Source organism: Triturus cristatus, chromosome 10, assembly GCF_964204655.1.
Source record: "Triturus cristatus chromosome 10, aTriCri1.1, whole genome shotgun sequence".
Taxonomy (NCBI): Eukaryota; Metazoa; Chordata; class Amphibia; order Caudata; family Salamandridae; genus Triturus; species Triturus cristatus.
In genome coordinates this window covers 430,771,657-430,843,745 of record NC_140593.1, presented here as the reverse complement: position 1 = coordinate 430,843,745, position 72,089 = coordinate 430,771,657, and the positions used below count along the sequence as shown (strand labels likewise).

At 50.6% G+C, this 72,089-nt stretch overlaps 1 protein-coding gene across 1 annotated transcript; it reads left to right on the top strand.

Moving 5' to 3' along the window:
* The first annotated feature begins 52,363 nt into the window (after nt 1-52,363).
* On the top strand, nt 52,364-71,483 carry LOC146789570 (endogenous retrovirus group PABLB member 1 Env polyprotein-like). Its single transcript, XM_085630110.1, has 2 exons — nt 52,364-52,467; nt 68,375-71,483. The coding sequence occupies exon 2, from the start codon at nt 69,132-69,134 to the stop codon at nt 70,677-70,679; it is 1,548 nt and encodes a 515-aa protein (XP_085486236.1). The 5' UTR covers nt 52,364-52,467; nt 68,375-69,131; the 3' UTR covers nt 70,680-71,483.
* The last annotated feature ends 606 nt before the right edge of the window (nt 71,484-72,089 follow it).

The window sequence follows — 72,089 nt, the reverse complement described above, 5'->3', positions numbered from 1 at the left end:
CTCGAGAGTAGTTGCAATATTAGATTCTTTATCGGCAGCAATACGAGCAATATTTACAGAGGATCGAGGGATCCTATCAGAGTCTCAATGTTCGTTCAAGAGGGTAGGGTAGCGGGACAGTCTTAGTGCCAGCCAGGCACGGGAGGGCCCTGCGCCAGACCTTGGGTGCTGGTCTCAGAGCGGCTCGGACGTGGAGAGCCGCGACGTCGTCTGCAGGGCTCGGATGGTAGTTCCGCTTAGGTCGAGCCGCGACACGGTCAGCAGGGCTCTGGTGGTAGGTCCGCTTCGGTCGAGCCGCGACGAGGTCAGCTGGGCTCTGGTGGTAAGATTCAACAAGGTCAGACCGCGACAGCGTCAGCAGGGCCCCAAGGGTTCGTGAAGGTCTTTAAGCACGGTGGAGCCGCGACGTCGTCAGCAGGGCTCAGGTGGAGGTTCAGGGTGAGTCTTCTTCCGTAGGGTCAGCCGCGATCCGATCAGCAGGGCTCTTGACTCCAGGATACAACTACTGCCCTGTTGTCGGGTCGCCCCAGATATAGGACGGGAGCCCTTTGATGTCCGGACCCGTGCGCCCAGAGGGGGCGGAGAGACCGGGTAGGGAGCGGCCAGACGCCCAGCAGGAGAGGCGCCAGGCCCCAGAGAGCTGTGGGGTGATCACACCTAGGCGTGGAGAGACGGTAGGGGGTCCCATCGATACTGCCCTCCGCCGGGAGTGGGAAGGGCTCACGTGGAATCCCCCGGGCCAGGGGTTGGCGTCTCGATGTCGGGCCTCGCTGGGACCGAGGCCGGGTAGAACAGGGTCATACAGGTGGTCACGTGGAGTGACGTGCAATCCTAGATGGAGGAGTCCCGATGTGCATGGGACCTCGTGCGGCTTAGCGCGGGGAAACAGGACCACGCCACGAGGCCGGCTCCCACACTGGCTTAGTATATGGTGCTCACTTGTGTAGGTGTAGCACCCTGCACTCATCCAAACAACCCTTATGGTGATTTTAGTGGCCTTGGATAAACATAGAAAGCTCTCTAAGTGGTAGCTGTGAAGAGCAGCCTTCAGGCTTAGTCCAGAAGTACTTATGGATCTATATATATTCATTACTTTTCTTCTAATTCAGCATATCCAATGCACTATGCTGTTTCTCACCCTATAACGCTCTCAATATAGCCTCTATCTCAACTCTCTGACTCATCTCAAACCTCTTTCTACTTCTCTTTCCAATGCACTACCCCATTTCTGACCCTATACCTCTATCAATATATCATCTACCTCCACTCTCTCATTCATCCCAAACCCCATACCTCTACTATTACCCCCAAAATAACCCTTTCTAGACTCTTCCCTACTCGACCCCACCTTGCATCATCTCATACCTCTTTTCAGCCCTGAGTGGAGTTAAATCAAAACTACGTGGAATTCCGCGAAGCTCCGTCCACCGCTACTGAGCCGGTGTTGCCCACAAGGAATTGTTTAAAACTATGCATTGCAGCTGCTTGCATAAACAGACAGACACGCATCGTCATAGGCAAATGTTTTCAGCAAAGTCATGTGCAACCGAGGAGTGTGTCCAAATCACCATGACTTATTTCTTTTTCTGACGTTCTGTATGTCAGTGCTTCAGGATGCCCGTTCTATGGAGGGGGCAAAAGGTCACACAAGGATAAAGGCCTACTTTAACTGAGCCATTCCGAACATTTGGCAATTGAACACCTTACCAAACTGTGGCCCCTGCAAAGCAAATGATGCTAAATGTACTTTGCGCAGACACAACCTTTCCCTTAATCATGTAACATGATGTTGAGAATTATAGATATTCGCCCAATTTAAAGCAGCTTGCTTTACCAGTACTAATCATATAGTGTAGGTTAAGTGAAAAAGAACCACCCAGTATAATTATAAAATTATGTATTTATGATGAAAACTCATTAACACTATCCTTGATGCAATATCTCCTATCCAGAGATTTAATCACAATACACACAATACTTTGATAATAGAACACGTAAGTGGCACAAATACACAATGGTCGCCAGGGGAGACCTAACCATATAATAATGAAGTGGAATGTAAACCACGACCTAAGTCGACACTGGACCCAGAAGAGGAACCCCACGGAGGCTGTGTGCAGAGTGGGAACACGCCTGTGTGCTCCATACAAGTCAATAGGTAAGTTGCGGTTGCAGTTTTTAGGAAGAAGGACCCTTCCCAGAGGACCCTGAAGAAACCCGTGGAGGATGGATGGCTGGAGAGTCACCCCAACTGTGGATACCCCGGGACCAAGGATACATACACTAGTGAAGCCGGGTGTATAGGTGCAAAGTGATGTCGGAAACCGCAGTAGACCACAATAGAGGACTTCAAGGAAGATGCCGCTCGCGAAGAAGGTGAGAGAGTCCGGTGGGACCCAAAGGTGGATTCAGGATGAGAGGTACCTGTAAGGAGAGGGGGCAGAGTCTATGCCACTCAGGAGTGACCAGGAGGCACGGAAGACGAAAGCCCACCAACGTCGGAGATGCAGGAGAGTTGGCGGTGATCTTGTTGCCGTAGCTGTGTGAACCAGGTGACGCTGTGGACCATGAGCCATTTACAAGCAAGTCAGATGTCAAAAGACAGGGAGTAGGTGTCCATCGGGGCCCCAACAAGCCTTGGCAACTGCAACAAATGTAGTAAAGGAAAAAGGTGCAGTGTAGGGACCAGCAAGGTTTAAGTGACTCACCAAGAGCAGGCAAGTCAGAGCAGGCCACGAGCAAACAGGGGATCCCACTGGAGCCAAAGAAGACCCTCAAGAGGACCCACAGGCCAGAGGCACAGGAGTCGCAAGAGGACCTCGAGCAGCTCACCAAGGATGAAGGCCCACGATGCAGAGGATGAGGTAAGGACACACATCTTAGTAGCAGGAGATGCTTGAGGCTGGAACTTCTTGGAGCCCGAAAATATCTGGAGGAGAGAGTAAACAAGCATTGGCAACACCAAGTCAATGAGGTGAACAGGGATGCTGCTCTAGTGGTTCCGACGTGGGATACTGGCTTCAAACTTGCTGTAAAGACAGTGCAGGCCTTGAGGGAGTTGCAGAACCACCACCTGTGTTGCTGAACCTTTCAGAGTCCGTGGGAGCTGAGGATAAGCAGACCAATCAGCTTTGTTGCGGTGCCTGCAGATGCAGCAGAGTGACGCCTTCTATCCAAGGGAGATTCCTTCAGGTGTCTTGGACGTTCACAGGCCTGTATGGAGCACAGGCACAGATGACACATAAGACTTGCAGGACGATGAGATCAAGAGCAGCAGGGATCTTCGCAGTTGCAGTCTCGGTTCCCAAAGCGAAGCCCAACGAAGTCCAAAGTGCCCAGAAGGTCGAAGATGAAGTGGTTTTGGATCTGAATCTTGGCCCATGACGAATCTAAGGAATCACCCACAGGTAAGTCCCTAATTACCCTATAGAAAGGGTTGGGATGATTCAGGTGTCACTCCCATAGGAGGGGCTGGACAGTCGGGAGGATACTCCCATGCCCTTTGTCCTGTTTCTCGCCAGAGTGGGAGCCAACGGTTTCCTAAACTCAGGGCCGGCGTTAGCGCTGGTGGCGCCCAGTGCGACAATGTTAGTTGGTGCCCTCCCAGTGACCACCTCCACCAGGGATTCTCGCACTAGCACTCTTTAGCAGTGACCAAGTCTCCATAACCACTCTCTCAGATGCAATGAATTAGTTATATAGCACCACTCATACCAGTAAAGGATGTCAGAGCACTTTGCATCACACACATTACACAGAGACAATCAATCATACATGTGTAAATCAGTGTATATGAAATGCTACATAACGCAAAGGACTAAAAGTGTAGGAGTCACATGTCATCCATACTGGTAGGCAGTATAGTTTAAGAGTGCTTGGTGTGGAGAAGCATAAACTCAGAGTCGGAAAAGAAAAAGCATAGTTGGGAGTTTTCTTTAATAATAAGAATCGATTTATAGCCAAATTAACTCTTCTTGCTACATTAATAAATGTTCCAATGTATACTTTGCAGTGTGTATGCAGTTCTTTTTTTATTTATTTTTTGTTTTATTTATTGCGAGAGGTGTCCATGACAAACACAGCCGGAAGCCTACAGCCCGAGTGCCAGCGGCATTCATATTTAAGGCGTATTACACAGCTCTTTTGCCCACATCCCGGCGGCCGGGCAGCGTAATTCTTATGGGTTGCGTAACTGAATACAATACTAGGCGAAACTGCCGTGCGTCAGCGTCTGAACTACGTATTAAAAAATAATACAATTTTTTCTTTAAAATAACAAACAAAGAGGTATCAGGCCAACCAACCATCATCAGGGCTCTTGTTAGTTTCTCCACTACTCAGTGATGGCATTCTATGCCTGTCGCTCCTCCATTCTAACTTCCTCCCCCCGCTACCATGACTGCCCTCAGTGCCCACCTATTGCTCGGACCTAGTCTCTCTCTCAGCACTTGACGCTTTTCCTTGCGGATGGAAATTACTGAGACCAAAAACCAGTCCTATCTTCTAAGGAGCTATGGGATTGTGTCCTACTACCTGTCCCGCTGCCGCTGCTCTCTCTACCTTGTCTTTCAAATATGTGGTGTATAGCCCCCAGAAATTCTTTGGTCTGCGCCTTGGAGGGAGCAATTCGCTAAAACTCTCAGATTGTGTGCAGCAGTAAAGAACATCGTGCGACCACTGTGTCACTGTGGGTAAGGGGCCCCTTAACCAGCACATTGCTACTCTACGCTTAGCCATCAGCAGGCCTAAGTCCACCAGTCTACGAGCTGCCCTCTGACGTTTTTTAGAATAGCCTAGCAGCGCCAGTGCTGGATCAGGGGGGATCTCCAACTCAGCTAATCTCACGGAATATATTTTCCCAGAATCGGTATACTCCAGGGCAACTCCACGCTACATGCATGAAATCCGCTGAAGTCCGCTGAAGTGGTTCGTCATCAGTCGCAGGTCGTGTCCTCCCTCAGACCGTACCTGCATAATCTTCCAGGTGTATAATACACTCTGTTAATATATTTAAAATTTATCAATCTATGTTTCCCATGCAGAGATATGTGTTTTGTGTTAGTGCAGCAGTAGGTCCACATGGCATCATCAATAGCTATTTCCAAGTCGCGCTGCCAGGCCAATCTAGCTTTGGTAAACTGGTTAGCTCTCTGTGATATCGCCAATCTATAGATATTGGAGACAAGCTTGAGGGGGGACTTAGTTTTGATCAGGTATGTTAGTTCTTGCACTTCAGGAGATTCATTTAAGTCGTCCCCCAGCTGTTGTCTGAGCACACTGTGCACTCTGTGGAACTGAAAGCGTTGAAGCAAAGTGGGTGCTTAAGCGGAATTCATGACTTCGTCACTAGTTATTGTTGCAAAGTCATCCTGTGCCCTGGGCACCCCCCAACTTTTTGCTGACTGGAACTGGTGGTAACTGACTCTGACTGACCCTGGGCTCTGCCTAACCAGGCCCAGGGCCAGTGCCAAGCTGAAAGGAACACATTAGATGTATATAATAGGGCAGGGGATTGAAACTACCTAGAGGTTCCCAGTACCCTGGGGTATGGTAGTATAGAGGCCAGCAGCTTTTTCTGCACTAGCATGTGTGCAGTGCTGAAGTCTGAGGTCAGTTTAAAAGCAGCACTGGGTGCCAGGACTGCTTTGAAACAGTAAATTGCTGGCCAAATTCGACTTTGATGCTAGGAATACAGTAAAAGGAGAATCTCCAATATTTCTACAGATTCAGAACCCCTAAAGTCTCCCCTAGTTGCACAGGGGGTGGGGGGGTCCTGTAGAAATTAGGGAAATACTTATAAAATATGTTTTTATAAGCCCTGGTGCTAGAAGACTGGCCCAAGTCATTTCCCCATTGCAAACCCCATGGCCCATAGGTTAACATGGTAGGAAGTTAAAGATGAATAAATATTGATAGGAGAGGACTAACCGGACCATTCAAAGACTTCCCAGAATGGTAGTAGTAAATCCAACAATATTATATTGTTGAATTTCTCCTAAAGGGTACATACAAGAAGTTATAAGACTTTCTTGTTTGTAAGTCCAAATTCAGCCTTCCAGTGGTCTGCCCTGATTGGTCAGAGATAAGTGGATTAGCCAGGCTGCTTTGAAGAGGTGATAAAGGGCCACTCTGCTGGGAGGGCAGTGTGCTAGTCTATAATGTATGCCAGGCCAGGAGGTGGAGTCGTAAACTATGCTCTTCAAAGGCAGAGGGGAGGCCTGGGTTTCAGTTTCATTTTGACACTCTTGACCCAGAGTCAGGGCTAGGCTTAAGGAAGGTATGTGCAGATGGTAGGGGGAGAGTCCATGGAAATAAGCCATCCCAGGGGATGTGTTTAGCCAGCTCTTGCCTCCTTGCTGGAAAATCAGCCATTATGGATTTGGAAGAAAGATGCACTCTGGGACAACATAATGCCACACTCTGCCGGCTGTGGTCATAACTATGAGGAGTTACCCTGCTTTCATTGGTCAGAAGTGACCTGTGGCTTGACCCAGAGAATTGTGAATAAGTATCTGAGAGGGGCAGAGCCCGCCAGATCTGCTGCTTGAAACTACTGAAGCAAGACGTGCCCTGCTGCAAAAGTTCTGCTGTGCAAAGACTTCTAAGGCCTGACCTCTGAAAACTGCGCCATCTGAAAACTGCAGCCCTGTGGATTACCTTGCTACAAAAGGACTAAGAAGTAGACTCCCTGCAAGCTACAGGTTAACAGAGCTCAACTGGACATCCCCACAAAGAATCCCCAGCCTGGAGTGCCAGTGGATTTGAAAGGGTTTTGTTCAAGTGGATTGCGGAATTGAAGTTTCACACTTTCAAGGACCCTCTTGGAGATTCCAGAACCTTGGACTGTGTGTTGGATACTTTGGAACCCGCAAGCAGAACTTCAGGAAGGAGTTCTAACTGGACCTAGCCTGCTGAAGAAGGCTACACAGTGGTGAGATATTCTTCAGAACCGTTTCTAAAGGTGTGTCCCTGTCAGAGAAAACGAAATGACTAAAAGGGGCACTGTTGGTTTCTAAGCACTAGAAAGTGACTAATCTTTAAAGATTCATTACTCTGGTTCCCTACAGTGGAATATTTTCGTTTTGGTGTCATTTGAAAGATAAAAATATTACCTATTTTTATAAATTGGTGTTGGATTTTTATTTTGTGTTGTGTCTTAATTATTTACTGAAATGGTGTTTTTGAATGCTTTACATACCTGTCTTTGAAGTTAAGCCTGTCTGCTCGCAGCCACGTTACCAAGGGTTGAGCATAGGAATAATTTTCTAAGACCTATGCTGGGTTCTATCATGTGTTAGTGGCCTTATTGCAAGTGGCAGACCTACATTTGCCCCTACCCATAACCCACTTTCCAACATTTGGTGCTCAGCGGTGTGGATGTGGACTTGCATTTAAAAAGTACACCTTTCAGTGAATGATTTAAGATTATAAAAATCCTCTAAATTGCCTTAGAACAAAACTTTTGAGTTTGATTTTTGGAATTTGGACTAAACTGTTTTTAATCCATTGTTTTGATTTTTCCAAATTGTTTTAAGTCTGTTGTGCCTAGTTTTTTGTGACCCAAAACTAGGGAACCATGGAGCTGGACCTGGCTAAACTGTCCCAGTTCGCAGTGGGTGATCTTAGGGTACAGTGTAGGCTTAGGGGGCTGCCTGCTTCCAACAAGATTAAGAAGACAGCGTTGCTTAAGTCCCTAATGGCCTGGGCTGGGGTAGCTGAGGAGACGCAAGGGGGGTGGGAGGATGATACCCCCAACCTCACCCGAGAGAGGGGTGAGGATGAGACCTCTCCCATTGTGACTAGTGATAGCCAGGTGAATCAAGGTGGTGGTGGGAGTGGGGAAGGGTCCCTTACTCAGGTACCACTACTGTCCCTTGCAGAGAGACAGCTTCAGGCTCAATTAGAGCTGATTGCCTTGGAGAAGGAGAAATTCGAACTGGCTAAGAGAAGATGGGAGAGGGAGGAGGAGAAGAGGAATGGTGGCAGCGAAAGTGAAGAGGATGTTGAGATGTCCAGGGGTGGTAGATTTGAACCTAAACTTCCCAAGGGCATAGTACCTAAGTACACTGAGGGGGATGACATTGACAAGTGGCTAGCAGCTTTTGAGAGGGCCCTTAAAATGAGTAGGGTCCACTCTAGGTATTGGGGTGCACTCCTGTGGGAGTTGATTCCAGTAGCTGGGAGGGATAGGCTCCTGACCCTGAAGGGAGAGGATGCAGAATCATACCAGCAGATGAAGGCATGCTTAGTCAAGAGATTTGGTCTGACTCCAGAGCAGTACAGGGTGAAGTTTAGAGGCACCCAGAAATTGAGTTCAAAGTCTTGGGTAGACTTTGTGGACATTTCAGTAAAGGCACTGGAAGGCTGGATTGTTGGTAACACAGTTGGCTCATATGAGGGATTGTATAATTTGTTTTTGAAAGAACATATTTTGACTCATTGCGCAGAAGAGAAGTTACGCCAGTATCTAGTGGACTCTAAGCTGACAGACCCCAGAGAGCTGGGAGAAGCAGCTGATGAGTGGGTGAGAACCCGGGTTTCCATTCAGCACCAGGGGGGTGACCAGAAGAAAGGAGGACAGGTCCCTCCCCAGGGGAAAACCCAGGGAAATGAAGGTCAAAATCCTAAGGAGTCCTCCAAAGACCCACAAAAACCTGCACAAGGAGGGGGGGCCCGAGCCAACCCAAATTCAATGGGAGGGGGTATCAGGGAAAGAATGGTAGGTTCTTTGATCCCTCAAAGGTGGGTAAGTGCTTTGACTGTAACCAGCCAGGGCACAAACAGGGAGATGCTGTCTGCGCCAAGAAGCTCCCCCCTAAGGGGCCATCCACAGGGATTGCCAGTGTCAGTGTAGGGGTGGAGAATGGTGCCCCAGAGAGGGGTAGTCAGGTGGTGGAAGCAACCTTAGTGTCCCTGGGTGGGGTGAATATTGCAACCCTTGCTGCCTTACCTCCAAACATGGACAAGTACAGGCAGAGGCCTAAAGTGAATGGGGCTGAGGTAGAAGCTATCAGAGACACTGGGGCTAGTGTAACTATGGTCCTGGATGAACTGGTGCCTCCCGAGAGGTTGCTACCTGGTGAGTTTCACCAGGTGACATATGCAGACAGCACTACCAAACTCCATCCTATGGCTGTGGTGGATTTGGAATGGGGAGGTGTGACAGGCCCTGTGAAGGTAGCTGTGTCAAAGGTGCTCCCAGTCCAGTGTTTACTGGGCAATGATCTTGAAGCCTCTGTGTGGTCAGAGGTGGAGAGAGGACTCCATATGAAAATATTGGAGCTCCCTGAGTGGGTATGTGCTGTGACTAGGTCACAGACTAGACAGAAGGGAGGGGCTGGACCCTTGGACCCTGGAACAAAGGGCCAAGCGTCCAAGGACAAGGGCACTGGTCCTGGTGAGCCAGCCCAGGGAACTCCAGAGGTGCAGGAAGAATCTAACCCTGATGGGGAGGATCTGGCCTCTGAGGGAGGGACTCCATCCCTGCCAGAGCTGTCAGATTTGGCAGAACTGACAGGAGCAGGTGGACCCTCCAGAGAGGAGTTCAGTCAGGGACAGCGTGACTGTCCCACCCTTGAGAGCTTGAGGCGGATTGCTTCTAAGCAAGAGGAGGGGGATGACAGTGGGTTTCACAAACTCTACTGGGAAGATGGACTGCTTTATACTGAGGCCAGAAACCTCAAGGAGGGGGCCACCAGGAGGTTGGTGGTGCCCCAGAAGTACAGAGAGTTCATCCTGACTTTGAGTCATGATATCCCCTTGGCAGGACATTTGGGACAGACAAAGACATGGAACCGGTTGGTGAACCATTTCTACTGGCCCCTTATGTCTGAAAAGGTAAAGGAGTTTTGCAGCTCCTGTGTCACCTGTCAGGCCAGTGGCAAGGCAGGGGGCAAGACAAAGGCTCCCCTAATACCACTGCCAGTGGTTGGGGTTCCTTTTGAAAGGGTGGGGATGGACATTGTTGGTCCCCTGGACCCACCTACTGCATCAGGGAATAGGTATATCTTAGTGGTAGTTGACCACGCCACTAGGTACCCTGAAGCCATACCTCTTAGAACCATTGATGCTCCTGCTGTGGCTAGAGCACTGATTGGTGTGTTCACCAGAGTGGGTTTTCCAAAAGAGGTGGTGTCAGATAGGGGCACGAACTTCCTGTCCAGCTATCTGACTGCTATGTGGGATGAGTGTGGTGTCAACTACAAGTTCACCACCCCCTATCACCCACAAGGAAATGGTCTTGTTGAGAGATTCAACAAAACCCTGAAGGGCATGATAAATGGGTTGTCAGAGAAACTCAGGAGGAGATGGGATGTTCTCCTCCCATGCTTACTGTTTGCCTACAGGGAGGTGCCACAGAAAGGGGTTGGTTTCAGTCCCTTTGAGTTGGTGTTTGGACACCCTGTGAGGGGACCATTGAGCCTGCTAAGAGAGTCTTTAGAGAAGCCTCTTAAGGAAGCAAAGGACAATGTGCTTGATTATGTGCTAGGCCTGAGATCTAGAATGGCAGAGTACATGTACAAGGCAAACAGGAAACTGGAGGCCAGCCAGGAGCTCATGAAGCACTGGTATGATCAAAAGGCTACTATGCCGGAGTATAGTCCAGGACAGTTGGTGTGGGTGTTGGAGCCTGTGGCTCCCAGGGCCCTCCATGACAAGTGGAGTGGGCCCTATCCAATCTTAGAAAAGAAGGGTGAGGTTACTTATTTGGTTGACCTTGGCACCCCCAGGAACCCTCACAGGGTCCTGCATGTGAATAGATTGAAACCCCACCATGACAGGGCAGACATGACCATGTTACTGGTCACTGATGAGGGTGTGGAGGAGGAAACTGAGCCTGTGCCCGACCTCCTCTCCACTAATATGCAAGATGGGTCAGTGGAGGGAGTTGTACTCTCTCCCAAATTGACAGACCAGCAGCACAGAGACTGTAAGCAGGTGCTGGAGCAGTTTGCTGGCCTGTTCTCTTTGACCCCAGGCATCACTGAGTGGTGTGTGCACCACATTGACACTGGTGACAGCCTACCTGTCAAAAATAAACTGTACAGGTTGTCTGACCATGTCAGAGCCAGCATTAAAGCTGAGGTTGCTAAGATGCTGGAACTGGGGGTAATTGAACCGTCTGAGAGTCCATGGGCCAGTCCAGTGGTGCTGGTACCTAAACCTAATCCTCAGGGGGGACCCAAGGAGTTAAGGTTCTGTGTGGACTACAGAGGTTTGAATGCAGTCACAAAGACGGACGCTCACCCTATACCTAGAGCTGATGAGCTCATTGATAGGTTAGGGGCTGCTAAGTACCTGAGTACTTTTGATTTGACTTCAGGTTACTGGCAGATTGCCCTCACCGATGGAGCAAAGGAGAGGTCAGCATTCTCCACCCCAGAGGGACATTATCAGTTCAAGGTAATGCCCTTTGGATTAAAGAATGCACCTGCCACCTTCCAAAGGTTGGTGAACAGGGTCTTGTCTGGGTTGGAACAGTTCAGTGCAGCTTACCTGGATGATATAGCTGTATACAGTTCTACCTGGGGGGATCACTTAAACCACCTAAGGGAAGTGCTTCAGGCCATGCAACAGGCAGGCCTGACTATTAAGGCAAGCAAGTGCCAAATAGGGCAGAGTTCTGTGGTGTACCTGGGCCACCTGGTAGGTGGGGGCCATGTACAGCCTCTCCAAGCTAAAATCCAAACTATTTTGGATTGGACAGCTCCTGTTACCCAGACTCAGGTCAGGGCATTCCTTGGACTGACAGGGTACTATAGAAGGTTTGTTAAAAATTACGGGACCATTGTGGGACCCCTAACAGAACTGACTTCTAAAAAGAGGCCCAAAAAGGTGATTTGGACCCCAGAGTGTCAGAAGGCTTTTGACACTCTGAAAGCTGCTATGTGTTCAGCACCAGTGTTACTGGCCCCTGACTATACAAAAGAATTTGTAGTTCAGACAGATGCTTCAGAGCAAGGGATTGGGGCAGTGTTGTCACAGCTAAATGAAGGGGGCCTTGATCAGACAGTTGCCTTTATTAGTAGGAGGCTTCTTCCCAGAGAGCAGAGGTGGAGTGCCATTGAGAGAGAGGCTTTTGCTGTGGTATGGTCACTGAAAAAGTTCAGACCCTATTTGTTTGGGACTCACTTTCGTGTTCAAACTGACCACAGACCTCTCAGGTGGCTCATGCAGATGAGAGGGGAGAATCCCAAGCTGTTAAGGTGGTCCATTTCCCTACAGGGAATGGACTTTACAGTGGAACACAGACCTGGGGTTGCCCATGCCAATGCAGATGGACTTTCCAGGTTTTTCCACTTAGCTGATGAGGACTACCAGGGTGTAGGTTAGTAACCCATCACCTTTCGTTTGGGGGGGGGCTATGTTGCAAAGTCATCCTGTGCCCTGGGCACCCCCCAACTTTTTGCTGACTGGAACTGGTGGTAACTGACTCTGACTGACCCTGGGCTCTGCCTAACCAGGCCCAGGGCCAGTGCCAAGCTGAAAGGAACACATTAGATGTATATAATAGGGCAGGGGATTGAAACTACCTAGAGGTTCCCAGTACCCTGGGGTATGGTAGTATAGAGGCCAGCAGCTTTTTCTGCACTAGCATGTGTGCAGTGCTGAAGTCTGAGGTCAGTTTAAAAGCAGCACTGGGTGCCAGGACTGCTTTGAAACAGTAAATTGCTGGCCAAATTCGACTTTGATGCTAGGAATACAGTAAAAGGAGAATCTCCAATATTTCTACAGATTCAGAACCCCTAAAGTCTCCCCTAGTTGCAAAGGGGGTGGGGGGGGGGTCCTGTAGAAATTAGGGAAATACTTATAAAATATGTTTTTATAAGCCCTGGTGCTAGAAGACTGGCCCAAGTCATTTCCCCATTGCAAACCCCATGGCCCATAGGTTAACATGGTAGGAAGTTAAAGATGAATAAATATTGATAGGAGAGGACTAACCGGACCATTCAAAGACTTCCCAGAATGGTAGTAGTAAATCCAACAATATTATATTGTTGAATTTCTCCTAAAGGGTACATACAAGAAGTTATAAGACTTTCTTGTTTGTAAGTCCAAATTCAGCCTTCCAGTGGTCTGCCCTGATTGGTCAGAGATAAGTGGATTAGCCAGGCTGCTTTGAAGAGGTGATAAAGGGCCACTCTGCTGGGAGGGCAGTGTGCTAGTCTATAATGTATGCCAGGCCAGGAGGTGGAGTCGTAAACTATGCTCTTCAAAGGCAGAGGGGAGGCCTGGGTTTCAGTTTCATTTTGACACTCTTGACCCAGAGTCAGGGCTAGGCTTAAGGAAGGTATGTGCAGATGGTAGGGGGAGAGTCCATGGAAATAAGCCATCCCAGGGGATGTGTTTAGCCAGCTCTTGCCTCCTTGCTGGAAAATCAGCCATTATGGATTTGGAAGAAAGATGCACTCTGGGACAACATAATGCCACACTCTGCCGGCTGTGGTCATAACTATGAGGAGTTACCCTGCTTTCATTGGTCAGAAGTGACCTGTGGCTTGACCCAGAGAATTGTGAAGAAGTATCTGAGAGGGGCAGAGCCCGCCAGATCTGCTGCTTGAAACTACTGAAGCAAGACGTGCCCTGCTGCAAAAGTTCTGCTGTGCAAAGACTTCTAAGGCCTGACCTCTGAAAACTGCGCCATCTGAAAACTGCAGCCCTGTGGATTACCTTGCTACAAAAGGACTAAGAAGTAGACTCCCTGCAAGCTACAGGTTAACAGAGCTCAACTGGACATCCCCACAAAGAATCCCCAGCCTGGAGTGCCAGTGGATTTGAAAGGGTTTTGTTCAAGTGGATTGCGGAATTGAAGTTTCACACTTTCAAGGACCCTCTTGGAGATTCCAGAACCTTGGACTGTGTGTTGGATACTTTGGAACCCGCAAGCAGAACTTCAGGAAGGAGTTCTAACTGGACCTAGCCTGCTGAAGAAGGCTGCACAGTGGTGAGATATTCTTCAGAACCGTTTCTAAAGGTGTGTCCCTGTCAGAGAAAACGAAATGACTAAAAGGGGCACTGTTGGTTTCTAAGCACTAGAAAGTGACTAATCTTTAATGATTCATTACTCTGGTTCCCTACAGTGGAATATTTTCGTTTTGGTGTCATTTGAAAGATAAAAATATTACCTATTTTTATAAATTGGTGTTGGATTTTTATTTTGTGTTGTGTCTTAATTATTTACTGAAATGGTGTTTTTGAATGCTTTACATACCTGTCTTTGAAGTTAAGCCTGTCTGCTCGCAGCCACGTTACCAAGGGTTGAGCATAGGAATAATTTTCTAAGACCTATGCTGGGTCCTATCATGTGTTAGTGGCCTTATTGCAAGTGGCAGACCTACATTTGCCCCTACCCATAACCCACTTTCCAACAGTTATGGTGACCCCTTCTGCAAACAGATCTCCCATCTTGCGAATACCCAGCGTTTGCAGCGCTCTGATGACCCCTCCGTCCCTGCAGAGGGGCAGCCAGACCGCCCAGTCCACTAACATCTCCGGGGAATATAACAACGCCCCCGCTCTTTGTTGTAGTAAGCTGTGCCAGGCATGCCGGGTCGAGTTTAATGAATCCAGGAATCCTGTTCTGCGGTCCACCGGTTCGAATATGACAGCAGGGAGAGGGAGTGGGTCGAGCCGGAGGTACGGGATGTTATCCGCGCCATGGACCCAGCTATGTGCTTGCGCGCCCTGTGCTGCTCAGTAATACATCTCCAGGTCAGGTGCACCCAGTCCCCCCAGGTGATATGGTAATGTGAGTACCCGCCATTGTACACGCGCTAGTTTGCCCGCCCAAGCTAATCGCACTAATGATTTATTTACCCGGGCGAAAAAGGAACGCGGCCGAACTATTGGTATGTTTGTGAAGAGAAAGAGGAATCTAGGTGCACTACCATCTTCATGATAGAGACCCTGCCGAGCAACGATAGCGGTAATCCAATCCATGTTTCAACATCGTCTTCTAACTTGGCCACCGCAGTTCCATAATTTTCGCGAAAGACAATGTCCGAATCCGTGTGTAATCTAATGCCAAGATACCTAACCGAGTCGTCCAACCACCGTAACGGATATTCCATCTCGAACCTCGATGTAGATGGAGTGAGCGGGAAGGCAATGGATTTGGTCCAATTGACCTTCAGCCCGGACAATGCACCATAGTGCACCACTTCACGCAAGACCGGGGCTAGATTGTTTTCGGTATCTCTCACATAGAGAAGGGTATCATCCGCATAAGTTGACAGCACTATTTTGTAGTTAGGGAAACTCACCCCTCTGTGGCCATGATATTCCCTAAGCACGCATGCCAAGGGCTCTGCCACCAGTGCATATAGCAACGGTGACAAAGGACAGCCCTGTCTGGTACCTCTGGTAATGGGATTAGGGTCAGTGACCAAGGATCCCAGCCTAATACGCGCCGTGGGGGCGTTATATAACACCCCTATCAGTTGTAAAACTACTGGTCAAGACTTGCCTCATAAAGGGCCACTCCACCGAGTCGAAAGCTTTCTCCATATCTAAGAAGACCGCAATTGCCTTCGTATCGTGTCAAACATGTTGTATCGTGCCCAAGACCGTGCGAAGATTATATGTGAGACTTCTTTCAGGCACGAATCCCGCCTGTTCCGGAGTCACCAGATCCGGACTACAGCCCCCATCATGCTTTTGGATAAACTCACTTCACCTGCATCCCCACTTTTCCTTCCTGTCAGTCAGCTGCACTGTGAGGTAGTGTGTTTGTGGTGGTAAACTGTCTGGCAGTGTTTATTTTGCTTTGTGCCACTGCCTTGCTCTATTTGTTTATAGGTTGGTACATGTCATGACACAGCTCCAAGTCACTATGAGATGGCAGGTATTGTGTTTGTCTGACTAGCATACACATCTTGGGATGATTATCTATTGGTTACTGTGGCTGTGCTTGCTGTGCATAGTTTCACTGTCCCCTTGCCACACAATATTGGGTATGTTGTTTGTGTACTCACCAGGATCTGGTATGTCTGTTAGACCATGGACGCTCTCTGGTGGTAGGATGTCCCGCACCTTCTCCTCCCAGGTCCTGAAGTAGACTGGTTTGGCAGGAGGGCCACCGCCGGGTCACTGACTCAGGGCGTGATCTTTTTCAATGAGTTTCTTGACCCTCCGGAGCACGTCATACCACCTGTTTTGGATATCGTCCTTTGTGCACCTTGCTGGTGCTTGTGCGTTCACCTTGTCCACAATCCTCGCCCACATCTTGGTTTTCTGTGACATGGGGGTCCTTTGGACCAATGTACCAAACAAATGTGGCTCTACTCTGATGATCTCGTCTACCAGCACTTCTAACTCACTATCTGTGAACTTTGGATTCTTCTTTGGGGGCATGGTGATGGGTGGTGGTGGTGAGTAATGTGTGTGTGAGGGTGCAAGTGAGGGTGGGTTAGTGTTGGTTTTGCTAGCTGTATGTGTGTGTGCTTTTGGTGAGGTGCTGATGGTGTGTGAGTTGTGTGATGGGTGAGTGTTGTGAGTGTGTCTGTGGTTGCTGTGTGATGGTGTTTGCTGCTGGCGTGTTTCCTATTTTCAAGTGATCATGGTAGTGATTGAAGTCCTTTATATAGTTGGAGTTGTGGGTGTGTCTTTGTCCCAGTTTTTTTTTATTTGTTATTTATTGGCTTTGTCATTGCTTGTTTGGTCCTTTTTTTGTCTTTTTTCCTTTGGGTTTTGTAGGCATGAAGGAGACGTTCTTCTGATGGAAACGGACGCTGATGTTGGCTCGTGCGGTCTTCTCCACCTCGTTCACGCTGACTATCTTCTGTGTTTCATACGCGTCGGTCGCGGAGATCTCTATTACTTGTGGGCCCTGTTTTCTGTGCGTGTCGGTCGTGCGGCTTGGTCTCCGTGCGAGTCGGTCTGGATTTACACGCATTGCATCGTACTGCGCGGGTCGGACATCGCGGGTACGTGTCGGTCGGGTTCATTCCGGGTTTGTGTCGGTCGGTGAAACTCGCGTCGGTTTTCTGGCCGGATCACTATTTTCCCTACGGCTCGGTCATACGGCTTGTATTCCATACGTGTCGGTTGTAATTCACACGCGTTGCATCGCACTGCACGGGTCGTACGATGCTGGTTCGTGTCGGTCGGTCTCCACTCCGGGTCCGTGTCGGTCGGTATGATTTGCGGCCGGAATCGGCCCCAGAATGTTGAAGGCCCTGATAATATGCGTACGAAGAAGTGTAAATGTAGGCAAATCCATGTCAAATAATGTTATCCTATATGGGCTCGCACGCATGCAAATGTGTGTCAAGAGTCAACGTTTAAGAAAGATGTTAACTTTAAAAGTGAACATATAAAATGGTGGTGTCCCACATAACATTAGAAGTGGGAGGAGAAAGATGAAAAAGCATGACTGAAAATTAACCTACAAGAGCGAGAGAAAAAGACAGGAAGTGAATGGCGGTGGAATAAAAAGTCATGAAGTGGAATCAAGACAGGGCATTTCTACACATTTTTATTAACAAATTAAACAATTGCTGTTTGTAGTCCTACATAAATTCTAGGGGGTTGCTACTAAGTCATTTTGCATGTATTGAACTTCGGTAAATTTTGCACAGCCCAAAAGCCCCCCCCCCCCCAGCTTCTTTCTCTTATGTTCTGTCACCTGCAAAGCACTGTGAATGCTTCTTACAAATTCATTTACACCCAAAGGTAATAACAGGTGCAACAATGAATGAATGAATGAATGAATGAAATTAGATTTATAAAAGCGCGAACTATGCCCAAGGGCGTCAAGGCACTCGATGCAAACCATCAGAGGACGAGAGAGAAGGAGTAAGCTCATACTGAAGAATTCACGAAAAGCCAGGTCTTCAAGGCCCTCCCGAACAGAAGTCGTGAAGGCTCTCCAGAGATGTTCAAAGGCAGGGAATTCCACATTCTGGGAGCCAAGGAAGAGAAAGCTCTACCTCCCCATTTGGCCCTCCTAAACCTGGGCACAACAAGAAGATTTTTGTCCGCAGACCGAAGAGACCTAAAAGGGGCATAATGACAAACAGTCAACTTTATACCCTCAGGACCGGCATCATAAAAGGCTTGATGGGTCAGACAAAGGATCTTAAAAATAATCCTATCATTCAACGGAAGCCAGTGCAGAGACTTAATTGAGGCTGTGGCTGAATGAAATCTAGAGAGATTCAAGACAAATCTAGCCGCAGCATTCTGCACCATCTGCAACCGATGGATGAGGCCTTTATAAATGCCAAAATAAAGGGCATTGCAATAGTCCAGTCTCAAGGTTACCAAGGCCACTACAGCCTGTTTGCGTGATTCAAGGGAAAGGTAATGAGAAATCCTTCTAAGGATACTGATAATACCAAAGCAGGTGGAAACCGTCCTATTTACTTGCAGCTTCAGAGAGAGCACATTATCCATGATCACCCCTAGGTTTTTCCATGGGAAACTGGACAGGGACAGACCCCCAACGAGGTCGGCCACCAATCATTGGACCAGATTTCCTGATCATTACCAAAGATCAAGACCTCGGTCTTTTCTCCATTCAGCTTCAGAAAGTTTTCCACCATCCAAAGGGAAACTGCCTCCATGCAACTCCTAAAATTTAGGGCTGAGTCTTTCAGGGTATGAGTTATCGACACCATTATTTGGGTGTCGTCCGCGTAGGACAATACCTCCAGCCCAAAGAATCTAACCACCTCCGCAAGAGGGGCCACATAGATATTAAAAAGTGTAGGGCTTAAGGATGAGCCCTGGGGGACACCGCACTGCAGGACCTTAGGGGCAGAGAAATACTGACCCAATTTCACCTTCTGTTCACGTTCACCCAGAAAGGAGGCAAGGAGGCTCAGTGCTGTGCCCCCGACACCCATCTCTCGGATGCGGGCCACCAGCCTATGAGGAGATAGGGTGTCGAAGGCCGCAGTGAGATCCAAAAGCACCAGGAGCGTAGTACGGCCAGCGTCGACCTTCGTCCGAATGTTATTAAAGACTACCGTCAGAGCTGTCTCCGTACTATGTTGTCTCCTAAAGCCGTGTTGAGAACCATCAAGCAAATGATGATCCCTTAGATATGTGCTGAGGTGAGAATTTAAGTGGGCCTCCAGGATCTTAGCAGGAACAGGAAGCAGAGAAATCGGCCGGAAGTTTTTTAGTTCCGCAGCATCTAAAGAGGGCTTTTATATGAAGAGGTTTAACCACCGCTGTCTTCCACAGGGACGGGTAAATTCCCTCAGAGATGGCAGCATTCATGACCCTCATAAGGAGAGGAACCACAATCTCTGAAACAGTTTTTTAACACCTTGTGCGGGCAAGGAACCAGAGGGGAGCCAGAGTTGACACGGTCCAATGCACCACAGTGTAAACAACATCACCATCCAGTATCTGGTGTAGTGCAAATAACACTGCTGCCGGTTTTCGGGTTTCTTTTTGCACCTGAAGATGATCATGATTTTGAGAAGTGAGGAATAACATTAGTACTTTATTTTTAAACATAACGTGTTTTTGTAAAGCGCACGTTCACCCAGAAGGGTATCTTGGTACTGAATTACAGATGTTTTATTGTTACCCAACTCAATGGTGCTCATTTTATCGACATCAGAAGGATGAAAGGCTGAGTGGACCCAACAGGATTTGAACCTGTGACCATGAGATCAAACACAGCCCGGACAGTGGACGCGTTAGACCCATCCGCCTCCTGTTCTGTCTAGTTTATTGCACTTTACATACTGTTTTGCATGGATATTTACAGCAGTGTTAACAGCTTATTGTAATTGTGTAATTATATAGTGCTTACTACACCTGATGAGGTGTTGCAGCACTTTTATTCAAAAAGAGGCGCAAGTGCCCTTTGCCTTGAGTTGCCAACAGTAGCAAGTGATAAAACCGAAAAAAATGTTATATACACCCATTTTTGCACTTACTCATGAACCTAAATAACCATGTTCTTACAATACGAAAAATATAAAAATATGCAAGGGACTACATCTCTATTTTATCATATTTAGTAAATACCATTTAATCCTTTTCTGTGTGGTCATTGTGTACATATTTGAAACTGATTTTTGGCTCTCACTGTGTATATATATATGAGAGCAACTTTGAAATACAATAATCTGACACGGCTGCTCGCCGTGGAAAGAAGCACCATTTCAAGACTTTTGAAAGGCTGAGGAGCGCAATGTTTGTCTCCGTGCAGCACCGTGTTCCAGCAATTAATTATGCCTGCCCTGAGTGTGCCAACCTACTAAGGTATTTACAAGCTTTTAAATCGGACACAACATTGAGCCTACTAAAGGAGGATTAAGACACTCATCCAACGGGACTGCAACATCCATAATGCAAGAGTTATGATGCACGAAGCAAAAGCCAATCAGGCAAATGAAATAAAAACCGGAAATGAGCTGGTTGTCAATGTGTGTTTTTTGAGCCCATGAAGAAGAGGCGTTAGCCTTGAAACGCGTCGGACCTGAAGATTACTTGGCATGTGAGAGGCAAGCTGCAGCGAGGTGATTAATGCCAGATGGTGGGGACATGGTCGAGTACTCTTTCAATGCTGAGAGCAACTTTGAAATACAATATATATATATATATATATATAAAATCCAAAAAGGCTGTCTCCCACTTCCAGTCGGCGAGGAAGAAGCACACGGACACCAGTTCGTGCTTCAAGGTCTTTAATAAAAGTCAACACCCACACAGCACGCCATTACGCGTTTCGGCCACCAGATGGCCTTGATCACATGCAGTAACTGCCGCTTTTACTGGCCTTTATATTAAAGGAGCACTCTGTGACGACGTGATATTTGTGATAATAAACATAAAAGAAATATGCTGGTTTTACAAGGCAAATGCAGGAAAAGCTATAAGTGCAAATACACTGATAATAATAGCAGCTGAGGTCAAAACCATGTACAGGCAATATAGGTTCCATAAAACATGAGAGCACACAGTTAGCTGTGCAAATACGCAAATTGTTAGTCTTTGAAGTGCAAAATATGCCTTTAAAGTGCGAAGAAATACAAAGTGCAAAATACGCAACAAAGGTGCAAAAAATGCAAACATGTACTGAATAAATATGCACATAGCAGCTGTATTGTGACCTGATTCATTCAAATACATAATACAAGGTCTAAATTCATTACAACTGTTCAACAGGTGTTAAAAGTGTGTCTACTGGAGGAATCAATACATGGGACCCTAAAATCCTTTACAGTACATATGCCATTGTAAAAATCCTAAAAACTGGTCAAAAAGTGAGGAAAGTGAAAATATTAATAAAATAGCTAGGCAAACGGGAAACAGGCACACGGAGGAAGAAAGAGGGGGGATTTAAGACCCTTATCGTGTTTATATTGTTTTTACCATATTAATGTCAGCAAACTTTATAGCCTTTCGAATAGAAAATCTGAAGTAATGATGTGTGGGTATGTCCAATAGGGCTGCTCACAGCTGAATTGTAGTTCACCAGAGGGATGAAAATATCCTGTCTGGAAGATCCATCTGATCAGGAGAACTGGAACACCTCAACAATCAGGGAAGGAATTTGTGTTATATATATATATATTATCTACTGGCCGTCGCCAGTAGATAGTTATAGTTAGGATCGTGTTTCCATAGGAAATCCGCAACATTCTATTTGGAATTACTTCCGCTCCTCTCCTTCCCTGAAAGTCTCGGGGGGATTCGTCAAGCGGGGGCTGAGAAAAAGGGGGGGTCCCAAAACGCGTTTTCCCCATGCATTTTTCCATAGGACCTTTAGTCCAAGCTACAGCCCGAACGGCTGAACAGAATTACTTGAAATTTGGCAGAGAGGTAGTCCTCAGGTCAGGGATGTGCCTTTTGCAGGTCTGGTGTAAATCTGTTCAGTATTTCCTGAGAAAATAGCATTTAAAAGCATAGATATATCTATAAGCGCGCACCGTGCGCGTACGGTAAAACTTACCGTACGCGCACGTTGCCGTGCGCGAGCGCGATTCTGATTGGTTGTTAGATCTTAGTAAACATTCGAATCGGTCAAAACCAGGAAGTGTCGGCCGCCATTTTGTCTCTCGCAGTCTGAGGGGGTGAAAAACAAAGGTGGAGAACGTGAAAAGGGGGCAGGGTGGACAGTTCCTGACCCCCTAGCCTTTGTCAGGGGGTCCCAGAAGGACCCCCAAGGGCCAAAATTTCCTTTAATTTTTTCCGAAAAATAAAATCGCGGAGTACGCGTAGCGTGCGCGTACGGTAGAAACCGAAAAATTCCGCGAACTGCGTAACGTGGGCGCACGGTGAAAAACCTTAAAAAAAAAAAAAAATACATAACTTAGCATTTAAAAAAACGTACAAATTCACTGAAAAAACCATAGGTTTCACACACGTTATAGTTAGGAATTAGCATTTAAAAAACCTTGCAAATTCACTTAAAAAACCAAAGGTTTCACACATGTTATAGTTAGCTGGACATTTCACTCGTGAAAAACCATTGAAATTCCCCCGTTATAGTTAGTGCAGGCAACTATAACTCACGCGACCGCAATCCTCTGCTGATGACGTCAGATATTACATCACTGATGACATATGTGTCTTTCTGAAAAAAAAATATTTGTAATATATGTATAGCTAAAAATTAATGGAAGAAGACATGGGTAAATAAGTGTCTACATACAGTGATGTAATATCTGACGTCATCAGCAGAGGATTGCGGTTGCGTGAGTTATAGTTGCCTGCACTAACTATAACGGGGGAATTTCAATGGTTTTTCACGAGTGAAATGTCCAGCTAACTATAACATGTGTGAAACCTATGGTTTTTAAGTGAATATGTATATATATATAGTTTTATTCGATCAAAGAAATGATCATTCACATCATAAAAAATACAACACATCAGAATAAAAACAGTTAATATTCGTAAAAAAAAAAAAAAATATATATATATATATATATATATATATATATATATATATATATATATATAATTATATATATATATATATTATCAGAATATCCACTAAAAACAAGGTTACAATTCCTGTAGAAAACACAATAGGCCAAATCAGCCATTAAGACAAATTAAGGTTATGTATGCACAGCCATTTTCACAGGGTGAATTACCCATTTTAGCCTCCTCCTCCACGCATATAGCAGAAATCTTGAGACAGAAAACACTAGCCAACGTGTGGTATCAGATTTAAAAATGCGTATAGCTTCCGAATGAGACCTAATAGAAAGCATACGACAAACAGGGGCTATCCAGGTTCTTCTATAGTCAGCAGAGGAGGGGCAATAAAAGAGAAACTGCTCAGTTGTCTCGGATGCAACAAGGCAACATGGACACAATACATTAAGCACCACATTTCCCCAGCTGTTTTTCCTTATGTTTAAAGGAATCATTCCATATCTAAGTTGGGTATACAGAGCTCGTGCCTGTGGTGGCTCGATGTCGCCCAAAAAGGACTCCAAGCCGTAGCTGTCTTTAACATTGAAAAACCTCACGGTTAAAGTGCCATGTGCAAAATGTTCAACACTTTCCAAGATCATCAGTGCCCAGAACCTTTTTTTAACAAGAGGGATCAAATATGCGTCCTTCTTCCATTTCAGCTACACAAGAACCGCATTCACTTTCTCCTGGCGGGCTCCATTTAAGTGGTCCTTGTATGTGCACTAATTATAGCTACGGGTGAGTGGCGGGACTGCTTGGGGTCTTCCAGGCAGAGCTGCAGATTGCCGGCCTTGGATCAGTTTCATTGTACAGGCTGGCCACTGCCTGCGCCAGTCTGATGTCTGATGTTTCCTGGTATGTGTTTCATTCATGTGGGCACAGTACATTATTGTACAAGTAGCTCTTTCAAACAGTGGGGATTCTTGTCTTCTCCGGCTGCACTGCGAGCTGGGTCAGTCCTAGCCGGGATCATTTCCAAAAGCAATTCACACAGCCCGAAGTGGAGAGTGCAAGTGGGAAAATGTCGCTCTTTGTTTGCATCATTACCAGATCTAAAATGTTGCAGCTCCAGAAGTCAAAGAAGTGGCAAAAAACATTTCAAAGCGGAAAAGTCATTCTTAATAGTTCACAGTAAACCTTTATAAATTCTCCATACTGTCTTTCCATTTTATATCAAGAAATCAAAATTTACACAAAGTTATCACTTTATTTTGTTCAGAAGTTTTCACCATGAGTTTTTAGATGTGTACAAAAGTAACATTCTACAGAAATAAAGAAAAGTATGAGGCCCTAATCACGTGATTTTGTGCCCTGTTAATTCCAATGGGGCTGGTAATGCCCATGGGGCTGGTAACAAGAACTACCAGCCCCATCGGGTTTAAAAGATCGGTGGTATCTGCAAGAGTCGGTGGCACCCCATCTGCTCAAAACAGGAACAATGTCTAGGTTGAATACTGGGGTAAAACATGAATCGGTGTGAAAACATCAATTTCCACCTGGTATTTCCTAAAAGACTCCTAGTGAGAGGTAATTCTGCCTCCCTCTGAATTCACCCAACTCAGTAATTCCAGGGTGGGGCTGGGGCACCGTTCAGAAACTGGGCCATTCTGCAGACCACTTGCATTTGGCCCTTGGGTGTATTATTTGTACAGTATGACTGCATCGAGTAAATGATACTGGGTGCAGTGCTTACTGGATATGGTAGTTCACCCCATCCTGCGAGCTGTGGCTCGGAATGGGTTAACCTGTCCATTTTTTCCCTGATTGCAGGAAACAGCAGCTTCAATTCCGTTTGGGGCAGCGAGTGAAATTTATACAACAGTGGTAATCTCATTTTTTCGTTTGCTTAATCACCATAAGCAATTTTTTTATTGTCTGAGTTTTAACGAGAATCATATTTGCAATTATAATTTCAGCTGTAGACCTTGTTCGCTAAAACCGTTTTTCCACCGTACACTTCACTTCTCTAATGTGAGTAAAAGCTTCACCAAAGACATGTATATTACATGAATAAAATCAAATAAATACAACTGCTAAATGACACTTTGGGGTTTTAAAAGAAGACGTTCCATTACTTCTCTACAAAGACTCCCCTTTTATTTTTCGTTCTACTCCATATGTGAAAAAAGTGACCGATGTGTGTATTTTGGCAGCGGGTTGTGCATTTATTTACAAAACATGCGGCGCGTATATATGGGCAAGCAGGACACGAGCCATTGTGCTCCTCTGCCGCAGTAGCTTGACAGCAGGAAACCTTCGAGTTAGCCAATTTATTTCATACTGAAATTCCCTTCAATAACAAAACTGGCAAGACACTGTGATAGCACCACGCGGAAATTTGCAATTGCATCCTATAAGTGCTAGACCTGTTTTCATACCGAATCACAGATCCAAGCCTTTCATCATTGTTTTCCTGTAATGTTTTACTTTTCATTTCCCCACCATACTCACCTGTTACCACAAATATAAAATGAAAGCCCCGAGTTCAGAGAAATCTGTAATTTCTAACACATCCTCCTCTCTCGCTCTCTTCAAGCTCTCCTCCCGCGCGCGCTCCCAACCTAGCGTGGCGCGCTCGAGCGTGAGAGAAGGCAGACGCCTGCGCCTTGATTGACACTGATTGCGTTTAGCTGAGCGCTTCCACTGCCAGAGAACATTTGCGGACGGAGCAAAATCTCCGTCCGACGCGTACCCGGTCGTCAAAATTTACAAACAAGGAATTACGATTCGCACGGAACACCATTTCCGTACGATTCGTAAAAAAGCCCGACCGAACAAAATAAACCTACCAATGCGATCCGGGAAAGGGCCGACCTGACGTCGGGACGCTCGCAGCCTGCCATTCACGAACCAGGAATCACGATTCGCACCGACGTCATCCCGCACGGTGAATATTTTCCGGCTGCCAAAAACTGCCGGGAAATCAGGACGACGCGAACAAGGACCACCAGTACGCGACGGACAGTCAGGACGACGCGAACAAGGAGGACCAGTACGCGACAGGACGACGCGAACAAGGACCACCAGTACGCGACGGACAGACAGGACCCCGCGGTCAAGGAGGACACGTATGCGACGGACAGACATGGACCCGAACCTACGTGTCATCCCGGCCCTCATAGCAGTGCACCTCCTCTACAGGTTCCGACGCAGACGCCGCAGAAGGTCAGAACAACTAAGGGAGGGGGGAAAGGGGGGGGGGGTGGGGGTGGCAGGACCAGGGCAGGCCACAAAACCCCCACCAAAGTCACACACCACACATGCCCAGGACATACCTGACACCCATGCCCTGGTCACTACGAGGGGGTGGGGGCGTGTCCAGCTAAGCCAGCGACCGCCACAACGGAAGTCCGTCACCACGCGAACCGGCAACACAACCAGACCGGTACGTCCCGTACCCACGCCTCAAGAGCGTGGGTACGAGACGTACCACGCCCACACCCACGTCACCCCAACAATGGCGGGACGGATCGTACCCACGTGGCAAAGGCCTGGGTACGGCCCGCACAAGCATCACATAGCATGGGGATAGAGATGTACGGACCCTACCCCCACCCCCCCTATGCATGGAACGTACACCCACCCCACCAGTGTAAGTACGACCCGTACCCTCACCCTCGTATGCATGGAGCGTACCCCCACCCCAACAGTGTAAGTACGACCCGTACCCTCACCCGCGTATGCATGGAGCGTACCCCCACCCCAACCGCGTATGTACGTACCGTACCCCCACCCCAACAGTGTAAGTACGACCCGTACCCTCACCCTCGTATGCATGGAGCGTACCCCCACCCCAACAGTGTAAGTACGACCCGTACCCTCACCCGCGTATGCATGGAGCGTACCCCCACCCCAACCGCGTATGTACGTACCGTACCCCCACCCCAACAGTGTAAGTACGACCTGTACCCTCACCCGCGTATGCATGGAGCGTACCCCCACCCCAACAGTGTAAGTACGACTCGTACCCTCACCCGCGCATGCATGGAGCGTACCCCCACCCCAACAGTGTAAGTACGACCCGTACCCCCACCCCAACAGTGTAAGTACGACCCGTACCCTCACCCTCGTATGCATGGAGCGTACCCCCACCCCAACAGTGTAAGTACGACCCGTACCCTCACCCGCGTATGCATGGAGCGTACCCCCACCCCAACCGCGTATGTACGTACCGTACCCCCACCCCAACAGTGTAAGTACGACCCGTACCCTCACCCTCGTATGCATGGAGCGTACCCCCACCCCAACAGTGTAAGTACGACCCGTACCCTCACCCGCGTATGCATGGAGCGTACCCCCACCCCAACTGCGTATGTACGTACCGTACCCCCACCCCAACAGTGTAAGTACGACCCGTACCCTCACCCGCGTATGCATGGAACGTACCCCCACCCCAACAGTGTAAGTACGACTCGTACCCTCACCCGCGCATGCATGGAGCGTACCCCCACCCCAACAGTGTAAGTACGACCCGTACCCTCACCCCAACAGTGTAAGTACGACCCGTACCCTCACCCTCGTATGCATGGAGCGTACCCCCACCCCAACAGTGTAAGTACGACCCGTACCCTCACCCGCGTATGCATGGAGCGTACCCCCACCCCAACCGCGTATGTACGTACCGTACCCCCACCCCAACAGTGTAAGTACGACCCGTACCCTCACCCTCGTATGCATGGAGCGTACCCCCACCCCAACAGTGTAAGTACGACCCGTACCCTCACCCGCGTATGCATGGAGCGTACCCCCACCCCAACCGCGTATGTACGTACCGTACCCCCACCCCAACAGTGTAAGTACGACCCGTACCCTCACCCGCGTATGCATGGAGCGTACCCCCACCCCAACAGTGTAAGTACGACTCGTACCCTCACCCGCGCATGCATGGAGCGTACCCCCACCCCAACAGTGTAAGTACGACCCGTACCCTCACCCCAACAGTGTAAGTACGACCCGTACCCTCACCCGCGTATGCATGGAGCGTACCCCCACCCCAACAGTGTAAGTACGACTCGTACCCTCACCCGCGCATGCATGGAGCGTACCCCCACCCCAACAGTGTAAGTACGACCCGTACCCTCACCCGTGTATGCATGGAGCGTACCCCCACCCCAACCGCGTATGTACGTACCGTACCCCCACCCCAACAGTGTAAGTACGACCCGTACCCTCACCCGCGCATGCATGGAGCGTACCCCCACCCCAACAGTGTAAGTACGACCCGTACCCTCACCCGCGTATGCATGGAGCGTACCCCCACCCCAACAGTGTAAGTACGACCCGTACCCTCACCCTCGTATGCATGGAGCGTACCCCCACCGTGTATGTTCCAAGCGTACATATCCAGAAATAGGAGGTGTGTGTGCAGAGCAGTGCCCTGAGACAGGAGGGGTGGGTGTGGAGTCCTCCCAGCAGTGCCCTGAGACAGAAGGGGTGTGTGCCCATCACTCCCAGCAGTGCCCTGAGACAGGAGGGGTGGGTGCAGAGTCCTCCCAGCAGTGCCCTGAGACAGGAGGGATGGGTTCCTAACACTCCCAGCAGTGCCCTGAGACAGGAGGGGTGTGTGCCTAACACTCCCAGCAGTGCCCTGAGACAGGAGGGGTGGGTGCTGAGTCCTCCCAGCAGTGTCCTGAGACAGGAGGGGTGGGTGCAGAGTCCTCCCAGCAGTGCCCTGAGACAGGAGGGGTGGGTGCAGAGTCCTCCCAGCAGTGCCCTGAGACAGGAGGGGTGGGTGCCTAACACTCCCAGCAGTGCCCTGAGACAGGAGGGGTGGGTGCCTATCACTCCCAGCAGTGCCCTGAGACAGGAGGGGTGTGTGCCTAACACTCCCAGCAGTGCCCTGAGACAGGAGGGGTGGGTGCTGAGTCCTCCCAGCAGTGCCCTGAGACAGATGGGGTGGGTGCAGAGTCCTCCCAGCAGTGCCCAGAGACAGGAGGGGTGGGTGCAGAGTCCTCCCAGCAGTGCCCTGAGACAGGAGGGGTGGGTGCCTAACACTCCCAGCAGTGCCCTGAGACAGGAGGGGTGTGTGCCTAACACTCCCAGCAGTGCCCTGAGACAGGAGGGGTGGGTGCTGAGTCCTCCCAGCAGTGCCCTGAGACAGATGGGGTGGGTGCAGAGTCCTCCCAGCAGTGCCCTGAGACAGGAGGGGTGGGTGCAGAGTCCTCCCAGCAGTGCCCAGAGACAGGAGGGGTGGGTGCAGAGTCCTCCCAGCAGTGCCCTGAGACAGGAGGGGTGGGTGCTGAGTCCTCCCAGCAGTGCCCAGAGACAGGAGGGGTGGGTGCAGAGTCCTCCCAGCAGTGCCCTGAGACAGGAGGGGTGGGTGCAGAGTCCTCCCAGCAGTGCCCAGAGACAGGAGGGGTGGGTGCAGAGTCCTCCCAGCAGTGCCCTGAGACAGGAGGGGTGGGTGCCTAACACTCCCAGCAGTGCCCTGAGACAGGAGGGGTGGGTGCCTATCACTCCCAGCAGTGCCCTGAGACAGGAGGGGTGGGTGCCTAACACTCCCAGCAGTGCCCTGAGACAGGAGGGGTGTGTGCCTAACACTCCCAGCAGTGCCCTGAGACAGGAGGGGTGTGTGCCTAACACTCCCAGCAGTGCCCTGAGACAGGAGGGGTGCAACACATGTGTGTGAGGCTGGAAGTACCCACATGCATACTGCCTACAAGGGAACATGTCCCCATGAACTCATGTCAACAGACTCCACACACAAGTACAGTGATCACCAAGGATGCCACGAATGTTGCAGGTGGAGACATGGCCCTGCATGCATGGCCAAAGTAGAAGGGCTCCGTCACACACACAGCTCATGTAGACACAGCTCTGCGCTGAAGATTGGGAACACCCTGCAGGGAAGAGATCAGGGTACACAGAGGGAGGAATTCACCCTGGGACAATAGCACCATGCAGTAACTGCTTACATGAACAAAGAAAGTTAGCTAACACCTTGTGATGGCACACAGATCCCAGGGTCCCCCCAATGAGCAGCCCACTACTACATTTCCCACACACCCAACACATAAACACCACCCAAAACCATGTAGCAGCGCCACCAACACCAATACCAGCATAGCAGTAGTGTCAGAATGAAAAAAAAAATAAAGCTTTATTCAGCATGATCACAGTGTCCGTGGATTGCAGGCAGTTAAATATTCACAAAGCCCATAGGGCAGTCAATAAGTCTCAGCTGGATGGGGACACAGTGGGATGCGTGTCCCCTAGCTTGCCTGCACAGTTACATGCCGTCGTCTTCCACAGGGGTGAGGCCATCAGGGGGGGGGGGGAAGCACCAGGCACCGCAGGGACATCAGGGCAAAGGGGAGGCGTTGTGGGTGCAGGGATGGAGGACTCCACCACAGGGGGTGGGGCAGGGCCAAAGGCGGAGGCCAGGATGGCACTACACACCTTTGCAAGGTCCTCCAGGGAGTCCCCTGCACCCGAAGGATCCACAGGCCCCAAGGAGGGGGGGGGGTCAGAGGGATGGGTCGCAGCGCCACCGGGGGAGGGCGTAGACAGGGGGGGAGAATCAACCACCGTGACCGAGGACTTCCTTGACCGCTTGCGGGGTGGTGTCACTGTGGGGCTCAGGGACAGAGCGGCCATGAAGGAGTCCTTGGGGGAGATGTGGCCAGGAGAGCTGAGGGGAGGGGATTTGGAGGGAGTGGACTGGGTGGAATGCGGACTCCCACTATGGCTGCGTGTCACACGTTTGCCCCCCGACCCAGTGGGTGTGCCTACCTCACCCTGTGTGTGCGTGTCAGGAGGAGTGCGGTGGACCTTCCCTGCTGGTGTGGTGCCTGTGTCTGTTGATGTGGGTGCATGCCGACGTCTGGGTGTACGTGGGACAAGCATGGGAGTGGGAAGTGTGGATGGGGCAGGGGTAGATGGGGGGAGGTCGCGCTGCAGGAGACCCACTGCTGCAGTCAGTGTCGAGTCTATGGACCTCAGCAAGTTGCGTTGGTCAGCCTGCGATGAATGAATGCCCTCCAAGTATGCCTCGATGTTGTTGAGGGTTTGCCCGTGGGCATGGAGGACATTAAGGATCGCAGCCTGACCAACCTGCAGTTGCCGCTGGATGTCCACAGACTCAGCATTGGCGGCAGCAGTGGAGACAGGGGCAGGGGGTGCGGTGCCTGGCATGAAGGAGACATGCGGTGACCGGGCACGCTGGGAAGGGACACGAGCAAGTGGGAGGCGGCTGATGGGAACGGAGGGGGCGGTGCGAGGTGTTGTTCCGCTGTCAGCTGCTGGTGCAGCCTCCGCCCACTCGGAGACATCCTCCTCGGACCTGTCAGCTTCGTATTCTGATGTGCCAGTCGACAGGTCCTCGGCCACACTCTCCTCCGCCTCTGTCCCACTCGATGTGCCAGCCCCGATGTCACGGCTGGCACTGGTGCTCGGTCCCTCCGCCTGGTCTGTGTCCATGTCTCCCTCTGTGTCCCCCGACGATGCTGTGGGCAGGGTGGAGAGACAGAAATTAATCAGACACCTGTACACATCTGTCACATGAGTCCAATCTACATAGGTAACATTGCATAGCCTGAAAAGGAAGATCCCTAACATCTACTAAACAAGGTACCGATGTAGGGCATGAAACACACAGTTGGTTGAGCCACCATGCCACTGAAATACCATGGAGAGCATGAGACAATAGCTAAAGACAGGAAACGGAGTCTGACATAGCACCCAGGCCCTGGGGACAATCCAGCACTGCATCTGCACCACACAGCGTTGGCGAAAATACCGATGACCAGGGACCATATCCATGAACTTGAGACACATGCTGCATAGGTAATGCTGAAAACATGCACAACATGACTCGGTCACTTGTCCTTGCGTGTGTGTCCAGACAAACATCACACACTGCCCAGACCCAGCAAGTAGAAATCTGGATTTGACATATAGGCTTTGCCCGCCCCAACCACCCCCTACACGAGGCAAATAGTTGAGACACAGGTGGCACCAACATCTCATAGTCTGGGTGATAAACACAGGGGCAGGCAAAATGCAAGATTGGACGCCAAACAGCCAAGGTGCGCCTGTACAAATAATGAGGTACCAGTGCCCATCCTCAGATGAGTATAACAAGACACACAGGCACTAGCAACTGTGAGTATGAAGAAGGACATTCAGGTCAGGCTGCACAGTGGACACCTGTACAAAATAGCACGTCTATATACATGGTGCCAGGGGACAATGGCACAGAGCACAACCTACGCTGTAGACACTGAGAGTGTCCACGTTTATGATGACACATACAACACCGATAAAAAGGTGCCCCAGGGGACAGTAGTGGCCACGCAACTCCATGCTCCTGAATGGTAATGACTGCAACCCACGCCACCATCCCTGCACTATGCGTATCGCACACTCATGCACATCATGTCACAGGCCACTACATAGGACATGCGCGCTGTAAGGCATGACACATGAGAGACCAACTCCCATGTCTGGAGTCAGCATCAGTGCCAACTGACATGGAACCCACATGCAGTGAACTTGACAGGGCACAGCCAAGGTCCCAAAACCTGATACACACCACCCCCACACATGATGCTACAGGCATAGTTCTCGTGGACAAAGCGCCAGCCTACATTACCTTGTGAAGGAGTGACTACACACAGACCAGGGAACACATTGCAAGGAGGGGAAGGGTGGCAGGGGCGCAGCGCTATACTGGGGCAAAATGGATCTGCACAGCACCTTTAAACCCTGGCAGTGAATTCATGCTACTGTGCCCTTACAAATGCCGGTGACACACAACACACACATGTACCTACCCCCTTCCGGCTGCTGCTTCGCCTGTAAGCGCCTCTCCAAGTCTGGAAATACCACCGGCAGCACACGCCTGTGGAGGTGGCTCAGACGGCGGCGGCCGCGGTTCTTGTGGCTCTCAGGTGAGTCCTCCAGCAGGACCCGTGCAATCCTCCGCGTCCAGCACCGGATATCCTGCCAGCGTTTCCTCACCTGGGACAGGCTCCGCCTCCGACCATCCACACCCCTCACGGCACTGACGGCGGACAGCCAGATCTGCTCCTTGGCAGTGGCCCCTACCTGTGAGGAAGAACAAGTGACACCACATCAATACACCAGCCACATGTCACAGAGAGACATTTGATAACAAATTAGCTGGTAACAACAAGGCATGTCATGCAGGCAACGCATTGCACCTTTGTCATAGGGACATGATCCTCTGGTGAGGGAAAAAGCAGTACGTGCCATAGTGGGTACACAGGTGGAATGTTGGCAATGTCACAATCAATGATCAAGGCTCACACTGTGCATCACACCCACCCCTCCTGTCTCAGGGCACTGCTGTTAGTGATAGGCACACACCCCTCCTGTCTCAGGGCACTGCTGTTAGTGATGGGCACACACCCCTCCTGTCTCAGGGCACTGCTGTTAGTGATAGGCACACACCCCTCCTGTCTCAGGGCACTGCTGGGAGCACTCTGTACCCACCCCTCCTGTCTCAGGGCACTGCTGGGAGCACTCTGTACCCACCCCTCCTGTCTCAGGGCACTGCTGTTAGTGATAGGCACACACCCCTCCTGTCTCAGGGCACTGCTGTTAGTGATAGGCACACACCCCTCCTGTCTCAGGGCACTGCTGGGAGACATCAGGCATCCCCCCCCCCTGGGACCCCCCCAACAGTACATGGCATGTGTGTCACACCAGGACACAATGGCAGAAGTCACAGTCACAACATAGGGACAGTCTGTGCCAGTGGCCTATGCACTCACCTGATACCCTGGTCGCCCATACAGCATGGGGTACTGTGGGAGGATCACATCCAGCAATGCCATGTTCTCCTCCAGGGTGAATGGCTGTGACCGCTCCACAGCCCTTGACATGGTTCCAGGGAATCAGTAGCAGCAGCTGGGTCGACGAATTCAAAGATGTGCAGGCAAGTACTCCCTCATGGGACCTGGCTGCCTTATATGTGCCTTTCTGCCCAGTCTCATGCACAGGAGTACAGAGTGATTGGTCACTCACATTTGCATCCTATGTTTCCACCAATCCCTTCAAACCTAGCAGTCTGTGTGTACTCTATCGGTTTCATTCTCCTGCATGATGTCAGCTCCACAAACACATTGCAACAAAGTATTTTTATTCCAACTGACTTCTGCTGTTCACCTTCCAGAAGAAATTCGAATTTTGAACTTGGTCTCCATGACAACCAGCATGCATGTAGGCCTTAATACTTGTCCCTCATGTGTCCCCTATGTAATTTTGAGCTCCACACACAGGTACGGTGCGTTCCGGGGCCCTAGGGCACCCCAAATGCATTGCAACGGCCCGTACACGCGTGACTACGTTCACTATCAGTATGTGTGGCCTCGCGTATGCGTACTCGTATTGGTACAGGCCGTACACACGCCTGTACGCTCCCTATCACTACGAGTACGCATACGCGAACCACACATGCTGATAGTGAGCGTACAGGCGTGTGTACGCTCCCTATCAGTATGTGTGGCCTCGCGTATGCATACTCGTAGTGATAGGGAGCGTACAGGCGTGTGTACGGCCCGTACCACTACGAGTACGCATACGCGAGGCCACACATACTGATAGGGAGCGTACACACGCCTGTACGCTCCCTATCACTATGAGTACGCATACGCGAACCACACATACTGATAGGGAGCGTACAGGCGTGTGTACGCTCCCTATCAGTATGTGTGGCCTCGCGTATGCGTACTCGTAGTGGTACGGGCCGTACACACGCCTGTACGCTCCCTATCACTACGAGTACGCATACGCGAGGCCACACATACTGATAGGGAGCGTACACACGCCTGTACGCTCCCTATCAGTATGTGTGGTTCGCGTATGCGTACTCGTAGTGATAGGGAGCATACAGGCGTGTGTACGGCCCGTACCACTACGAGTACGCATACGCGAGGCCACACATACTGATAGGGAGCGTACAGGCGTGTGTACGGCCCGTACCACTACGAGTACGCATACGCGAGGCCACACATACTGATAGGGAGCGTACAGGCGTGTGTACGGCCCGTACCACTACGAGTACGCATACGCGAGGCCACACATACTGATAGGGAGCGTACACACGCCTGTACGCTCCCTATCAGTATGTGTGGTTCGCGTATGCGTACTCGTAGTGATAGGGAGCGTACAGGCGTGTGTACGGCCCGTACCACTACGAGTACGCATACGCGAGGCCACACATACTGATAGGGAGCGTACAGGCGTGTGTACGGCCCGTACCACTACGAGTACGCATACGCGAGGCCACACATACTGATAGGGAGCGTACAGGCGTGTGTACGGCCCGTACCACTACGAGTACGCATACGCGAGGCCACACATACTGATAGGGAGCGTACACACGCCTGTACGCTCCCTATCAGTATGTGTGGCCTCGCGTATGCGTACTCATAGTGGTACGGGCCGTACACATGCCTGTACGCTCGCCATCACGATGGGTACACATACGGCAGCACTCCCATAGTGATATGGGAACGTACACAGGCCCTCTTTGCAGCAGTACAGCGGTATTCACACATCACAGTGGTGACAGGCGGCACACAGGTAGGGATAGGGCGGACATACTTCTCCATGGATGGACATACTTGTCCATTAATTGACATCGAGGCATCGTCTGTGCATCACTACATGTGTGGGGCACAGGTGTGAAAGGCCTGTGATGTGGAACATTACTCCTGAGTCGAGAAGGCACCAGATGTATGATGAGATGTGTACAGATGTACTGTGTGATGGTGCGATGTGTGCCAGGCATGCCCTTGACTCCTTTGACATGTGTGCATGTCGTACTGCGCACTTGGGGTGAGCGTCACTGGCATGGCACGGACACCAACACACGGAAGTGTCCCCTGATGCCCGGTACAGGGGTCATGACACCTGACTTGTCACTACCCACGGTGCACAATGTGACTATGTCATGTATGTGTGGGTGCTTCCCATCCGGTTGATGTTGGAGCACCCTCAAAAGCTGCAGCCGTTGCAGCAACCAACATGTGTCTGTGTGTAGATTGTCATTGCACACTGTTCCGCACACCATGCCACATGTGGTATCGGATGTGAGGTGCACATGTATGCATGGGACACGGAGTAGTGTGACAAGGACATGTCAGCATCCTCACAAGGCATGTGTGGTGAGTCATGACATGTGCACCTTCATGGCAAGGTGTGTGGGCTGGCCTAGTGTAATGTCATGTGACCTGTGGCTCCAGTGTTCCGCTACCAATCTCTGCAATCGGCATCCTACTGCTGCTGATGTGTGGGCGTATGTCACTCCTGTCTTGCGTCTGGCTGTTCACTTGCACTGGGACACAGCTATTCCCATGGCGTGGCATGGGGAGGTTCTCAATCTCCGTGTGTAGCTGGGTCTTTGAAGGAGTGTCACCTTGCATCCATACGTGTCCTGGCCATGTAGCACATACCTGACTCCCTATGTAGCATGTGTGTATTGCCAGATTAACATGTGCTCAGTACACATGAGTTGTTGTCGTAGTGCACTCACTCTTCGTTGTCACTTCCAAATTACTGCAGAGCGCCGCCTCTTGCCCGAAGAATTCCAGACTTGGCTGCCATGCAGGAGAATGACAGCATCCGGCTCTACCGCTTCACCCAACCGTTGATTCTGGAGTTGACGGCGAGACTGGCACCACACCTGCAACCGCAGCACAGGTATCCCACGGCACTGACACCCCAGCTGAAGGTAATGGCTGCCCTACATTTTCTAGCCACGGGTACCTTTCAAAATACCATAGCTCATGTTGGTGGCATGTCCCAGAGCATGTTCTGCCGTGTGCTGCATGATTTCTTAGAGGCCATGTTGATTCACCTGGATGACTTCATCAAGTTCCCGACCCCTGAACAGATGACTGAGGTCAAGCGTGGATTCTATGCCCTGGGAGGGATGCCCCATGTCATTGGGTCCATAGATGGGACACATGTAGCTTTGGTACCACCACACGCACGGGAGGCGGCATACCGCAATCGGAAGCACTACCACTCCATCAATGCCCTTGTGGTGTGTCTGTCCAACATGGTGATTTCACATGTCTGTGCTCGTTTTCCAGGATCAGCACACGATGCCTACATCATGAGGCGTAGCGGGATGCCTGATATGATGATGCAGCTGCGCAATGAACGGGCATGTGTTGTTGGTGGGTACAGTCTGTCTGTCCTGTATTCTGTATAGCCTACCAGCACGACCGCTTCACCACTTCTAATGATGACCATGTGCTTTCCATGTAGGGGACGCTGGCTATCCCAACATGCCTTGGCTGCTCACACCTCTCCGCAACCCCATCACGCCGGCCCAGCTCCGCTACAACACCGCCCATGGCCGGACAAGGCGAGTGATAGAGAGGACGTTTGGCATGCTGAAGAGCCGATTCAGGTGCCTCCACAAGACCGGCGGCGCACTCCCATATGCCCCTGCGAAGGTCTGCAAGATCTTCATGGTCTGCTGCATGCTGCACAACATGGCAGTTGAAAGAGCAGTGCCACTCATCCTGAATCAACATGACGAGGACCATCCACCCGTGGAGGACGAAGGGCTTGGCAATGGGGCTAGTGATGTGGAGGATGTGGAGCCGCAAGAGGACATCCGGACTCGGCTCATACGTGACTTCTTTGCATAGTGGTGAGTACCAGTGTCTGAGTGTGCACGCATTGGTCCCCGTGTGGCATGCGTTGTGATGTGTGTCTCCACCTGCATGTATGGCACGTGAGTCAGAGGTGTGTGTGGGTGTGTCACTGGAGTGATGGTGCCAGTGATGGGTGTACTTCCTCAGTCATAATTGTGACCTAGCATGTTGTCATCCATACATGTGTCGAGTAAATGCACATGCAAGTGGCTGTGCTTTTTGTGGCTGACTTCTTGTGTGTTTCTCTTCCCCAGGTACCTGCGCATGCCGTCTGCTGGTTGCATTGTTGTGGCACTGCTATTCCTCATGGACATGACATCGTGGGCTGACTCAGCGTTACAGGCACGGAAACGTTTGGAAGTCTCCATGGGGTAAGGGATGCATCTGGGGTGTATTGGGTGTGGCAGTTGTTCACGATGTGTGCACACTGCCCCTGTCGGTGTTTGGTTCCTCTGCAGCCATGTCGCATCCCCATGGGACACGACATGCAGCTGTGTACACCTGAATAGATGGTCTGCCTGGTTGACAGTCATCAGTGATGGAATAGGGGATTGTGATGATGGCATCAATGTGTGTGACACTGCCCTCGGACACATTCGGTTAGCATTGGCTTGACATGGTGTGGGACTTCGACATCCGCGGATCTTTGGTGTATGGCAGGCTCTCCGTGTGCAGCTGTGGGTATTTAGCTGTTAGCCGACGCTTGTGTGCCAGTTCCATGGCGAACAAGCATGTGTGCTGCTGAAGGGGGGTGCCAGTGTTGGACCCACATGTTACTCCACATGATGTGTTCATGTGTACTTCGAGTTGCCTCTGCAATCCCGAATACATGACTAATAAAGGTGTCCCTATGCCTCCAAGGTGCCTCTTCTCAGTCAATGCTGATGTGTTGCCACGGTGCATCCTGCTTGTCTGGCATGGTATTCCCTGATTGTGGCTATGTGTCAATGTGTCGAGTGGCAAGATGCAAGCTGTGTGTGTGGGCTGAGACTGTGTATTGGGCATGATGTCCATGACTGTGTGGGTATTGTGACATGTGCCATCCCCATGCATCCAACGTTGGCCAGGCCCCCATTCTCTGCATCCACCGGACTCAAGCTTGCAGGACATGTTTCTGCCACCTGTCTACACATACCTGGGTGCCCCCCAGGACACTGGACTGGATCCCTGAGCTCTGCGCATGACTGTTGCTGTACTCAATGTGTGTGTCAGCACGGTTGTTCGGTAACCCCCTCAGCTTGTTGGGCCCATCACGGGTGTGTATGGTGCTCCATGTCTGTCTTGCCTAATACACTGTGACCCATGTGTCCTGTGCCAGACTCAGGCCCCAGGGTGTGGGTGGTTGAAGACAAAAGATGACTCAGGCATGTTTTGACTGTACAAGACACATGTTAGGTAATAATGCTACCAGCAGGCATCTACTCTTCATAGTGTGATTTATTATTGGGGGGGGGGGGGGGGGGGAACAAAGTGAGTGTCTTTCCGGGAATTTTGAATCCAAAGTTCAGTAGGGGAGTTGGTGTCCTTGCCATTGGATGTCCTCAGAGTCCATGCCACAGTCTTTGTCAACATTGGTCAGCCAGTGACCAGCAGGGCCATGTGGCAGAGAATGTCTCTTGATGCTGTGATGCTGTTGCTCCAGTGGGCCAGGTGCCAGGCCAGGTGTCCTGGGAGATGGTGATGTAGCGCCGACCCTCACGGTCCTTTCCGTGGACGACCCGGCCTCCTGCGGGGAACCTCACCAGCAGGCCGTGACGACATCTGGGATGCTCCGTCGGATGTTTCCTCCTCCTCCTCCTCCTCCTGATCCCTCCCTGTGGGTGGTGATGTTCTTCGCCTTCTGGCACAGGGAGGGTCGGCCATGTTGTCGGCCATCCGACGGAGTGTAGCGTGAATCCCCTGGAATGCCGTCACTTGCTCAGCCTGTCTGTCCTCCATCCTCCGTTGGTGTACCAGTAGACAGGCATGTAGCTCCGCATGTTGCTGGGCCTGCTGGGTCTTTATCTCATCGAGGCTCCCCTTGATCTCATTGAGGGTGGACACAACCTGGGCCATGCCCGTGGTGTCCTGCCGGTATGAGTCCAGGATGTTACGGACATGGGAAAATACCGGATCCCCAGCCAACTGGTCAGGCTCGTGCCTCCGCCGTCCTCCACTCCCACCACCCCTGCCCACTTGCGCCTGGCCTGCCTTGTGGGCACATCGGGTCTCCGGGACCCCTGAGGGGTGGCATTGGCGTTGTCGCCTGCCTCCTCCTGGGTGCCCGGGACACCGTGTCCCTCCTGGCCAGCCTGGCTGCATTGTGGTGTTGGGGCAGGGATCCTGGGTGTCTCCTGGGATGTGGCGGGAGTGGGGGTGGTGGTTGGCACAGTTGTACCTGACGCAGGTGCTGCAGGCGGTAGGACACCAGAGGGGCCAGGTCGGTCGGGGTCGTCCACAGAGTGGTGAGAGTGGTTGCTGCCGGTGGGATCGGGCTCCTGCAGATCCGGGTCCTGTGAGTGTTCCCCCCCAGTGTTGGGGGGTGCACCACGACGTTGACCTGTGTGTGAGAGAGACAATGTTAATTTTGGTCCATGCAACATCCATGTTTCATTTCCTAAGTTGGCACATTTCCTCTTGGAATTAGGATCTGTCTTGCATTCCACTCACAGTGCACTTGTGCATGGGTGTGTCCCTTGGGCACCACTTTGGCACCTTTCACTATGTGTGGCACAGTCTTACTTGCTGCGTCAAGTGTGACTGCAGTCAGCCGTGGAGTGGGCAGGTGTTGCGAGCCATGCATTGGCGCCTTCCGTGTAGCACTGTACATGTGCACATGGATTTGTTCCACACACTTATGTGATGCAGGTAGCTCTCATTGTGCTCGTGCACAGGTTGTGACATGGCCCTGTGTTTTGCCATGGAGAAGAGGGGGGGTTCTGGCACGGGCCACCCTTGGCTACATGCACGCAGTCTACCTGCTGACGAGCAGACATTCCCACACACCACACGGCTGATTTGCTCTCCCTGTGTCTCCCTCCCTCTCTGTCCCCCTCTCCCTCCCTCTCTGTCCCCCTCTCCCTCCCTCTCTGTCACCCTCTCCCTCCCTCTGTGTGTCAGCCTCCTCCCTCTGTCTGTCTCCCTGTGTCTCCCTCCCTCTCTGTCACCCTCTCCCTCCCTCTCTGTCACCCTCTCCCTCCCTCTGTGTGTCAGCCTCCTCCCTCTGTCCGTCTCCCTGTGTCTCCCTCCCTCTCTGTCCCCCTCTCCCTCCCTCTCTGTCCCCCTCTCCCTCCCTCTCTGTCCCCCTCTCCCTCCCTCTGTGTGTCACCCTCTGTCACCTCAGCCCAGCTTCCTGGGCACACACTGTTAGCAGATCTTTGAGTGGCCCTTGGCTTGTTGATGTGAGTTTGTTTCTGATCTCCAGGCACCCATTGGGTGTGATGTGTGTCTGTGCGCTGCTGCTGTGGTGGTGTGTGCTGCCACTCTTTCACAATGTTGGCTGTTCATTAGCTGCTGTCATGTGCAAAACAGTGCCTTCACCCCCATGTGTTGATGCAAGGCGTCCGCCATTTGCTGGCAAGTCATTCCTGTGTTGGGACACACTGTTTGTCTGGCTGTGACCTAGGCCATATGGGCAGAGTGCATTGTTGTCTGCTTCGGAGTCGCACTATGTGATTTTTGGGGCCCAGCCTCCCGCCATCCGGGTTACCGTGTCATGTGTTGTTGTCTTCTGTGACTTGCCATTGTCCAGCTGGGTGCATGGGGCATGGTGGCAGCAGTGGCATGTGCGTGCTCATGGAGTGTGGTTGAGTAATGCGATGGCTTGTGGTGGTTGCGTGCCTGTTAGTGATTTTGGTTGTGGATGCCGTTCCCCCCATGTGAGGTGCGTTGTTTGTGTACTCACCCGGGTCTCGGAGTCCTTCTAATCCTTCGACTGCCTCCACTGGCAGTATGGCCATCACCCTCTCCTTCCAGGGATGGTACTGTACGGGTCTGCGGGAGGGCCCTCCTCCGGTGGCGTTGGCCTGGTCGTGTTCCTCCTGCCTCTTGGCTCTGACCCTCCTCCGCAGATCGTACCACCTGTTCTGGCATTCCTGCCTGGTCCTCCTGGTGTCCGCAACAGCATTCACAGCATCGACGATGGTCTGCCACATGGCTGTTTTTGCTGCCAGGCTGGTGTTTCTGACCAATGTTCCAAACATCTGTGGCTCGACTCTGAGGATTTGATCAACAAGAACCTCCAACTCTCGGTTACTGAACTTTGGATTCTTGGTAGTGGGCATGGTGAGGGGTGTGGGTGGGGATGGTGGGGGGGGTGTGTGGATGTTGGGGGGGTGTGTGGATGGTTGTGTGTGTGTGTGTGTGTGAATGTGATGAGGGGGTGTTTGTGAGGGTGGTTGTGTGAAGGTGTGCAAGTGTAAGGTGTGGTGTAGCTTGTTGTATGGTTCTGTGGTGTCTGGCAGCAGTGAGTCTGTTGCAAAGGCTCATGGTTTGTGTGTGTGGGCCCTTTTTATTGGTCCATGGGTGGGTGTGGCAGTGTTTGAATTTTGGGTGGGTGTGTTATAAGTAGTGGTGGTGTTTTGGCCCTCTGTTTGTCTTTGGCAGTTGCAGGTCAGTGAAGGTGTATTTGTATTGTTTGTTGGCCATGTTTAGTGGCTTTGTGCCATTCGAATAGTGTCTTCTTGTGTTGTTTTGTTTTGTCCTGGTTGTGTACGTGCGTTTTGAGCGTGTGTACGGTGTGTAGATGGGCCATTTGGTTGTACGGTGCTGTCCTTGTGTGTGGGTTGGTACGACTCGTACATGCGGTTGTGATGTTGGGGCCTGGGGTGCGCTCCGTACTTAGGAGGTTGTGTTGGGGGTAGGACCGTAACGTACTGGGGTGTACATAGACGGTGGTGCGACACGTACAGGGGTGGGGGTACAACTGGAACGTACTGGGGTGTAGGTACTCGGGGGTATGACACGTACTGGGGTGGGGGTACGACTGGAACGTACTGGGGTGTAGGTACACGGTGGTGCGACACGTACAGGGGTGGGGGTGGGGCTCGAACGTACTGGGGTGTACATAGACGGTGGTACGACACGTACTGGGGTGGGGGTACGACTGGAACGTACTGGGGTGTAGGTACACGGTGGTGCGACACGTACTGGGGTGGGGGTACGACTGGAACGTACTGGGGTGTAGGTACACGGTGGTGCGACACGTTCTGGGGTGGGGGTACGACTGGAACGTACTGGGGTGTAGGTACACGGTGGTGCGACACGTACAGGGGTGGGGGTGGGGCTCGAACGTACTGGGGTGTACATAGACGGTGGTACGACACGTACTGGGGTGGGGGTACGACTGGAACGTACTGGGGTGTAGGTACACGGTGGTGCGACACGTACTGGGGTGGGGGTACGACTGGAACGTACTGGGGTGTAGGTACACGGTGGTGCGACACGTACTGGGGTGGGGGTACGACTGGAACGTACTGGGGTGTAGGTACACGGTGGTGCGACACGTACAGGGGTGGGGGTGGGGCTCGAACGTACTGGGGTGTACATAGACGGTGGTACGACACGTACTGGGGTGGGGGTACGACTGGAACGTACTGGGGTGTAGGTACACGGTGGTGCGACACGTACTGGGGTGGGGGTACGACTGGAACGTACTGGGGTGTAGGTACACGGTGGTGTGACACGTACTGGGGTGGGGGTACGACTGGAACGTACTGGGGTGTAGGTACACGGTGGTGCGACACGTACAGGGGTGGGGATGGGGCTCGAACGTACTGGGGTGTACATAGACGGTGGTACGACACGTACTGGGGTGGGGGTACGACTTGAACGTACTGGGGTGTACCTAGACGGGTGGGGGTATACATACACGGGGGGTACGTGTCGGACGTACGGGGGCTGGGGGGAGTGTTGGGCGCGTATGCGGGCACATGTCTCCATGGTTGCTATAGGAGTTCGGTGCAGACGGTGTTTTTTCCATACGGTTGTAAGCTCGGACGCACGGGATGGATCGTGATTCCTCGGTCGGGCTTGGCTTTTCACGTTTGTAAGGTAAATCGTCCGAGGACGTGTCGGACACATTTTCCGACCCGAGGACGTGTGGGGAATTATTCCCAGTGCGGTTCGTATGGACTTTTTACCATGCGAATCGTGATTGCCAGTTCGTACGGCACTTGTACGATTCGTACGGTAAAAAGACCCGATACGAGTCGTACGGGGACATTTTTTACCGGATCGTGATCGGCACCTTGGTGTTGTTCCTGCTTTGGAAAGATAGGAGTCAAGGACAGCACGCGGGCGGCAGAAGTTTAACCCTTTCACCGCGGCGGGAATTCCGCCGCGGTGCTGGGGGGTGCGGGGGGGCAGCGCGGTGGCGCTGTGCTCATGACGGAGCCGCTCCGTCATGAGCCACGGTTGGGCTGTGCTCATGACGGAACGGTTCCGTCATGACTCCGCCCATTTGCGTTGTCCCCCCGCACAGGCGGGGAAACAGCGCCGCGCAGGCGGAGCGGCCGCCAACGGGCGTGTCATGACGGAACCGTTCCGTCATGAGCACACGGCAACCGTGGCTCATGACGGAACAGTTCCGTCATGAGCAGGGAAGGGGTTAAATGTTCACACTTATTTACACTCAAACGTTTCTGGAACCTTCTGATTCAATGTGTTACATTCTTATAGCCTTTAGTATGACCTCTTTTCACGGGAAAGACGAATAAAGGCCTTTAACTAGTGTCAGCCTGATGACTGCGAAGTCTGACCTCGGAAACCATTATGTTCTCTAACCAGAGGAGAGAGAATTTTTTTTTTTGGGCAGTTTTGTAGGTCTCGGGACCATCCGGTCTGCCGAAGGCAGAACCGGAAGTCGAGAGATCTAATGTTTTGGAGAAGAGGGGCTTGAACCCGCCCCTCTTCTCCCCTGTTCTCCATTGGCTGGCCTCTTGAATGCTGGCCAGCCACTGGAGAAGAGGTCCCGTCACTCCGATCATGCCCCGTCCTTTTCGGATCGGGGGGCGTGTTTTTTGCAAGAAGTCTCATTCTCTCCTCCAGCCAATGGCTGGAGGAGAGAAAAGACAAACACACCCCCGAATCCGAAAAGGATGCTGCGTTTCTCCGAGGCATTTCTGCTCTGCCTCGGAGAAAGGCGGTGGTGTTCCTGGCGTCCTCTCTCCCTGCTCTTACTCTGTATGCTAAATATTGATTCAGCCGTGAGCTTTTACATCAACATTCTCTGATTCCCCCACAAACTGGCGTAATACACTTAAAGCATTCTTCTGAGAACACAAGACTAAACTCACTAAACAAAAAAAACATTAAGATGCTCTCGCTCATGGCAGTCGGTTCCGATTACAGAAAAACTGAATTACGCGTCCGTAGAAGTTAATTAGGTACGTCCTCTTCCAGCTGTCCCTGAGTACATGTATGGGTGTTAGAAGGCGACCTCAGAGGGGCCCGGAAGGGGCCCAGACTGTCCTGAGACCCACCCTCGAAGTATCGTAGCCGGGCACTGGCGGAAGACTCCTCAGGGGAGAAGTCTCGTATCTAGGATCGTACACTCGGCACCACACGACAAAGAGACACCACACCGAGAGTTCTTAAGACTAAATCTTTATCAGATCGGAGTTGTAGGATCTTTATGACCAGCAAGGCAAATATATACAAGTGGAGCGCGGGCTCACAAAGTCTTAGAAGGGGGGTAGGAGGTAGCGGGACAGTCTTTTGGGGATATGGATCAGATGCAGGAGCGTACCCGGCGCACAGCTCACAATCCTCGAGCTGGGGGATACGCTTGTCGTCGTGGAGTCCGGCGGGACCAAGAGAATCTGTGGGAGCCGCGAGTCACTCAGCAGGGCTCAGGTACAAGTTCGGAGGTCTTACGGTCTTCAGGGAGCCGCGAGTCACTCAGCAGGGCTCAAGCACAAGTTCGGAGGTCTTACGATCTTCAGGGAGCCGCGAGTCACTCAGCAGGGCTCAAGCACAAGTTCGGAGGTCTTACGATCTTCAGGGAGCCGCGAGTCACTCAGCAGGGCTCAAGCACAAGTTCGGAGGTCTTACGATCTTCAGGGAGCCGCGAGTCACTCAGAAGTTCTCAGGGGTTTTCCAAGGCGAATCTGCCCGACAGTCCCAGAGCACCCCTTGTTATAGGGCGAATCCACTTTGATGTCCGGAGTCTGTGCAGGCAGGGGTCTTGTCACCTGGGGGTCGCTTGTTGGGGTTTCCTGCCATTTTCCTTTGATCCTTTCAGGGCCGGGTCGGGAGGAGTCCCAGACACCCAGCAGGCGTGGAGCCAGCCCTCGGGGAGGCCGGCGGGTCGATCGAAACCCACCTTCCCAGGTAAGCGCAGAGGTGTGATGGAAACTGCTCCTCCCTTTCTCACCCCAAGGGGAACGCGATGTCCTCCAGCCGGAGTGGCGCCTCTAGGCCAGGGTCGCGCTGAGGCCGGGCGGCCATCTTGGTGCATGAAGTGGGCACGCGGGCCCGGTGTGGCCGAAAGGAGGGAGGCCACGGACGGGGAAGTCCGGGTCGGGTGTGGGTGTTCTGGTGGGAAGGATCGGCTAGGCCGTGGGCTCGGGGGCTGGTGTGAGGTGCAGGGGTCAGGTCTGGCTATGTTACGAGGGCCGGGTCTAACACGCGTCCCCCCCAGCTGAAAGCCGGAGAGAACTACCCATCCTCTTCGTTTGGGCTGTAGAGGGGCGACCTGCCCGCTTCCGACCTGGTGCCCCAGGTAGGTTACCGAACCTTGCTCAATCTGGCACTTGCTGGCTTTCACGGTGAGGCCTGCCTGGTGCAGGGCGGTCAGCACCCTCCGGAGGTGCTGGAGGTGCTCACTCCACTCAGAGCTAAAAACCGCGATATCGTCGAGATATGCAGCACTGAATTTTTCCAGCCCGGCCAGGACTCTATTTACCAGTCGCTGGAAGGTGGCCGGGGCATTTTTCATCCCGAAGGGCATCACGCGAAAGCGATAGTGTCCATCCGGGGTGGAGAAGGCGGACCGCTCCTTGGCTCCTTCTGTGAGCGCAATTTGCCAGTAGCCGCAGGTGAGATCGAAGGTGCTGAGGAACCGAGCAGCCCCGAGCCGGTCAATGAGCTCGTCGGCTCGGGGAATGGGGTGGGCATCGGCTCGGGTGACTTCATTGAGTCCCCGGTAGTCCACGCAGAAGCGGAGTTCTGGGGCGACACCGGGGGCAGCTACTTTTGGGACCAGGACCACAAGGCTGGCCCAGGGGCTGTCTGAGGGTTCGATCACTTCTAGGGTCAACATTTTCGAGACCTCGGCTTGAATACAGGACCTGACCCGATCAGGGACTCGGTAGGCTCGGTGTCTCACCGGTGGGCTGTCCCCGGTATCCACGTCATGGACACACCAGTCGGTGACTTTGGGGACCAGGGAGAAGAGGTCAGAAAACTGTCCTAGGAGCTGGCGGCAATCCTCACGTTGCTGGGGAGTGAGGGATGGGGAGAGGTTCACTCCCTCTACGGAGCCGTCCTTCTCTTTGGTGCACAGGAGATCAGGGAGAGGATCCGACTCCTCCTCGGACCCGTCATCAGTGGCCAGTAGGAGGCTCAGCTCCGTCCGCACAAAGTGGGGCTTGAGGCGGTTCACGTGGAGGACCCGGAGGGGGTCCCGGGGTGACTGGACGTCCACCAAGTACGTGACCTGGCTCTTCCGCTCAACCACTTTGAAGGGCCCAGTCCATTTATCCTGGAGGGCGCAGGGTTTCACGGGGGCCATGACCCATACCTGCTGGCCCGGCTGAAACTCGACCAGAGTGGCGTTCTGGTCGTACCAGCGCTTCATCTCCTCCTGGCTCGCCTCCAGGTTGGCCTCGGCCATCTCTCGGAATCTCCTAGTCTGGTTTCGGAGGGTCAGGACGTAACGGAACACATCTCGGAGGGGGCCTCGGGGCGCCGCCTCCCACCCTTCCTTGACCAGGCTGAGGGGCCCCCTGACGGGGTGTCCGTAGAGTAACTCAAAGGGGCTGAACCCCATGGATTTCTGGGGAACTTCTCGGTAGGCGAATAGGAGGCAGGGGAGCAGGACGTCCCACTTACGCCGGAGGGGCTCTTCCAGGCCCGCGATCATCCCCTTCAGAGTCCGGTTAAACCGCTCTACCAGGCCGTTTCCTTGGGGGTGGTACGGGGTGGTGAATTTATAGGACACCCCGCATTGTTGCCATAAGGACTTCATGTATTGGGAGATAAAGTTGGTACCGCGATCGCTCACGACCTCGCGGGGAAAACCCATGCGGGAGAAGATTCCCATCAACGCCCGGCCCACCACGGGGGCTGTGACGGTGCGCAGGGGGATGGCTTCAGGGTAGCGGGTGGCATGATCCACCAGGACGAGGATAAAACGGTGCCCTTGGGAAGTTGGGGGGTCCAGAGGCCCCACGATGTCGATCCCGACCCGCTCAAAAGGGATACTGACGACAGGGAAGGGTTGGAGGGGAGCCTTGCGCTTTCCTCCGCTCTTCCCACTGGCCTGGCATGTGGGACAGGACTTGCAGTGGGCTTCTACATCTGCTTTCATTCTGGGCCAGTAGAAGTGAGTCACGAGGCGACTGTAGGTTTTGTCCTGGCCCAAGTGGCCTGCAAGGGGAACGTCGTGGGCCAAGCCCAGGAGGAGGTTTCGGAAGCGTAGGGGTACCACCAGCACCCGGCCGGACCCTAGCTCCACCGACTTCTGCTCGCTGTACAAAAGGTCATTCTCCCAATACACCCGGTGCGTCCCAGTCTGGTCGCCTGCGGCCTGGGCCTCTGCCTGTTGCCGGGGCCCGACCAGGGAAGGACAGGTAGCCTGCTCTCAGCAGAACTCCTCTCTGGAGGGGCCCCCCTCGTGGCGCCACTGGGCCAATTCGGGCAGATCGCCTAACTCGGTGACCTGGGCGGAGTCGGAAGGCGGGGGTTCGTCACTGGCGACCGACCCTTCTGGTGGGGGGATGTGGGGACCCTCGGTGGGGACCATCCTATCTCCAGTGGTCGGGGCGTCGTCGATTTCCCTCAGGGGGGTCAGTCGGGCCGCCATGGATCGAGTGGTGGCGCACACCCACTCAGGGAGGCCCATCATCTCTAGGTGGGTCTTGCGCTCGACTTGTTTCCAGGGGGAACTTTCCAGGTCGTTCCCCAGGAGACAGTCGACTGGCTGGGAGGTTCTCACTGCGACTTTCAGTTTACCGACCACACCTCCCCACTCAAAAGGCACCAGGGCTACCTTACATAGGCTTTCCATGTTGGCGGCGGAAATGACCGGGCAAAAGACGTTGGGGAGGACCTGGTCTTCGTGGACTAAAGGACTGAGGACACCGGTGATGCTGGCCCCGGTGTCACGGAGGGCTTCTACTTGGTGGCCATTGATCGTGACGAGCTGCCCATATTTCTTCGTGTTGGAGGGCAGGAGGCTTCCAGGGACCATCTCTCTATCTCCTAAGGATACTAGGGCCATGGCTGCGGGTTCCCACTCTTCGGTCTCCTCAACCTCCTCCCCCAGTGCTACATTGGCTATCTGTCTAGTGGGGGGTGCTGCCTGGGTGGTGTGTGGGGCCATGGGGCATTCAGGGTCGTTGGCGTAATGCCCGGGCTTCTGACAACGGAAACAAGTGATGGTCACCCGGTGCCCCCGTCTCAGGGGGGGGCCGGATACAGCTGGTGGGGGTGCCGGGAAAGGCGGAGGTTGGGACTTCGGGGGACTAGACTGGGACTCCCTCTGCCCTCCCTGGTTTCCCCCCCCTCTCTGGCGGGGTGGTCCCTGACTGGCTCGGGGGTACTCTCCTACAGGGCCCCGGGAGACCCGAGTGTTGGTCCAACGATCCGCCTCGACGGCCAGCTTTCTCGGATCCGTGAGCTTGCTGTCGAGCAGATGCTGGCGCAGTTCCACAAAGCAGTTCGCAGCCAGGTGTTCCCACAACATAAGGTCTGTTAGTTCTTCCAGGGTGGTTACCTTGCTGCCCTTGATCCACCCATCGAAGGCGCGGCTGAAGAAATTCACATACTCCACCCAGGTGGTACCTGGGATCTTCCTGCAGTCCCGGAATCGCTGGCGGTACATCTCCGGAGTGAGGCCGTACCTTGTGAGGAGGGCCGCTTTCATGTGGTCATAGGAGGTCTGCATGGAGGTTGGTAGGTCGAGCAGGGTGTCTCTCCCTTCGCTCAGGAATCGTCCCCACAACCCGGCCCCCCAATCCTTCTGCGGGACCCGATGGGAGGTCATGGCGACCTCGTAGGCCCGGAACCACTGTTGAATGTCATCGTTTTTGTAATATTCTTTGACCACATCCTTGAGGATGTGGACCTTCTGCTCCGCCGGGGAGGCCGCCTCTCGGTTCCCCGGGGGCCGCGCTTCTTCGCTTTTTGCTTTCAGCTCCATTTCCTTCAAGCTGCGTTCATGTTCCAGTTGAAGTCTCCTTCCTTCGTGTTCCCGTTGGAGTTTCTTCTCTTCTAGTTCTCCCTGCACTCGCAGCTGTTCCACCGCTAGCTTTTTCTCGGCTAATTTCAACTCACCCTCAATTTTGAGTTTGGCTAATTCGAGTTCGTGATGGCGACTTCTTTCTCTGTCTGCGAGTTCCTCCGGGGATAGGCCCCCGTCTGGTACGAAGCCTCGCACCTGGTTGCTGCTGCGTTCTCCTTGGGAGGGTCCAGCTTCGTCGTGGGGCTCCCCCGCTCCTTCTGGGCGGGAGGCTCCAGAATCCACCCAAGCTTTCAGTGCCTTTTGTATATCTTCTTTGGTGTTGAGACCAGTGGTAGTGATTTTGAGTTCCTTACAGAATTGCTTCAGTTCTTTGTGTGTGTACTCTTCCAGCTGTTCCACCTGGAACACGGTACTGGTGTCGTTTTCTGTGAGAACCACGGCGTTTCCTTCTGCCATCTTTGTCGGTAGTGCGTCAGCCGTTCACGGTACGATCTCTAGATTATGGGCCCGAATCCCGTCGCTTGCCACCAATGTTAGAAGGCGACCTCAGAGGGGCCCGGAAGGGGCCCGGACTGTCCTGAGACCCACCCTCGAAGTATCGTAGCCGGGCACTGGCGGAAGACTCCTCAGGGGAGAAGTCTTGTATCTAGGATCGTACACTCGGCACCACACAACAAAGAGACACCACACCGAGAGTTCTTCAGACTAAATCTTTATCAGATCGGAGTTGTAGGATCTTTATGACCAGCAAGGCAAATATATACAAGTGAAGCGCGAGCTCACAAAGTCTTAGAAGGGGGGTAGGAGGTAGCGGGACAGTCTTTTGGGGATATGGATCAGATGCAGGAGCGTACCCGGCGCACAGCTCACAATCCTCGAGCTGGGGGACACGCTTGTCGTCGTGGAGTCCGGCGGGACCAAGAGAATCTGTGGGAGCCGCGAGTCACTCAGCAGGGCTCAGGTACAAGTTCGGAGGTCTTACGATCTTCAGGGAGCCGCGAGTCACTCAGCAGGGCTCAAGCACAAGTTCGGAGGTCTTACGATCTTCAGGGAGCCGCGATTCACTCAGCAGGGCTCAAGCACAAGTTCGGAGGTCTTACGATCTTCAGGGAGCCGCGAGTCACTCAGCAGGGCTCAAGCACAAGTTCGGAGGTCTTACGATCTTCAGGGAGCCGCGAGTCACTCAGCAGTACTCGGGGGTTTTCCAAGGCGAATCTGCCCGACAGTCCCAGAGCACCCCTTGTTATAGGGCGACTCCTCTTTGATGTCCGGAGTCTGTGCAGGCAGGGGTCTTGTCACCAGGTGGTCGCTTGTTGGGGTTTCCTGCCATTGTCCTTTGATCCTTTCAGGGCCGGGTCGGGAGGAGTCCCAGACACCCAGCAGGCGTGGAGCCAGCCCTCGGAGAGGCAGGCGGGTCGATCGAAACCCACCTTCCCAGGGAAGCGCAGAGGTGTGATGGAAACTGCTCCTCCCTTTCTCACCCCAAGGGGAGCGCGATGTCCTCCAGCCGGAGTGGCGCCTCTAGGCCAGGGTCGCGCTGGGGCCGGGCGGCCATCTTGGTGCATGAAGTGGGCACGCGGGCCCGGTGTGGCCGAAAGGAGGGAGGCCACGGACGGGGAAGTCCGGGTCGGGTGTGTGTGTTCTGGTGGGAAGGATCGGCTAGGCCGTGGGCTCGGGGGCTGGTGTGAGGTGCAGGGGGTCAGGTCTGGCTATGTTACGAGGGCCGGGTCTAACAATGGGCATAGACAGAGGACTTTAAACATGGAGACACTGTTTCTAGAAGACACGTAAAAACTGACATTTTCGAACAGGAAACTTAAGGCCTTGTAGGGACAGCCTAGATGGAAAGGGGTGAGAGGTTGAATTCCCTTTAACAAACTTCAGCGAAAGCAACGGCCATCTTAGTATGGACTAGTTTCGTAATAATAAGGGCGCGAGCAACCAAACAAACGCCAGAAATACTGTTTTTTGTAATATTATAGCCGAAGCAACACAATTTCAAAAAAAATAAATCGGACTTTTTATAATGATAGTATTGTAAATAAGATATAATAATTACATAACTTTCTATGGCGTACTGGATTTTAAAAACTCTCATAAAATGTTTGGAACCGACGTGTACTTGGCGTAATTTGGAAATTCTTACAATCCTTTTTTTAAAAAAACAAATAGGACAATCTAATAGCTTCATTCCCAGTGAGCCACCCAGTTCCTCTGCAAGAACCAGTCCATCGTAGCCCTTCTTTTATGTCTACAGACAGAGCGACCCGGACAGTTCGCAGTCTTATTTCCTTCATGCACTTAGGGTCACTGCTGAGGAATACTTAAAACTGTCGCTAAATAGATGCGATCCCAATCGAAGGGCAGAAGCATCCTTTCAAGGCCGGGGTGCTTCACGTGACGCAATAACGCCGGGTGAGTGACGTATAGATGTACACGTCGTCGAGCCGGATGTTCAAGATGGCCGGTGAGTGGGGATTCCTGTCCCACTGCTAAGAGTCAAGCTTTCCCTGAACCTGACAGGGGCTCACACCGGCCGAGGCGACTGAGGTAAGTTGGGGGCATGGGTTAGCATGGGTTAGGAGATGGGGATAGTGCGGCCTTTAACCTCCGTTAATTGCATGCCATTTGGACAGACAGTCCAGATCTGCATTGGTTGTCCAGGGAAGAGGCTTACATTGCTCCAGCAGCACTGAGTGCACGAGAATGTAGCAGACAGGACAGTGGCAAGCAACAGCCTGAGAAGAAACAGTTCTTGGGTAGGAGGCAACCGTAATATCCCAAGAAAAGGGCATGCAAGACTGTAACCGGTCGTAACAGTGTGAGTCGCGGCAGGTATGATTGTAAACCGGTTCAATAGCTCGAGAAAGAGACAGGCGTATCTGCAGCAGCTTTAATAGTCCGTTAAGAGGAACAGATGGGTATTTAGTGGCACAAGAAGAGAACAGAACGGCGCATCAACGCCCCGGGAGGTAGAAGAACGCGTTATTGGACTGGGGAAAACTCCTTTATGCTGAGATTAAAAAAAATTCCAGGTGGGTGAAAAAGTAATCTCTAAATGCGAAGATAACATTCGCCTGGTCTGGTTAAGGGGTACATACATCATTGATCATACTTAAAAGCAAAGGAAGCAATTGTTTAAAGTGTTTTGGTTTGACTGGTTCTGTGAATGGGTAAGACCTTTTTTTATTTTTTCTAAATCCCAAATAAGTCTGCTTCCGAAGTTAGTGATACAGGGTTGCATGGTTTGGGGTCTGCAACTGAAAGGATTGTCACTTTCGTTGTTGCTTTCACGTGTTATTGTGTGTTTCTTGTCCTGTGATCGCACGTATGTATGCGTGGTTTGAATTTCTTGTATGCAAAAAGGTGCACGATTGTCTGTATGATCGCAGCCTTCCTAAATGTTGCGCATGTTGTCCACTATCGTCGCTATCCCTGTACTGTTTGTTATCGTTCCTGTGTCATAACATCACATCATGGTCATGATAAAGTGTTGTCGCTCATATAGAGATTCAAGTGATTCTTCTCTTAAGCAGACCTTGTTCTTCCGGACTCAGTGGCTCGCCATATGTTGCAACCTACATTATGTGGTTCGATGCTCCCATTTTTCACAATTCTTAAGTTAAATAAAACATTGACCTGAATGAATACTCAATGATGTATTAATACCGACATAGTGCCTCAGAGAAACCCAAAACTGTTGAAAGCAGATAGTAAAAAGCTTATTAACACCAGCCTTATATTTGGGGAATTAAATAATGCAGCACAGTGAAATTTACTTTTGGGGGGACTGACAAGTGCTAATACTCTCGTTAGCAATTTCCCCATTTATTATCCTTTTACATCTGGTTACCCGTGGTCGTGTGGCAGGTGCACATCTACAGATGGCCAGACTTAGCAGGTCAAACGAAAACGAACTGCACGGCAGTTGTGTTTAGGGATGATGGGAGATGCTAAGTGTGTGCATATTAATATGTTACATATGATAGCGTGCAGGCTAATTGAAATCAAATTATTTGTTTAAACAGTTGGCAACACACTGCATGGTTTGTGCGGTTATTGGATGGCACTGGGAGACACGGGAATCACAGGAACTGTGGCGATGCCGAACTCTGAATTGGTTTTGCATTTCCACCACAGGACTACACACAACAGTCTCTATGAGCATGAAGGAGGAGAATGTCATAGGGAGAAACCGCAACAGGCTAATGAGAAGGGTGGACCGCCAAGGAAAGGCAAACTAATAGGAAATAAAACAAGCATTTACAATGCAACGGTCTCGGCATTGGTAAAGTTAGAGCTATTGGCATTGCTCATGACATTATTTTTGTTTATGTTTTTGTTTTTAAAACATATAAAGAAACGGCATTGTCATGAGCAATGCCAATAGCTCTAACTTTACCAATGCCGCGACCGTTGCATTGTAAATGCTTGTTTTATATAGCGTGAACACGTCCCGAAGGTATCAGCGCTTTACATGAGCACCAGTTGCATTACAGAAGGACACGTTCATTTTAGGCACGGGGAGTTTAAGTGATTTGCCCAGAATCACAGGATGCTTAAGCCACCCGCCAGACTCTAACCTGGTTACCCAGCTTCAAGGTCCACCGCTCTTGCCGTTAAGCCACATCCTCTCCCCGATATGCCGTAGACGGCGTAGAGAGACAGCGGTCTGTTGCTCCAAAGACAGGCAACCTATACAAGGACCCCACTACCCAGCCACACTCTGTAATGTGTTGGTATGTGCAGATGAGTGGTGAGGGGAGGGTTGCAAATTAGTGTGTCGGGTTGGAGCAATACTGAGCAAACACAGCTATCAAAAAGTGGGTAGCCTCCTTGCAAACGGCTTATGGCCATTGTGCATCGACTTGAGCTCTACGGTTGGCTGCAAAAAGCCAGTGGAAATTTCTAAGCACTGTACTGATATTGCCTCTTAGCAGCAGGCTTTGGCCTTCATTACGGGACTGATTCACAAAGGTAAACCTACACTTTTGTGTATGTTTACAATTGATTGCTCCTCACGAAGGTAATTTACGAGTAGTATCTTTACGAATGCAGAGTCTCCGTACACAAAAAGAAAGGACAGTCCTAGCAGTTGTAAATAGTCATAGTTATAAAATACCTTTGTGAATACCAAAGAATCATAAACGTACAAAAAAGTGTAAGTTTACCTTTGCGCATCGAGGCCTACGAGTGGCCACTTAATTGCACTAGAGCCAGTAGCAGAAGTTACTGGCCACATTAAAATTATACGTTTTTTACTTTTAAACAGAAATTTCAGCTACCAAATACAGACAAATACTGTGTGAAAGTCTGGGGGGAAACAATTACCAGGTAAACAAAACCTGGAATTATTAATTCCCCTGATAAATCCTAATTTCTTAGTTGAGCCTCAGGGTCCAACTGACAATGGTCTGGATTTTCCCCACCCCTTGATTTACTGGTACCTCTGGTACCGCAATGAGGGCCTTAGAACGAGGCGAACTGATGCATATTGCAATCCTTGCAGGTGCCTTACCAGCTAAGCCTCAAGTCCCTCCCAGGGACTGTTGGCATAATCTGCCAAAACGTTATGATAAACAGGGCTACACATCCGAGAATCCCAGAAACCCAGAATTGAAAGAAAAACTGTTGCAGCTATTCACATGTGAACCTGAGTAACTATATCAACGAACAAGCATTTGCAATGCAATAGGTCTCGCTTTTACCAGAGTTTAAACTATTGGCATTGTAAATGACAATGCCTTTTATTTATGTGTTGTTTTGAAAATAGATGAATAAAAGGCACTGTCGTTTACAATGGCAATAGCTTAAACTCTCTCAAATGCGAGACAATTTGCATTTGAAATGCATTCGGTGCCCGTGCTAGCCCTCTGAGTGAATAAGACAAGCCACTGTTAACATAGTTAGGATTATATAGGAAGATTTATGAGCAGCATGGATGGCGCTCATGGAGGTTATTTGGGTTACAGCATTTCTCACCAGCTGTCTTAGTTAATAGAGTGCGTAAAGCGCTTAACAGGCCATTGCCTCAGTCCACAGAATGTAAACGAGCTGGGGCATGGCCAGTGCTTAATTTGTAAATTATAAGTGCCAGTGCTCTCGTCAGGAGGCCGCCGCAGCTTGGACAAGGGGTGGGCGGAATTTGCGGAATTAACCTTCGCAAATTATCGCGAGAATGTTTAAAATTATCGCAAACAAGCAGAAATATCGCGAAGATGCGGAAGTTTTTTTCCGGCACGTTCGCGAGATTTTCTGCATGGTTGCGGGTCGCCAACTTACCCATGTGGTTGCTTGCGGGCGCGGCCATCTTGTTTTGAGTTGTTCTCGCGGTGCATGATCGCGAGAAGAAAGACGTGATCGCGCGACGCATGACGTCACTGCGGGCGCAAACTGTCGCGAGACAGCGCAAATGGCTAAAAACAATACAACATCTCATGGAGAACGCGACCGGATCAAGAAAACTTGTCAGCGAACGCAGGGATTCAGGTAAGGCGATCGCGCGCGCGCGAGAATGTATCATTTTACAGCGCGAGCAAGAAACAAATTATCGCCAAGCTGCGGAAACCGGAATTTTTGACATTTTCGCGCTCTCCGCGGAACGCAAAAATGTCAAATTATCGCAATTTCCGCGAACGGAACGAAATTTTTGCCCAGGCCTATGGACAACCCAATGCCCATGCAAGCTTCACCGATGACTGGACCAACACAATTATGAACCATCACACCTCACAAGTGTGACAATTCAGACAATTCCATGCCACCCACAGCTATACGAGTGGCTTGGGGGCAGGTATTAGTCATTTTAATGTACATTGAATTAATGAACAAATGGTGTGTTCATCTCTAATTTAGATAAAAACTGCCACCATGTCGCAGACAGCCATAAGTGCTTGAGTTGACGATTAATTGCAGGGGCCGAGCACCAGAAACCACCAGCTCAAATTAAGCTCTGGGCTCGGCCAATTCATGGTAGTGCTCCCGCACCACCAAACTCTGCACGAGCGCCTTGGTCTACTGATGCTTCATGCGTCTCTGAGGGTCATCGCGACTGAGGGGTCATCGCAACTGAGGGTCTTGTGGGGGTGGAATGTAGGACCTCTCTTAACAAGGAGGGTAAGCGCTAGAAGAGAGGTGAGAGGCAAGACAGTTGTCCTGTGAACCCTGTAATTGGTCAAAGTTGTTATGAAACTACATTATAGTCTATGAAACATAATATGATGTTATACAACTGATATTTTGAATGCCCATATTTGAAAGTGCTTCCATATGCGAATAAGAAGAAAAAAAGAGTAAGAGTTTTGGGTGAAATAAAATATTGGCCCAAGATCATCCAATGCAAGTGGGGAAGCCACGATTTATTCAGATCTTCTGGTGTCACTTTGTACAGATCAGGCACTAAATGGACGTGTATCTCTGTTTTTTATACCAATGCTTTGTTTTTACCGCTGTGTATTTTTCTGCAGTTTTCATATAGCACAAACTCGACCTGGAGGTTTTACAGCGCTTTACATGAGCACCGGCTAAATTGCACAAGATCACATGCATTGTTTGTAGGCACGGGGAGAGTAAGTGATTTGCTCAGGATCACAGGATGCTAAGCGTCGTTGCCTAGACTCGAACGTTCCAAAGAGAGAGAAAGACCCATATTCCAACAAAACCTCAATCTGAGCTGGGATTCAAGCGTGATCCTCGCCTGAGCTTTCAGTGGCTCACCCACCTGGATTTGCAGACTTCTTCTAACATGTTTTCATACTGAATTGCCTATTAATGATTTGTATGGGTAGGAAGGTGGAATCTGACTACATGGTTGCCTCCACTTTTTTCCTGGTGTTTGAATGGTTTTTGACTAGTCTGGCTGGGATCCTGCTATCCAGGGCCCCAGCCTATCTGCTTTCTCCCTTAAATGACCGGTGTGCATATTAGATGCACTAGTAATTGGATACTGTGGTACCTTATAAGCCCCTAGTATATGGTACCTTAGGTACCTAGGGCATAGGTACTTCACAGGCCTACCAGGGGCTGAAGCATGTATTATGCCACCCCTGGGAAGCAGACTAAATCTGACCCCACAGGCCTGCTACTGCAGCCTGGGTGAGGTAGTGTTAGCACTCCTCACTGAGGTATAGGTTCCTATACCTCACCATACACACACATATAAACCTATCAGTCACCCCTAAGGCAGGCCCTATCAATCCTGAGGGCAGGGTGCTGGGTTTACAATGTGAGGGGGTGCCTCTGCATGAGCAGGACCCCTCTGCAGCTGGCAGAGTCTATTCTCTGTGGCTGTTTGTGGATGCGGTTAAACCATATACTCTTAAGTGCATTATAACCTCCCGGTAAATGCTAACTTTGGAATGACTGCATCAAAACATGTCGTGTTTGGTGTCAAATAACTTGGAATCATACCCCCACACTAGTAACTGGTGTGGGAGTATGATCCCGCCCTTCTAGAGGGGACGACATGTACCCACTGTGGAAACACAGTAGAAATCTGAAAGAGCCCTGGCATCACAAAATGGATGCCACCAGCACAGACACTGGGCTGCCCTCCTGCTGCTGACTGAAACTCGCAGTGGAGGAGGCCCAACAATAGGCCTCCTGTCACAGGGAGGTGTCACCACCTTCCAGACAGGATTTAGTGTATTGGGACTGGGTGGGTGCACTCCTAGAGTGCTTTGAAGTCCTGCACTGGGGGAGCAGTAGGCTCCTCTGTGGATATGCCAGCTCAAACCGGTTCAGGGGCTACCTGTCCCTGCTCTGGCGCGAAGCTGGACAAAGGGAAGTGGGTATAACCACCCCCCACCCTGACCCTCCCAGAGGAGTGGTCATAGAGCTAGTCCCTCCCTGTCTTTTAGTATAAGATAGGGAACCCTTGCCATTGCAAGTTAGATATCCCTGGACGACGCTTTACAAGAAGAATCCTGGTCCTTCGACATTCCACTACCTTTGGAAGACGGAAGAATCTCCCTTGGAGTCAAGGAGTGACTCCCCTGCTTGGCAGGCACCAAAACTTTGAATCAACGGTCACAAACTATCCCGCTCCTGCTGGAGCCTGAAGTCCCTGCAGCCCCGGAAGTGGATCTTCTGACTTCTCGACGGCCATTGTGAGTCCCCAGCAGAGCTGAGGCGAGTGTACCCCACGAGTGACGAGGAACAGCAATACCCGGGTACTGTGCACTATTGTCAAGTGCAACCCCTTCACAACGTTCTACGAACTTGTGCTTGGATCATTTGTGGCCCAAGCCTCCAGCAGGTACTGCACCGAAAATCAGAGGCCTACCCCGTCCCGAGTGACCGTGGGCTCCTGTAAAGCATTTCCTCACGAGGCATCTTTGTGATCCATTGCCTGTTGGCTTGTGGGTCCCCTGAAGACTTTCTTATCAAACCAAAGAAATCCTCTGGCTGCTTCCGGCCTGCCCTCACTCACCTTCGCTGGGTGAGTCCCTCAGACCTTGCTGGTCTGCACCATTGACTTAATTCACTTTTCACAAGACTTGCTGTTGCCAAAGCTAGTTGGCTCCAATCCAGTTGCTGACACCTCAGTCAGCTGCAGACGTCATGGGACACACCGAATCCAGCTGCTGGTCATCGTTGATGCCTCCTGGTCCTCGTGAGCAAAGAGTCAAAACACCCTTGATCACCTGAAATCACCCGACTTCCGTGGGCATCCATCTTCCTGGCCCCGGGTCACTGGCAAGTGACTGTGAACACTGTCCCTTCTGCTTTCAGGTCATCTTCATCTTGAATTCAGCCTTGGATTCCACCGGACACTTCTTCAGTCTTTGCAAGCAGCAAATCTTCTTTGGCTTCCATAGAAAACAGCGACGCGACCCGACACCAAAAGACACCTATGCACCCAGCTTCCCTGGGTGAGGTAACTCGTGCACTCCGGTGCCCTAGTGTGTGTTGGCCCTCGAATTACTTACCTTGTAAGTGGCTTGCTTGTAGACTTCCTCGAAGTACCCTAAAACTTTAAAAATCCAACCGCGACTTACTCTATTGAAATCAATAGGGAACCCGCGGCTGTATTCTCACACTGCACGCGTCTCCCGTGGGTCTTTTACTTACCTGCCTTGGGTGGCTTAGTGAAGTCCCAGCGATTCTACAGGCCCTAGGCCTTGTCCCCTTGCAAGTCGACTTTCCTAAACCTCTTTTTTAGTATATGGTCTGGTACGCCCCTAGGGCCCCAGCCATATTTGTGCTTAACTTATTGTGAAACATTGATATTTGAATGTGTTCCTGACTTCTAATCTCATAAAGAGATTAGTAGAGTGTGTCTAGAAATAAATACATATATATTTGATATATATACCTGTGTGGTGTCCTTTCATTTGGTAATTCAAGAGATTATAAGGTAAAACAAGCTTTACATTCCTCAGAGACTTAGCCTGAAGGCTGCTCTCCACAGCTACCACTAGGATAGCTTTCTTTAAAAGGTTGTCTTAAACCTATCTACCATAAGAGTCGAATTGGACGGGTGCAAGGTGGCCACTATAACTAGTGACCAGCATATGCCAGGCCAACTTCTCACAGTATGTTTTTACTTTTTATTTCATTTATAGTTTTATTTCTACATTCAGTGATTTACTCATGTTTGTTGTTACCTTTTTTCCTACAGTGTCCCATTACTGCAGCTAGAGCGCGCTTTCTGAGTGTATGAAATAATAACAAGCAACAGTGTGATCTTATGCAGATCTCAGTCTGCTCTCCCTGCGCCTCAACATCCCCCATCTTTCGAGAAGCCTTTGGACACGAAACAAAACTAGGACTGATGTTTTTAAAGACCCCATAAAGCCTGCGGCCCCATTAGCCCTGACGGCTCTGTTTTTGGTGCGATGTAATGTTACTTGCGTCTTACCCTGAACAGGGCCCGTGAGGTTCCGTATGAGACGGGACGGCACTTTTTGAGTGGTGACGAATATGGACGAGTGTGGTATCCATGAACCGCAAATGACGAGTACAGTGGGCGTACGAAGTTTCGCTGTGCAACCTTGTACGGTTCGTCTCATTTTTGTGTTCGTTCATTCGAACCCTCGGGTTCCATTTTAGACACAGCGTCCATTTTGTTTCTTGCCCTCAAGTAGCCAGCGAACGGGCTTTTGTCCGTTTCGTGACCCTGGGACTTCCAAGATAGTACGAAGCACACGTGTTTCTTTGAGGTGACTTTACGATGAGGGGAATGACACGAGTAAGGCAGATGGCCCCGCTCGAGGCTCATCTTGCCGCTCCGGTCTATTGTTTCAGTCACGCATACATTAGACACGAGGCCTTTGATCCCTATCGAGTTTCCTTTATTACCCTAACACTCTTTCCTAACCTGTTGTGCATCCTTGCCCTTTCCTCGCATTCTGTTTTTCGTCCTTCCTTAATGTGTTTATGGTTAAGAAGAAATGTGTTTATTGCGGAGGGGATATGTTTTTACAGTTGGGAACCGGCAAGGACTGTTGTAATTATGTTCCGGCCTCCTGAAACATGAATGCGACCCTTTTGAAGTTTACTGTGGGAACCGAGTTAAATCTTTGTTCACTATGTTGTGCTATGGCAAAAACGTGTATAAAAGGAGCGACCCACTTCTACGAAATCGAAGCAGTCTCCGAGAACCTACACGCTGTGTACTTCTTGTGACCTCTGTATCCCTGCAGTGAATAAACGCTGATCTCTGACGTCGCTGGAAGTGTCCCGTGTCTCTGTGTTTTGTACGCCAGAACAGGTAACCCACGAAGGTTTCAGGTGTTGTCCCCTGGCACCGCTGGGTCTTAAGAAAACCCAGTCCTTCAGTTGGCGCCCAACGTGGGGCGACATCAACGGTACCGGTCCAAAGCCCGACGATCGTGAGGAACTTCGTGTGAAATCTCCGAGGGAAGGTGCACCCCGCTTCATCGATCCAGTTGTCGAAATAAGTGGCCCGACGTCCTTTCCGCGAAGATCCCCCGCCTCCTGACGGCTGCGACGGACCGATGCCCTGACTGTCGACCTGTTTGGCGCTTGGCGTAGTCCTTTGTACGGCGAGACGATAGACGGGCCTTCCTGGTGACGCCATTGCTCTCTCTCAGTTAAGTATTCGTGGGTCGCTCCCAGTGTTGCTTTGTTGTTTGCATGGTTCCATTGCATTTGTGGTCCTTAGTCGTTGGTTCTTAGTTGTTGGGTTTTATTTGACGATTGCAATTGCCAAAAACCGAGGGTCTTGCATTTTTGCGAGGACATCGTAATTCGATAGCCCTTGAAGTTTGTATACTTGGCTAGTGTGCACGATGCCTGGCCGTAGTACTTTGTTTGGGTTTCTCAAATGTTGCAGCATGGATTCCCGGCTGGAGGATTCTTGCCCGATACCTCCGGTTGGAACTCCGCTTTATGAGCTCTATAGTCGCCATGGTGTGGGTCCTATCGTATATAATGAATATTGGGTTCGTTATACTAAAAAGGATGGTGTCCTTAGTTGGCCACCTCATGGTAGTTTCGAGACTGCCATTTTAGATAACTTGGAAGCGAAATTGTTTAAAAAGAAAGCTAGGCCGGCTATGTTTGATTCCTTCCGGTTATGGCGGAAAGAGGCCAAGCAGAAAGAAATCAAACAGAACAAGAAAAATAAACGAGAAGGTGCCATTACGGTGATACGTAATGCAGAACAGTATCAGTTAGATAAGAATGAGAAGGAGCAAGAAGTTAGTGCTCGGCTTCACCATATGTCAGTGGACAAATGTTATCCATCGCTACCTTCTGCGATCGATAAGACAGGAGAAGAATCGGTAGAAGATTCGCTTTTGTCTTATTTGATGAAATCGCCACCTCCTTATGCTCCTGATGTTATGGGTCTTGTTAATCCCCCTCTTCCTCAACCTGCTGTTTTGGCGGCTGCTGGTCAGCCTGCCGTTCCTTCTGTACTCCCGAATCCCCTTGGGCCACAGATCGTACATCCCCTTGGTCCGGCTTCTCTCCCTGTTGCGCCTTTTCAAGTCCCTCCTCAGCCTGTCGTTCCTGCTACTCCTGCTGCTGCGTCTACCTCTGCTGTTTCTGCCCCTATGGCTGCTACACCTTCGTCTTCTTCCTCCTCTCCTTCCGTTCGTAGTCGTCTCTTGACTGCTGTTGCTTCTCTTTATTCTCCGTTCTTTGGGCCGATACTTGGCTCGACTCTTTCGGATGTTGCTCAAAGACGCAGTCAGCTTCCTGACGATAGGGAACGTGAGTCGTTGGTAAAGACGGCGCACAGATGGATTCGCAACCCTGTTAGATACACCCCACGGGTAGTGTTCGAAACATTTTCTCAGTTCAATGCGCCCACGCAACGATTTGTGTTCGACGAATTGTGTAAGTCATTAAAAGAGGAGTGGGATGATGATATGGCTGATGATATACCACCTGAGGTCTCCGAGCTACAGCTCCGGTTTGCCACGGGTGTCATCGTAGGCGATAAAGTCCGAGAAGCTTTAGAACGTTTGTTGTCATTTCGATGTACAGTGCAACCACGTACACTGTTCAAAGACGCGACCGCGGAATGGATGGCACAACCTGGTCAGTATCCAATGCGAGAAGTTCCCCCAGTGTGGATGCCAGGTGACGCTGCTGCTAACCCTCCTGTCCAACCGCATTTCCAGAGAGTGTGGATACACCTCCCTTGGAAGCGATCGGAAGTTTTGCAAGTGAAGCAATCCCTACCTGATCCTCGTAAGAACCCTGCGGGTTATTATAAGGAGCTGTCCCAATTGGTGGATGCTACAGTTATGAACCTAGCCGATATTGATATGCTGTTCGGTAATGTGGTGCCTCAGCCGGTTTGGGCGAAAATACGTCATGAGAATCATGTCGCCGAGTTAGGCGGTGACTGGGCTGCCCTTACAGCGGCAGATGCCCGGCAGGTCGGTGGGGCCAAACCTGAACAGGTTATTACGGCTTTGCCCCAGAGGATTATTACCCTCATGAAGACGCTTATGCCAGCGATGCGCGTCAATTGGGACAAACTATCAGCATGCAGGCAAAAGAAGGAAGAAAGTGTGTCCGACTTCTTCACTAGGTTCGAAGAAGCGTTCATTGATCATAGTGGTCAGGATATGGGTTCTGAGGGTGGTCAGCGGTTGTTCGTTGACAAATTTGTATCGAATTTGTTGCCCGACTTGAGCAACAAGTTGAAGAATTCTGAGAGTGCGTGGGCTGTTTCTACCACTGCCCAAATATTTTTTTAACGAAAGAGGAAGGTGCACCAGTAAGAAGTCCAAAACAATATAGAAAGTCCTTATTGTGTTTCTTTAATTCTTGTATATTTTCTTAAAAACAGACATCAGCCAACGCGTTTCGTTCTATAAGACAAGAACTTCTTCAGGGCTCTACTTTAGCGAAGTTGGATTCCCGCAAATATCAATCTGTTTCCACACGATCAATAGATCGGTATTGAAATAAGATTCAGTAAGGAGTTCAAGGATGTATATAACATTGAGTCATACAAATGTCTTTTCAAAAGGTCTAAATAATGTTGGAAATTCACTGGAGAAATATAATAAAGGATGCCAGTATGTCCATTAAGTCATGACGCCAAGTGGCAGGAGTCTGAATGTTAAATAAACATTTCAGAGCGCTTTTCCCAATACGAAAAGCCGCGAAAGGAGTAACGCGGTCGAACAGCACACCTGTAATATTGGCTACGGCCCAATATTACGAAAATAGAGAAAAAGAAGAAAGTGAGCGTGCAGAAAAGAAAACTAAGGACCTCAAAACTAAGGTCTTGCTGCAGCAAGCTTATCCGCCGCGTTCGAATTTCAACGATACGCAGCAGTCAAATAGATTGCAATCACAGTTCTCTAGACCACAGCAGCGCAATGCTTCGCCTGCGCCTCGCACTGCGCTGGGATATAATCAGTGCGCATATTGTCGTAGGGAAGGCCATTTGAAGTTTGATTGTCCGGTTCTACGTGATAGGTCCAATGATGTGTCAGCTCGAGGAGGACGTGGTGGTCCTCAACAGGCTCCTCGTGGTAGAGGTCGCGGAGTTACTCAGAACCAGACCGAACGCTTTGCGACGTCTTCAGATTCGCAGAATTGTTTCGATCGACGCGAATCATCGTCCGGTCGGTCTACACAGTATCATGTGGACGATCATTATGTTGAATGTGATGTTGATACGGATGGTATCTACTAGGACAGCCGTAGACAAAGGAAGGGAGAAGTATCAGTTCCGGTTGATCAGAGAGGGCCTTATGTTGCAGTAGCCACTTTGGGCGTTGTTGAGCCTTTTCTGTTGGACACTGGTGCAGCAAAAAGCTCCATCATGCATTCTAAACTCCCTGGCGCGCCTTTGTCTGGCTTAACGAATGTTTCCGTTGGATTTTCTGGCGCCCCCGTTCGCAATCCGGTCTCTAGCCCTTTGCCCCTTACAATTGGGACTCATGAGCTGGAAGCTCCTTTGATTTTGACTACTGGTTGTGGTGAGAATCTTTTGGGCTTAGACCTGTTGAAAAGGTTACATGCGACTTTGTACTGTTCTCCTACGGGTGTGGAGCTTACGTTGGGTAAGAGCGTGATTTCCCCTATGTATTTATCGATCGACAAGCTCCCATCGGAATTGAGGTCTCTTCCAGATTCCTTGTGGGCAACAGGTCCCAATGATGTGGGCCTGTTGGATATACCACCTTATGTTGTCCAACTAAAAGTGGGTGCGCGTTTGCCACGTATACCTCAGTACCGTATCTCCCTTGATGGTGAAAGGGCACTGTTAGCGATCATTTACGATCTGATCGGCAAAGATGTTATTGAGGAGACACGAGGTAATGTGTGCAATAGTCCCGTGTTGCCTATTCTGAAACGAACGGATCCCTCCAAGCCCCCCGTGTACCGTTTAGTTATTGACCTGCGAGAGGTAAACAAAGTCGTCGTTCCGCAGTTTCCTGTGGTACCAGACATTACAGCTTTATTGACTCTGATTCCAGCCACTGCATCATGGTTCTCGGTCATTGATCTGAAGAATGCGTTCTTCAGTATTCCGATTGCTGTAGAAAGCAGAGACTTGTTCGGTTTCTCATTAGGTGGGCGTAGCTTTAGATTCAAACGCGCTCCACAGGGCTACTGTGAGAGTCCATCAATCTACAGTCAAGCTCTTAAAAGTCAACTCGATGCGTTTGTGTTACCGGCTGGTGCAGCCTTGATTCAGTACGTTGATGATCTGTTAATTGCTGCTGATACTGAACAGCTTTGTCAATCTGCTACAGTGTCTCTGTTACAGCACCTTTGCGACTTACATCATAAAGTGTCACCTTCTAAATTACAATATTGTTGTCAAGAAGTAACCTACCTCGGTCACTTATTGTCAAAGGCGGGAAGAAGGTTGACCCCTGAAAGAATTGCAGCAATTGCTCGAATGACTGTGCCGACAACTCAGAGAGATGTGCGTGCCTTTTTAGGTATCACATCGTACTGCAGACAGTGGATTCCGAATTTTTCACTGTTAGCGAAACCATTGGTAGCTCTCACGTGCAAGGACGTTTCGACTCCTTTGCCTTGGACGGAGGAATGTCAGAAAAGTTTTTCCGAACTGCGTGACGCACTGTGTTCGGCTCCTGTGTTAGGTACTCCTGATTACAGTAAGCCTTTCACATTATACGTCCATGAGAGGGATGGTTGTGCGTTGAGTGTTTTAACGCAACAATTTGGTGATAAGCAGCGTCCGTGTGCATATTTTTCCTCGACCTTAGACCCAGTAGCTAGAGCGTTGCCAAGTTGCCTGAGGGCGACGGCGGCAGCTGCGGCGTCTATTCGACAGTCCGCAGGTTTGGTCATGGACAATATGCTCATAGTAATGGTTCCGCATGCAGTCGATACACTCTTGAATCGGACAAAGACTCAACATCTAACGAGTGCACGGTTGTCTGGGTATGAGCTTACCCTTTTGGCAAGTCATATTCAGATTAAGCGCTGTAACGTACTGAATCCGGCGACATTGTTGCCGATTAATATGGGATCAGATAATGTGCTGTCCCATGATTGTTATTTACGAACTGAGGAAGAAACAAAAGGTCGTGTGGACCTGAAAAACACTCCCTTGTCAGATCCCGATGGTACTCTGTATGTGGATGGCTCCTGCTTCAAGTTACCGAATGGTGATGTGACGACTGCGTATGCTGTGGTGACATTGAGCACGGTTGTGGAAGCTGCGAGATTGAACCAGAATTCAGCACAAGCGGCAGAATTAATTGCATTAACGAGAGCGTGTGTTCTGTCGAAAGGAAAGCGTGTGAATGTGTTTACCGATAGTCAGTATGCGTTTGGTGTTGCGCACAACTTCGGAAGACTTTGGAGAGAGATAGGATTCATGACATCGCATGGTACGAAGATCCAGCATGGGCAACTAGTGAACGACCTTTTGGATGCACTCACATTGCCTAAACAAGTGGCGATTGTCAAATGTAGTGCGCACCGGAAAGTGACGGATGATGTTGGCCGTGGTAATGCATTTGCGGATGAGATTGCTAAAGAAACGGCTAAGAATCTTGCGACACGAATGAATATTATGAGTTCAGTAAGATGGCCGTCGGAGACTGGTATGTGTGAAAATACGGTTGGGAGTGTGAAAGAAATTCAGAATGGAGCTACTGAAGCTGAAAAGACCAAGTGGAAAGAAAGTACAGGGAAATTGGATATGCATGGATGTTGGGTTGATCTGACGGAATGTCAGAGATGGATGCTTCCAGATGCATACGTGTTAGCTGTTGTGACGATGGCTCATGGGTTGTCACATATCAGTGCGAAAGGAATATGCAAGTTCTTGTCTCCTGTGTGGAAGAATGATGGTATTGCTAAGTGTGCCGAACGAGTGGTTAAGAATTGTATGGTGTGTTTGATGCACAATCCAGGAAAAGGCACTCCCACTCCCCCTGGTCATTTCGCTCCTCCTACCTGTCCCTTTGAGGTTATCCAGCTAGACTTCATCCATATGGAGAGATGCAATAACCTGAAGTACGTTTTGGTTGTGGTTTGTGCGTTCTCCAGATGGATTGAGGCCTATCCTCTCAAGGACAATACTGCCCTGTCCACAGCAAAAATTTTGTTAAAGGAATACTTCCCTAGGTATGGAATGCCGCGGATTGTGTGGTCAGATAATGGAAGTGAGTTTGTGGGAAGTGTAATGCAGAGTGTGTGTAAGGGCCTTGGAATAAAGCAAAAATTCCACAGTGCCAACCATCCTCAGGCAGCGGGTTTGGTTGAAGGGTACAATGGTACCCTGAAGCTGAAACTCGCTAAGATACAGGCTTCGACTGGCCTGGCATGGCCGGATGCCTTGCCTCTGGCTCTCCTATCGACCAGAGCGACGGTACACTCCCGAGTAGGGCTTAGCCCATATGAGATTGTGTTCGGTCGCCCTGCAAATATTTGGGGAGTCCCGAGACCTAGGGCTTTTGATAGTCTTGAATATCCAATGTTGATCGATTATTTGTATGATTTGACCACTAAACTACGATTAATTCATCAACAGGTTTTTGAAGCTCTACCGGCGCAGACAGAGGGTCCTGGACATCAGCTCCGGCCAGGTGACTGGGTAGTCACCCGCAATTTCGGTCGGAAGCGTAATCTGGAGCCAAGATTTGTCGGACCCCACTTAGTCCTATTGACGACGAGGACAGCGGTACGACTGGAGGGCCGGAAACATTGGGTCCACGCCAGTCATACAAAAAAAGTACCGATCCCCTTACCAACTGACGGTTGGGTGAGAACTGGGATTTCGGCCGAAGAGACTGAGACCCCTTCGCGTTTTGTGCCCTTCAGCGACGCTCAACTTGTGGAGGATTCGTTATTGCCAGATCCACAAGTGGAGTCATCAGTAGCAGAAAACCCAAGGTCCGACTCGTCAGCTGTTTCATTGAACACTGCTGCGCCGTCTGAACAATTGTTCGTAGAGCAAACTCAACCTGGAAGAAATCGATACTTTCTTCGTTCGAGGACTTCAAGGACTAATAAAAATTGATAGTATAGTGGTTTTGACGTCACCAATGTTATGAACAATTACATCCTTTCTTCTTGAGTTTTTTTGTGTTTTCCACTGCTAAAGAGACTTGTAACAAATTTGAACCTCGTCATCTGGGTTACCGTAGGGCCGTGCGGGCATTTCTTTCTGTTTAGCAGGTTTCTGACGTTAGGTTGGTTACTTTTGTCGATTCCTGGGAACTCCTGGGGATTGATAATCGCTGCTCAGAACAAAGTGTGTCAAGAACGTCACGGACGGTTTGTAGAGGATGGCATTCTCTAAGCTGATGGAAGAAGAAAGGGTATTGGCACAGAGATCAGAGTTATTGAGGGTCGCACGAACAAAATGTTTTCTGTTACAGGTGTTTTGGTTATTCCTAACTGTATCTATGTTATTGGTGGGCGGAGTGTATTTTGGGGTATCGCAATTCATGCCTTCTGTTTCGCCTACCTTTTCTCCTAACCTGAATTCCCTCACTACTGTTTCCCCACATTCTTTTCATCCTTTGCCTCAACACGAACAGGCTAGACGTGCGGAATTCAGGAATAATTCTTTTGTTCAACTCCTACATCAGCATCAGTTAGTGGTGAATACTACAAATTGTTGGGTATGTGGGTTAATGCCACACACCATGGATAGGGGTATTCCGTACTTGGTCCTTCCGTACAGTTCCCAGGGTTCAGCTCGAGCATTTCAAACCATGTTCCGTAGTGCACTAGACTCCTACCCCAGTCGAGAGCCACGATCTGTCAAGTCTGGTCCTGGTCCATACTACAAGCCTCTGGCGATAGCCATAGCAGATCTGGATAGAGATGTTTTCGATCCATCACTCATTCCAGACGAAGAAGTGCAGGCTTATAAGGATCTGAGTGAGGCTGAGTATGGTACGTCAGTGGGAGATAGACAGTTGAAGAGCTCATCCCCGATATGGATTGTACCGCACCTTGGTAATTTCTGCTTGCAAGGTTTGGGTCGAAATCCGAGAGCACAACTTGGGAACAGTGCTTGCACTGAAACGTATGTCCTACCGATGCTCTCCTCCCCTGTTTTTCTGACCGCCAAGGGCACCTATTTTGTGTGTTATGAGCGCGCATATACATGGTTACCCCGCGACTTCTCGGGTACCTGTTATATTGCGAATCTCTTACCTCCGACCTTCACAGTTGCTTCGGACTATCACAAAACCAGAGTCGTGAGAGGTGTAATTAGCAAAGAGGATACTGCTGGTCAAGAAGCAGGAGACTTCTTTAAGGGTTTCCTGCCGTTTTGGGGACCTATGGTCAATAGTAGGAACCTAAGACAGTTGACCCGTGTGGTGGAATCGACTGCTAATATTACTGCAAACGCCCTTGGTAATCTAACAGCGGAACTACAGGCGGATAGACTCATGACATTACAGAACCGTATGGTTCTAGACGTCGTTCTTGCAGATCGAGGGGGTGTGTGTAAAATTATCCATTCTAGTTGTTGCATTTTCATCCCTGACAATGCTCCGACTGTATATCAAGCCATCTCGAAGTTGCATAAGATTTCCGAGTCCATACACGTGGACGAAGGTAATTGGACGCTTCTAGGATGGTTTTGGGGCCTGATGTCAACTTGGGGTTGGAGTATTCTGATGATTGTAGGGGCTGTTGTAGCGTTTTTGTTCACGTGTTGTCTTTGTGTACAGTGTGGTCCTGCCTTATGTGGCCTATGTGCTGCGACGTGTATAAGGCGGCCATCTGTTACCAAGGAGACATTGATGGATAGAATGATGTTTCAGCAGCATCTGAACGATCTGATGAATATCGATATAGATTCCGATCTAGACTAGTGCTTGCCTACATGAGGGCAAAAGGAGCGTCTGAGGTTCCGTATGAGACGGGACGGCACTTTTTGAGTGGTGACGAATATGGACGAGTGTGGTATCCATGAACCGCAAATGACGAGTACAGTGGGCGTACGAAGTTTCGCTGTGCAACCTTGTACGGTTCGTCTCATTTTTGTGTTCGTTCATTCGAACCCTCGGGTTCCATTTTAGACACAGCGTCCATTTTGTTTCTTGCCCTCAAGTAGCCAGCGAACGGGCTTTTGTCCGTTTCGTGACCCTGGGACTTCCAAGATAGTACGAAGGACACGTGTTTCTTTGAGGTGACTTTACGATGAGGGGAATGACACGAGTAAGGCAGATGGCCCCGCTCGAGGCTCATCTTGCCGCTCCGGTCTATTGTTTCAGTCACGCATACATTAGACACGAGGCCTTTGATCCCTATCGAGTTTCCTTTATTACCCTAACACTCTTTCCTAACCTGTTGTGCATCCTTGCCCTTTCCTCGCATTCTGTTTTTCGTCCTTCCTTAATGTGTTTATGGTTAAGAAGAAATGTGTTTATTGCGGAGGGGATATGTTTTTACAGTTGGGAACCGGCAAGGACTGTTGTAATTATGTTCCGGCCTCCTGAAACATGAATGCGACCCTTTTGAAGTTTACTGTGGGAACCGAGTTAAATCTTTGTTCACTATGTTGTGCTATGGCAAAAACGTGTATAAAAGGAGCGACCCACTTCTACGAAATCGAAGCAGTCTCCGAGAACCTACACGCTGTGTACTTCTTGTGACCTCTGTATCCCTGCAGTGAATAAACGCTGATCTCTGACGTCGCTGGAAGTGTCCCGTGTCTCTGTGTTTTGTACGCCAGAACAGGTAACCCACGAAGGTTTCAGGTGTTGTCCCCTGGCACCGCTGGGTCTTAAGAAAACCCAGTCCTTCACCCGGGCACTCTGGCGTGCAAAGATCTGATGGATAACGGCCACAAATACATGACAGGGCCCTCCCTTGAACCCTTGCTGGTGCTGACTTCAAACAACAAGCAACAGTGTGATCTTATGCAGATCTCGGTCTGCTCCGCGCGCCTCGAGCTGACAGCAGGGGGAGTGGAGAGAGGAGGGGGCCTGCTCCTGTTTCCCTTACGTGAGCGAGCAGGAACCATCTGTTAATTACTAACAGATGGTTTCAAAGCTCGCTCCCGAAAGGAAATCGCCAAACATGCACACGTTCCCATTCAAAGCACTGGAATGCGTGCACGTTTTTGGCAGCAAAGCTGAAGCGATGGCTAAAGGTCTTTTCCTATGCAGCGCATGCATGCTGCTAGACGAGACCTAAAAATGAAGAGGGGTACCGGGAGCTAGTTATGGTCCAGTGCACGTGCTCCTAAATCAAGTCGTCAGACCAAAAAGGGGGGTCAC

Excerpts from the sequence above, each read along its gene's own strand:
- LOC146789570 (XM_085630110.1), top strand. The coding sequence starts at position 69,132 with ATGGCATTCTCTAAGCTGATGGAAGAAGAAAGGGTATTGGCACAGAGA.